This window comes from Coturnix japonica, chromosome 17 (assembly GCF_054131305.1).
Source record: "Coturnix japonica strain WE chromosome 17, WE-NBRP24, whole genome shotgun sequence".
Taxonomy (NCBI): domain Eukaryota; kingdom Metazoa; phylum Chordata; class Aves; order Galliformes; family Phasianidae; genus Coturnix; species Coturnix japonica.
In genome coordinates, this window is record NC_140679.1 from 1,246,519 (window position 1) to 1,307,832 (window position 61,314).

Here is a 61,314-nt window from a genome sequence, read left to right on the forward strand (position 1 = left end):
GGGATGAGCCAATAGGGTTTGAGGGGGCGGGGTTTAAAGGGGGCTGTGACCAATGGGGTTTGAGGGGGCGGGGTTTGATGGGGGATGTGACCAATGGGGTTTGAGGGGGCGGGGCTTAAAGGGGGGCTGTGACCAATGGGGTTTGAGGGGGCGGGGTTTAAAGGGGGGATGTGGCCAATGGGGGTTGAGGGGGCGGGGTTTGATGGGGGAATGAGCCAATGGGGTTTGAGGGGGCGGGGTTAAAGGGGGCTGTGACCAATGGGGTTTGAGGGGGCAGGGTTAAAGGGGGGATGTGACCAATGGGGTTTGAGGGGGCGGAGTTAAAGGGGGCTGTGACCAATGGGGGTGGAGCGGGCGAGGTTTAAAGGGGGCTGTGACCAATGGGGTTTGAGGGGGCGGGGTTAAAGGGGGTTGTGACCAATGGGGGTTGAGGGGGCGGGGCTTAAATGGGGGCTGTGACCAATGGGGTTTGAGGGGGCGGGGTTTGATGGGGGAATGAGCCAATGGGGTTTGAGGGGGCGGGGTTAAAGGGGGCTGTAACCAATGGGGTTTGAGGGGGCGGGGTTTAATGGGGGCTGTGACCAATGGGGTTGGAGGGGGCGGGGTTAAAGGGGTGAATGAGCCAATGGGATTTGAGGGGGTGGAGTTAAAGGGGGCTGTGACCAATGGGGTTTGAGGGGGCGGGGTTAAAAGGGGCTGTGACCAATGGGAATTGAGGGGGCGGGGTTTAAAGGGGGATGTGACCAATGGGGGTTGAGGGGGCGGGGTTTAAAGGGGAGAGGAGCCAACGGGGGTTGAGGGGGCGGGGCTTAAAGGGGGGATGTGACCAATGGGGTTCGAGGGGGCGGGGTTTAAAGGGGGCTGTGACCAATGGGGTTTGAGGGGGCGGGGTTTAAAGGGGGCTGTGACCAATGGGGGTTGAGGGGGCGGGGTTAAAGGGGTGAATGAGCCAATGGGGTTTGAGGGAGCGGGGTTAAAGGGGGCTGTGACCAATGGGGTTTGAGGGGGCGGGGTTTAATGGGGGGAATGAGCCAATGGGGTTTGAGGGGGCGGGACTTAAATGGGGTTGTGACCAATGGGATTTGAGGGGGCGGGGTTAAAGGGGGCTGTGACCAATGGGGTTTGAGGGGGCGGGGTTAAAAGGGGCTGTGACCAATGGGAATTGAGGGGGCGGGGTTTAAAGGGGGATGTGACCAATGGGGTTTGAGGGGGTGGGGTTTAAAGGGGGCTGTGACCAATGGGGTTTGAGGGGGCGGGGTTAAAGGGGGGCTGTGACCAATGGGGTTTGAGGGGGTGGGGTATAAAAAGGGGCTGTGACCAATGGGGTTTGAGGGGGCGGGGTTTGATGGGGGCTGTGACCAATATGGGTTGAGGGGGCGGGGTTAAAGGTGGAGGAGCCAATGGGGTATGAGGGGGCGGGGTTAAGGGGGGCTGTGACCAATGGGGTTTGAGGGGGCGGGGTTTCATGGGGAATGAGCCAATGGGGTTTGAGGGGGCGGGGCGTAAAGTGGGGCTGAGACCAATGGGGTTTGAGGGGGCGGGGTTTGATGGGGGAATGAGCCAATGGGGTTTGAGGGGGCGGGGTTAAAGGGGGGCTGTGACCAATGGGGTTTGAGGGGGCGGGGTTAAAGGGGGGGAATGAGCCAATGGGGTTTGAGGGGGCGGGGTTTGATGGGGGATGTGACCAATGGGGTTTGAGGGGGCGGGGTTTGATGGGGGATGTGACCAATGGGGTTTGAGGGGGCGGGAATTAAAGGGGGCTGTGACCAATGGGGTTTGAGGGGGCGGGGTTAAAGGGGGCTGTAACCAATGGGGTTTGAGGGGGCGGGGCTTAAAAGGGGGCTGTGACCAATGGGGTTTGAGGGGGCGGGGTTAAAGGTGGAGGAGCCAATGGGGTATGAGGGGGCGGGGTTAAGGGGGGCTGTGACCAATGGGGTTTGAGGGGGCGGGGTTAAAGGGGGGATGTGACCAATGGGGTTCGAGGGGGCGGGGCTAAAGGGGGCTGTGACCAATGGGGTTTGAGGGGGCGGGGTTTGATGGGGGGCTGTGACCAATGGGGTTTGAGGGGGCGGGGTTAAAGGGGGTTGTGACCAATGGGGTTTGAGGGGGCGGGGTTTAATGGGGGCTGTGACCAATGGGGTTTGAGGAGGCGGGGCTTAAAAGGGGGCTGTGACCAATGGGGTTGGAGGGGACGGGGTTAAAGGGGGCTGTGACCAATGGGGGTTGAGGGGGCGGGGTTAAAAGGGGAGAATGAGCCAATGGGGTTTTAGGGGGCGGGACTAAAGGGGGCTGTGACCAATGGGGTTTGAGGGGGCGGGGTTTAAAGGGGGCTGTGACCAATGGGGTTTGAGGGGGCGGGGCTTAAAGGGGGCTGTGACCAATGGGGGTTGAGGGGGCGGGGTTAAAAGGGGGCTGTGACCAATGGGGGTTGAGGGGGCGGGGTTTGAAAGGGGGCTGTGACCAATGGGGTTGGAGGGGGCGGGGTTAAAGGGGGGAATGAGCCAATGGGGTTTGAGGGGGCAGGGTTAAAGGGGGCTGTGACCAATGGGGTTTGAGGGGGCGGGGTTAAATGGGGCTGAGCCAATGGTGTTTGAGGGGGCGGGGTTTAAAGGGGGCTGTGACCAATGGGGTTTGAGGGGGCGGGGTTAAAGGGGTGAATGAGCCAATGGGGTTTGAGGGGGCGGGGTATAAGGGCGGCTGTGACCAATGGGGTTTGAGGGGGCGAGGTTTGATCGGGGATGTGACCAATGGGGTTTGAGGGGGCGGGGTTTAAAGGGGGCTGTGACCAATGAGGTTTGAGGGGGCGGGGTTAAAGGGGGAATGAGCCAATGGGGTTGAGGGGGCGGGGTTAAAGGAGGCTGTGACCAATGGGGTTTGAGGGGGCGGGGTTTGATGGGGGACTGTGACCAATGGGGTTTGAGGGGGGGGGGGGGTTTAAAGGGGGGCTGTGACCAATGGGGTTTGAGGGGGCGGCGTTAAAGGGGGAGGAGCCAATGGGGTTTGAGGGGGCGGGGTTTAATGGGGGAATGAGCCAATGGGGATTGAGGGGGCGGGGTTTAAAGGGGGCTGAGCCAATGGGGTTTGAGGGGGCGGGGTTAAAGGGGGCTGTGACCAATGGGGTTTCAGGGGGAGGGGTTTAAAGGGGGAGGAGCCAATGGGGATTGAGGGGGAGGGGCAAAAGGGGGCTGTGACCAATGGGGATTGAGGGGGCGGGGTTTAAATGGGGATGTGACCAATGGGGTTTGAGGGGGCGGGGTTTAAAGGGGGGAATGAGCCAATGGGGTTTGAGGGGGCGGGGTTAAAGGGGGCTGTGACCAATGGGGTTTGAGGGGGCGGGGTTAAGGGTGAACTGAGCCAATGGGGTTTGAGGGAGCGGGGCTTAAAGGGGGCTGTGACCAATGGGGTTTGAGGGGGCGGGGTTTGATGGGGGAATGAGCCAATGGGGTTTGAGGGGGCGGGGCTTAAAGGGGGGCTGTGACCAATGGGGTTTGAGGGGGCGGGGTTTAAAGGGGGCTGTGACCAATGGGGTTTGAGGGGGCGGGGTTAAAAGGGGGAATGAGCCAATGGGGTTTGAGGGGGCGGGGTTAAAGGCAGGAGGAGCCAATGGGGTTTGAGGGGGCGGGGCTTAAAGGGGGCTGTGACCAATGGGTGTTGAGGGGGCGGGGTTTGATGGGGTATGTGACCAATGGGGTTTGAGGGGGCGGGGTTTGATGGGGGAATGAGCCAATGGGGTTTGAGGGGGCGGGGTTAAAGGGGGCTGTGACCAATGGGGTTTGAGTGGGTGGGGTTAAAACGGGGCTGTGACCAATGCGGTTTGAGGGGGTGGGGTTTAATGTGGGGCTGTGACCAATGGGGTTTGAGGGAGCGGGGATTGATGGGGGAATGAGCCAATGGGGTTTGAGGGGGCGGGGTTAAAGGGGGCTGTGACCAATGGGGTTTGAGGGGGCAGGGTTAAAGGGGGGCTGAGCCAATGGGGGTTGATGGGGCGGAGTTAAAGGGGGATGTGACCAATGGGGATTGAGGGGGCGGGTTTTGATGGTGTGATGAGCCAATGGGGGTTGAGGGGGCGGGGCTAAGGGGTCCGTGCTCTGACCTGATTGGTGTTGAGGATGTCGTGTGCGGCGCTGAGCATCACCACGTAGGGGGCGTTATTGCAAACACCAAACAGCCTCAATGGGGATAAGGAGACAGAGAGATTCTATGGGGCTGACCCATAGATCTATGGGGCACAATAGGATCCTATGGAGCTGACCCACATCTATGGGGCTGAGCCACATCTATGGGGCACAATAGGATCCTATGGGGCTGACCCATAGATCTATGGGGCTGACCCATAAGTGCCCAGCCCATAAGTGCCCACCCCACATCTATGGGGCTGCCCCATAAGTGCCCATCCCATATCTATAGGGCTGCCCCATAAGTGCCCATCCCATATCTATAGGGCTGCCCCATAAGTGACAGACCCATATCTATAGGGCTGCCCCATAAGTGACAGACCCATATCTATAGGGCTGCCCCATAAGTGCCCATCCCATATCTATAGGGCTGCCCCATAAGTGCCCATCCCATATCTATAGGGCTGCCCTATAAGTACCCATCCCATATCTATAGGGCTGCCCCATAAGTGCCCATCCCATATCTATAGGGCTGCCCCATAGATGTGGGTCCCACTCACCAGAAGGCGACCCCATTGCGGCAGGTTTCATAGCGGGATGGAGACGGGGGATCCTCATCTGTGGGGCAGAAAAGGGATCTATGGGGTCGCTATGGTGCTCTATGGGTCTCTATGGGTCTCTATGGGTCTCTATGGGACCCTATGGGTCCCTATGGGTCTCTATGGGTCTCTATGGGGCTCAGTGGGTCTCTATAGGGTCCCTATGTGTCCCTATGGGTCTCTATGGGGAAGTTGGGGGTCTCTATGGGTCTCTATGGGTCCCTATGGGTCCCTATGGGGACTCTATTGGGCACTATGGGTCTCTATGGGTCTCTATGGGGTCACTATGTGTCCCTATGGGTCTCTATGGGTCCTCTATGGGGTCTCTACAGGATCTATGGGTCCCTATGGGTCTCTATGGGTCTCTATGGGGTTGCTATGGGTCTCTATGTCCCCCTATGTCCCCCCGTATCCCCCCATATCACCCCATATCCCCCCATAGAGACCCCATATCACCCCATATCCCCCCTATATCCTCCCCATATCTCATATATCCCCCCATGTCCCCCATATCCCCCCCGTATCCACCTATATCCCCCCATATAACCCCATATCACCCCATAGAGATCCCATATCTCCCCATAGAGACCCCATATCTCCCCACAGATCCCCCATATCCCCCCATATCCACCCTATATCCCCCTATATACCCCCATATCCCTCCATATGACCCCATATATCCCCCTATATCCCTCCCATATCCCCCCATATAACCCCATATATCCCCTATATCCCCCCATATGACCCCATACATCCCCCCATATGACCCCATATAACCCCCTATATCCCCCCATATATCCCCATATATCCCCCATATATCTCCCTATATCCCCCCATAGAGATCCCATATCACCCCATAACCCCCCATATATCCCCCATATCCTCCCATATATCCCCCTATATGACCCCATAGAGACCCATATCCCCCCATATCCCCCTATATCCTCTATATCCCCCTCATATCACCCCATATATCCCCTATAGGACCCCATATCCCCCATATATCCCCCAAATCCCACCTATAACCCCCTATATCCCCCCATATGACCCCATATATCCCCCACATCACCCCATAGAGACCCCATATACCCCCATATATCCCCCCATATCCCCTATATCCCCCCATATAACCTCATAGAGACCCCATATCACCCCATATCCCCCCATAGAGACCCATATCACCCCATAGAGACCCCATATCACCCTATATACCCCCATAGAGATCCCATATCCCCCCATATCCCCCTATATCACCCCATAAAGACCCCATATCACCCCATAGAGATCCCATTTCTTCCCATATCACCCCATATCCCCCCATAGAGACCCATATCTCCCCACAGATCCCCCATATCAACCCATAGAGACCCCATATCCCCCCATACCCCCCCCATATCCCCCTATAACCCCCCATATGACCCCATATATCCCCCATATCCCCCTATATGACCCCATATATCCCCGTATATCCCCCCTATATCCCCCATATCAACCTCATATAACCCCATATATCCCCTATAGGACCCCATATCCCCCCATATAAACCCATATATCCCCAATATGACCCCATATATCCCCCCATATCCCCATATATCCCCATACAACCCCATATATCCCCAAATATCCCCCATATGTCCCATATATCCCCATATGACCCCATATTTCCCCCATATGACCTTATATTTCCCCCATATGACCCCATATAACCCCATATATCACCCATATGACCCCATATATCCCCCCATATGACCCCATATAACCCCATATATCCCCCATATCCCCCCATATGACCCCATATATTCCCTATATATCCCATATATCCCCTATATAACTCCATATGTCCCTATATAACCCCATATATCCCCTATATTCCCAATAACCACCCCATATACCCAATAACCACCCCATATTCCCCATTAACTCCCCATATCCCCCCATATAACCCCATATATCCCCCATATCGCCCCATATCCCCCATATATCCCCATATAACCCCATATATTTCCCATATGACCCCATATATCCCCCATATATCCCCCATATAACCCCATATATCCCCATATATCCCCCATATATCCCCATATATCCCCCATATAACCCCATATATCCCCCATATATCCCCATATGACCCCATATATCCCCATATATCCCCATATGACCCCATATATCCCCCATATAACCCCATATATCCCCCATATCCCCCATATATCCCCATATGACCCCATATATCCCCCATATAACCCCATATATCCCCCATATACCCCCTATTGACCCCATACATCCCCAAATATCCCCCATATAACCCCATATAACCCCATATACCCCCATATATCCCCCTATATCCTCCCTATATCCCCCCATATCCCCCCATATAACCTCATATATCTCCTATATCACCCCATATAACCCATATGACCCTATATATCCCCCATATGGCCCCATATAACCCCATATAACCCCATATATCCCCTATATCCCCCTATATCCCCCCATATAACCCCATATAACCCCATATAACCCCATATATCCCCATATATCCCCCATATAACCCCATATATCCCCCATATGGCCCCATATATCCCCTATATCCCCTATATCTCCCCATATCCCCCCATATAACCCCATATATCCCCCATATAACCCCATATATCCCCCATATCTCCCTATATGACCCCACATATCCCCATATATCCCCTATATCCCCCATATCTCCCTATGGGGTCTCACCTCCTCCTTCGCTGTCCGCCATCTTGGCCGGCTGAGGCCAAAATCACGTGAGCTCCGTCCCACGTGACTCAGCCTTGCTCCATCCCGGAAGTCCCACTCACTTCCGGTTTCTCCCATAGGCCGCACTTCCGCCTCGTTACCCACAACCCCCCGCGCTCATTCAAGACCATTTCCGGCTAAACAACGGACGTCCCGCCTCTCCTCGATTCTGATTGGCTGAGGTGACGGGAAGAAGCCGGAAGTGCCGCCATGTCGGATGTGGAGCTGAGCGCCGAAGCGATTCGGGAGCGGCTGAGGAACGAGCTGGGGGCGGATCACGTGGTCAGCGATCAATGGGGCTCTATGGGGGCTATGGGGGCTATGGGGCTCTATGGGTCCCTATGGGTCCCTATGGGTCTCTATGGGGCTCTATGGGTCTCTATGGGTCCCTATGGGTCTGTATGGGTCCTTATGGGTCTCTATGGGGCTCTATGGGTCCCTATGGGGCTCTATGGGTCTCTATGGGTCTATATAGGGTGTCTATGGGGCTATATGGGTCTCTGTGGGTCTCTGTGGGTCTCTATGGGGCTCTATGGGGCTCTATGGGTCTCTATGGGGTGTCTATGGGGCTCTATGGGGGGCTATGGGGTGTCTATGGGTCCCTATGGGTCCCTATGGGTCTCTATGTGTCTCTATGGGGCTCTATGGGTCTCTATGGGTCCCTATGGGTCTGTATGGGTCCTTATGGGTCTCTATGGGGCTCTATGGGTCCCTATGGGGCTCTATGGGTCTCTATGGGTCTATATAGGGTGTCTATGGGGCTATATGGGTCTCTGTGGGTCTCTGTGGGTCTCTATGGGGCTCTATGGGGCTCTATGGGTCTCTATGGGGTGTCTATGGGGCTCTATGGGGGGCTATGGGGTGTCTATGGGTCCCTATGGGTCCCTATGGGTCTCTATGTGTCTCTATAGGTCCCTATGGGTCCCTATGGGTCTCTATGGGGTGTCTATGGGTCTCTATGGGGTGTCTATGGGTCCCTATGGGGCTCAATGGGTCCCTATGGGTCTCTATGGGGTGTCTATGGGTCCCTATGGGTCTCTATGGGTCCCTATGGGTCTGTGTGGGATTCTATGGGGTTGTTATGGGTCCCTATGTGTTCCTATGGGTTCCTATGGGTCTCTATGGGGTCTGTATGGGTCTCTATGTGTCCGTATGTGTCCCTATGGGGTCCCTATATGTCACTATGTGTCCCTATGGGGTCTCTATGTGTCCCTATGTGTCCCTATGTGTCCCTATGTATCTCTATGGGGTCCCTATGTATCTCTATATGTCCCTATGTATCTCTATGTGTCTCTGTGGGTCTCTATGTGTCCTTATGTGTCCCTAGTGTCCCTATATGTCCCTATGTGTCCCTATATGTCCCTATGGGGTCTCTTTGTGTCCCTAGGGGGTCCCTATGTGTCTCTATGTGTCCCTATATGTCACTATGGGTTCTCTATGGGTGTCTATGTGTCCCTATGGGTCTGTGTGGGGTTCTATGGGGTGGTTATGGGTCTCTATGTGTCCCTATGTGTCCCTATATGTCCCTATGTATCTCTATATGTCCCTATATGTCCCTATGTGTCTCTATGGGGTCTCTATGTGTCCCTATATGTCCCTAATGTCCCTATGTATCTCTATGTGTCCCTATATGTCCCTATATGTCCCTAATGTCCCTATGTATCTCTATGGGGTCCCTATGTATCTCTATGGGGTCCCTATGTATCTCTATGGGGTCTCTATGTATCTCTATGGGGTCCCTATGTATCTCTATGGGGTCTCTATGTATCTCTATGGGGTCCCTATGTATCTCTATGGGGTCTCTATGTATCTCTATGTGTCTCTATGGGGTCCCTATGTGTCTCTATGGGGTCCCTATATGTCCCTATGGGGTCTTTATATGTTCCCATGTGTCCCTATGGGGTCTCTATTTGTCCCTATGGGTCCCTATGTATCTCTATATGTCCCTATATGTCCCTATGGGGTCCCTATATGTCCCTAATGTCCCTATATGTCTCTAATGTCCCTATATGTCCCTAATGTCCCTATATGTCCCTAATGTCCCTATATGTCCCTAATGTCCCTATATGTCCCTATATGTCTGTATGGATCCCTATATGTCCCTATGCGTCCCTATGGGTCTCTATGGGTCTCTATGTGTCCCTATATGTCTCTATATGTCCATATGTGTCCCTATGGGGTCTCTATGTGTCTCTATGTGTCCCTATATGTCCCTATGTATCTCTATGGGGTCCCTATATGTCCCTATGTATCTCTATGGGGTCTCTATGTATCTCTATGGGGTCCCTATGTATCTCTATGGGGTCTCTATGGGGTGCCTATGTGTCCCTGTGTGTCCCTATGTGTCCCTATGTATCCCTATGTGTCCCTATATGTCCCTATGGGGTCCCTATATGTCCCTAATGTCCCTATATGTCCCTATGTGTCCCTATATGTCCCTATATGTCTCTATGGATCCCTGTATGTCCCTATGCGTCCCTATGGGTCTCTATGGGTCTCTATGTGTCCCTATATGTCTCTATATGTCCATATGTGTCCCTATGGGGTCTCTATGTGTCCCTATATGTCCCTATATGTCTCTATGGATCCCTATGTATCTCTATATGTCCCTATATATCCCTATGTATCCCTATATGTCCCTATGTATCTCTATGTGTCCCTATGTATCTCTATGTATCTCTATGTATCTCTATGTGTCTCTATGGTGTCCCTATATGTTCCCTGTGTTTCCCCTATAGGAGGTGGAGGACACAACGTCTTCTCGCTGTTCCAGCAGTTTCCGGGTCCTGGTGGTGGCGGCTGCGTTCAGAGGGATGGGGCTGCTGCAACGGCACCGGTACCGACACATAGGGACCCCATAGATAACACATGGGGCTGCTGCAACGGCACCGGTACCGACACATAGGGACACATAGACACCCCATAGCAACCCCATAGGGACCCCATAGGGACCCCATAGGGACACATTGAGACCCCATAGGGACCCCATAGATAACCCATAGGTAACCCATAGAGACCACATAGATAACACATGGGGCTGCTGCAACGGCACCGGTACCACACATAGACACCCCATAGGGACACATAGACACCCCATAGGGACACATAGACACCCCATAGGGACACATAGACACCCCATAGACACCCCATAGGGACCCCATAGGGACCCCATAGATAACACATGGGGACACATAGAGACCCCATAGAGTTCCATTGAGATCCATTGAGATCCATTGAGACCCATAGGGACCCCTTAGAGACCCCATATGGACCCCATAGCCACCCCATAGAGACCCCATAGATAACACATGGGGCTGCTGCAACGGCACCGGTACGGCCCCATAGACACCCCATAGCCACCCCATAGAGACCCCATAGGGACACATAGGGACACATAGAGATCCCATAGCCACCCCATAGGGACACATAGCCACCCCATAGAGACCCCATAGATAACCCATAGAGACCCCATTGAGTTCCATTGAGATCCATTGAGATCCATAGAGACCCCATAGAGTTCCATTGAGATCCATTGAGACCCATAGGGACCCCTTAGAGACCCCATAGGTAACCCATAGAGACCACATAGAGACCCCATAGGGACCCCATAGGGACACATAGAGACCACATAGAGACCCCATAGGGACCCCATAGGGACCCCATAGGGACACATAGGGACCACATAGAGACCCCATAGGGACCACATAGGGACCCTATAGGGACACATAGCCACCCCATAGCCACCCCATAGGGACCCTATAGAGACCCCATAGGTAACCCATAGGTAACCCATAGGGACCCCATAGATAACACATGGGGCTGCTGCAACGGCACCGGTACCACCCCATAGCCACCCCATAGGGACCCATAGCCACCCCATAGCCACCCCATAGGGACCCCATAGGGACACATAGACACCCCATAGGGACACATGGGGACACATAGAGACCCCATAGCCACCCCATAGCCACCCCATAGGGACACATAGACACCCCATAGGGACACATAGGGACACATAGAGACCCCATAGCCACCCCATGGCCACCCCATAGCCACCCCATATATAGCCCATAGATAACCCATAGAGACCCCATAGCCACCCCATAGCCACCCCATAGAGACCCCATAGATAACACATGGGGCTGCTGCAACGGCACCAGTACCGACACATAGACACCCCATAGACACCCCATAGGGACACATAGCCACCCCATAGGGACCCCATAGGGACACATAGGGACACATAGAGACCCCATAGCCACCCCATAGCCACCCCATAGGGACACATAGACACCCCATAGGGACACATAGGGACACATAGAGACCCCATAGCCACCCCATATATAGCCCATAGATAACCCATAGATAACCCATAGAGACCCCATAGCCACCCCATAGCCACCCCATAGAGACCCCATAGATAACCCATAGATAACCCATAGAGACCCCATAGGGAGCCATTGAGTTCCATTGAGACCCATAGAGACACATAGGGACACATAGAGACCCCATAGAGACCCCATAGGGAGCCATTGATTTCCATTGACTTCCATTGAGATCCATTGAGATCCATTGAGACCCACAGGGACCCCATAGCTGCACCATAGCGACACATAGGGACACATAGATAACCCATAAGGACCCATAGGGACCCCATAGAGACCCCATAGGGACCCCATAGATAGCCCATAGATAGCCCATAGATAACCCATAGAGACCCCATAGAGACCCCATAGAGACCCCATAGATAACACATAGAGACCCCATAGGGACCCCATAGGGAGCCCATAGGGAGCCATTGAGTTCCATTGGGTTCCATTGAGTTCCATTGGGTTCCATTGAGTTCCATTGAGATCCATTGAGACCCATAGGGACCCCATAGAGACCCCATAGGGACCCCATAGGGACCCCATAGGGACCCCATAGATAACACATGGGGCTGCTGCAACGGCACCGTTACCGACACATAGACACCCCATAGCCACCCCATAGAGACCCCATAGGGACACATAGCCACCCCATAGAGACACTTAGCCACCCCATAGACACCCCATAGCCACCCCATAGATAACCCATAGCCACCCTATAGATAACACATGGGGCTGCTGCAACGGCACCGGTACCGACACATAGACACCCCATAGCCACCCCATAGACACCCCATAGATAGCCCATAGGGACCCTATAGGGACACATAGCCACCCCATAGATAACACATGGGGCTGCTGCAACGGCACCGGTACCGACACATAGAGACCCCATAGCCACCCCATAGATAGCCCATAGGGACACATAGGGACCCCATTGAGTTCCATTGGGTTCCATTGGGTTCCATTGAGTTCCATTGGGTTCCATTGGGTTCCATTGGGTTCCATTGAGTTCCATTGGGTTCCATTGAGTTCCATTGAGTTCCATTGAGTTCCATTGGGTTCCATTGAGATCCATTGAGTTCCATTGGGTTCCATTGAGTTCCATTGGGTTCCATTGGGTTCCATTGGGTTCCATTGAGTTCCATTGGGTTCCATTGAGTTCCATTGAGTTCCATTGAGTTCCATTGGGTTCCATTGAGATCCATTGAGTTCCATTGGGTTCCATTGAGATCCATTGAGTTCCATTGGGTTCCATTGAGATCCATTGAGTTCCATTGGGTTCCATTGAGTTCCATTGGGTTCCATTGGGTTCCATTGGGTTCCATTGGGTTCCATAGAGACCCCATAGAGTTCCATTGAGATCCATTGAGACCCATAGGGACCCCTTAGAGACCCCATAGGTAACCCATAGAGACCACATAGAGACCCCATAGGGACCCCATAGGGACACATAGAGACCACATAGAGACCCCATAGGGACCCCATAGAGACCCCATAGGGACACATAGGGACCACATTGAGACCCCATAGGTAACCCATAGATAACCCATAGGGTTCCATTGAGACCCATTGAGTTCCACTGAGATCAATTGAGTTCCATTAAGATCCATTGAGACCCATAGGGACCCCATAGGGACCCCATAGAGACCCCATAGGGACACATAGGGACCCCATAGGGACCCCATAAGGACACATAGAGACCCCATAGAGTTCCATTGAGACCCATTGGGACTCATAGAGACCCCATAGGGACACATAGAGACCCATAGAGACCCATAGGGACCCATAGGGACACATAGGGACACATAGGGACCCCATAGCGACCCCATAGCGACCCCATAGATAGCCCATAGATAACCCATAGATAACCCATAGAGACCCATAGGGACACATAGCCACCCCATAGGGACCCCATAGGGACCACATAGATAACACATTGAAACCCCATAGAGACCCCATAGGGACCACATAGATAACCCATAGGGACCCCCATAGATAGCCCATAGAGACCCATAGGGACCCATAGAGACCCATAGGGACACATAGAGACCCCATAGGGAGCCATTGAGTTCCATTGAGATCCATTGAGTTCCATTGGGTTCCATTGAGATCCATTGACACCCATAGGGACCCCATAGAGACCCCATAGAGACCCCATAGGGACCCCACAGGGACCCCATAGGGACCCCATAGATAACCCATAGGGACCCCATAGAGACCCCATAGGGACCCCATAGATGGCCCATAGAGACCCCATTGGGACACATAGAGACCCCATAGGGAGCCATTGAGTTCCATTGACTTCCATTGAGATCCATTGAGACCCATACGGACCCCATAGCTGCACGATAGGGACACATAGAGACCCATAGGGACCCATAGGGACACATAGAGACCCCATAGGGACCCCATAGATAGCCCATAGATAACACATAAAGACCCCATAGAGACCCCATAGGGACCCCATAGAGACCCATAGGGACACATAGAGACCCCATAGATAGCCCATAGAGACCCCATAGGGACCCCATAGATAACACATAGGGACACATAGAGACCCCATAGAGTTCCATTGAGATCCATTGAGATCCATTGAGATCCATTGAGACCCATAGAGACCCCATAGGACCCCATAGCTGCCCCATAGAGACCCCATAGGGACCCCATAGCCAACCCATAGGGACCCCATAGATAGCCCATAGATAACACATAGGGACACATAGAGACCCCATTGAGTTCCATTGAGATCCATAGGGACCCCATAGCTGCCCCATAGAGACCCCATAGCCACCCCATAGAGACCCCATAGATAACACATGGGGCTGCTGCAACGGCACCGGTACCGACACATAGGGACACATAGACACCCCATAGAGACCCCATAGATAACCCATAGAGACCCCATAGAGACCCATAGGGACACGTAGAGACACATAGGGACACATAGGGAGACATAGGGATCCATAGGGAGCCATTGAGATCCATAGGGTTCCATTGAGTTCAATTGGGTTCCATTGGGTTCCATTGGGTTCCATTGGGTTCCATTGGGTTCCATTGAGTTCCATTGAGTTCCATTGGGTTCCATTGGGTTCCATTGAGTTCCATTGGGTTCCATTGGGTTCCATTGGGTTCCATTGGGTTCCATTGAGTTCCATTGGGTTCCATTGGGTTCCATTGGGTTCCATTGAGTTCCATTAAGTTCCATTGGGTTCCATTGGGTTCCATTGGGTTCCATTGGGTTCCATTGAGTTCCATTGGGTTCCATTGGGTTCCATTGAGTTCCATTGGGTTCCATTGGGTTCCATTGAGTCCCATTGGGTTCCATTGAGATCCATTGGGTTCCATTGAGTTCCATTGGGTTCCATTGAGATCCATTGGGTTCCATTAGGTTCCATTGAGTTCCATTAGGTTCCATTGAGTTCCATTGAGTTCCATTGAGTTCCATTGGGTTCCATTGAGACCCATAGGGACCCATAGGGACCCCATAGATAACACATAGAGACCCCATAGGGACCCCATAGGTAACCCATAGATAACCCATAGAGACCCTATAGATAACACATAGAGACACATAGGGACCCTATAGGGAGACATAGAGACCCATAGGGACACATAGAGACCCCATAGGGTTCCATATATATCTCCCCATATATACCCCATATCCCCCCATATAACTCCATATCCCCCCATATCTCCCCATATCTCCCCATATCTCCCCATAGATCCCCATATCTCCTCATATCTCCCCATATCTCCCCATATCTCCTCATATCACCCCATATCTCCCCATAGATACCCCATATAACCCCATATAACCCCATATAACCCCATATCTCCCCATATAACCCATATAACCCCATATAACCCCATATCTCCCCATATCTCCCCATATCACCCCATATCTCCCCATAGATACCCCATATAACCCCATATAACCCATATAACCCCATACATACCCCATATAACCCCATATCTCCCCATATCTCCCCATATAACCCCATATAACCCCATATCCCCCCATATAACCCCATATAACCCCATATAACCCGATATAATCCCATATCTCCCCATATAACCCCATATCCCCCCATATAACCCCATATAACCCCATATAACCCCATATCCCCCCATATAACCCCATATAACCCCATATAACCCCATATAATCCCATATCTCCCCATATAACCCCATATCCCCCCATATAACTCCATATAACCCCATATAACTCCATATAACCCCATATCCCCCCATATCCCCCCATATAACCCCATATAACCCCATATAACCCCATATAACCCCATATAAGCCCATATAACCCCATATCCCCCCATATCTCCCCATATAACCCCATATAACCCCATATAACCCCATATAACCCCATATAACCCCATATAACCCCATATCCCCCCATATAACCCCATATAACCCCATATAACCCCATATCCCCCCATATAACCCCATATAACCCCATATAACTCCATATAACCCCATATCCCCCCATATCCCCCCATATAACCCCATATCCCCCCATATAACCCCATATCCCCCCATATAGCCCCATATAACCCCATATAACCCCATATCCCCCCATATAACCCATATAACCCATATAACCCCATATATACCCCATATAACCCCATATAACCCCATATAACCCCATATCCCCCCATATAACCCCATATAACCCCATATCACCCCATATAACCCCATATAACCCATATAACCCCATATAACCCCATATCCCCCCATATAACCCCATATAACCCCATATCACCCCATATAACCCCATATCCCCTTGTATAACCCCATATCCCCCCATATAACCCCATATAACCCCATATCCCCCCATATAACCCCATATAACCCCATATAACCCCATATAACCCCATATAACCCCATATAACCCTATATAACCCCATATCCCCCCATATAACCCCATATAACCCCATATAACCCCATATATCTCCCCATAGGTTGGTGAACGCGGCTCTGGGTCCGTCCCTGTCCCGTATCCACGCGTTGGAGCAGCGCACCCTGACCCCGGAGCAATGGGACAAACAGCGAGGGACGGAACCTCCATCAGAAACCCTATAACACCCCATAGGGCCCCATAGAGCCCCATAACACCCCATAGGGCCCCATTGTACCCTATGACACCCCATTGGGCCCCATTGAGCCCCATAACGCCCCATAGAGCCCCATTGTACCCTATAACACCCCATAGAGCTCCATTGAGCCCCATAGAGCTCCACTGAGCCCCATAGAGGCCCATAGAGCCCTATAGAGCCCCATAATGCCCCATAGAACCCAATAGGGCCCCATAGAGACCCATAACACCCCATAGAGCTCCATTGAGCCCCATAGAGACCCCATAGAGCCCCATAACACCCCATAACCCATCCCATAGATGGAGGTGGAGCCTCAATAAGCCCTGGCCCCTATTCCTTAACCATAATAAGCCACGCCCCCTATAAGCCCAACCCCTGCCTTATATGGGATGGGAGAGGGCGGAGCCACAATAAGCCACGCCCCTTTATCATAAGCCACGCCCCCTATTCATAAGTCACGCCCCCTTTATCACAAGCCACGCCCCCTATAAGCCGAACCCCTGCCTTATATGGGATGGGAGGGAGCAGAGCCACAATAAGCCACGCCCCCATTCATAAGCCACGCCCCCCTTTTAGCAAGCCACGCCCACTACCTTATATGGAATGAGATTGAGGCGGAGCCACAATGAAGCCACGCCCCCTATTCACAAGCTACGCCCTCTATGAGCCGAACCATTGCCTTATATGGAATTAGAGGGGGGTGGAGCCTCAATAAGCCACGCCCCCTTAGTCACAAAGCCTGACCAATAGGATTGCAGCTCCGGATGTGGGCGTGGCTAAGCGTAGCCCCACCCCCTCTCTTAGGCCACGCCCCCTCCCATTCATTCTAATGGGGCTGTGGGCGTGGCTTTGGATTTGAGCCTGACCAATAGGAGAGCGACTTTGTAAGTGGGCGTGGCTAAGCGTAGCCCCGCCCCATCCTTTAGGCCACGCCCCCTCCATTCATTCTAATGGGGCTGTGGGCGTGGCTTTGCATTTGAACCTGACCAATAGGAGAGCGACTTTGTAAGTGGGCGTGGCTAAGCATAGCCCCGCCCCCTCTTAGGCCACGCCCCCTCCCTATTAATCTTAATGGGTTGTGGGCGTGGCTTTGCATTCAAACCTGACCAATAGGAGAGCAGCTTTATAAGTGGGCGTGGCTAAGCGTAGCCCCACCCCCTCCCTTAGGCCACGCCCCCTCCATTCATTCTAATGGGGCTGTGGGCGTGGCTTTGTATTTGAGCCTGACCAATAGGAGAGCAGATACATAAGTGGGCGTGGCTAAGCGTAGCCCCACCCCCTCCCTTAGGCCACGTCCCCTCCCCATTGATCCTTATGGTGCTGTGGGCGTGGCTTCGCACATGAGCCCGACCAATAGGAGAGCAGATACGAAAGTGGGCGTGGCTAAGCGCAGCCCCGCCTCTTCTCCTAGGCCACGCCCCCTCCCATTCATTCTAATGGAGCTGTGGGCGTGGCTTCGTATGTGAGACTGACCAATAGGAGAGCGGCTCCGGATGTGGGCGTGACTAAACGTAGCCACCTGATTGGTTGTGATTGTAAAGGGGGCGGGGCTTGTGTCAGGCCACGCCCCCCCTGATTGAGACCATGCTGTTCTTAAAGAGACAGAAGCATTTATTGCTCATTCATTATCAATGTTAATTAATGGGGTGGGGGGGGGTTACATTAATAAGGGGGGGGGGGTCTCGTAGGGGATAGGGTGGGGATGGGAGGGGTTCTATGGGGGGAGGGGGGCTCTATGGGGTTCTATGGGTTGTTGTGGGGTGCTATGGGGCTCTATGGGGTATTATGGGGCTCTATGGGCTGTTATGGGGCTCAATGGGGATCTATGGGGCTCTATGGGGTGTTATGGGGCTCTATGGGGTTCTATGGGGTGTTATGGGGCTCTATGGGGTGGGTTATGGGGTTCTATGGGGTGTTATGGAGCTCTATGGGGTGTCTATGGGGTGTCTCTGGGGCTCTATGGGGTGGGTTATTGGGCTCTATGTTGTGCTGTGGGGCTCTGTGGGGGTGTAATGGGTATCTATGAGGCTCTATGGGGCTCTATGGGGTGGGTTTTGGGGAACTATGAGGTGCTGTGGGGCTCTATGGGGCGCTGTGGGGTGTAATGGGGATCTATGGGGCTCAATGGGGCTCTATGGGGTGGGTTATGGGGTTGTATGGGGCACTATGGGGCTCTAAGGGTGGGTTATGGGGTTGTATTGGGTGCTATGGGGCTCTATGGGGTTCTATGGGCTCTAGGGGGTGTAGTGAGGATCTATGTGGTTCTATGGGGCTCTATGGAGTGGGTTATGGGGACTATGGGGTGTTATGGGGCTCTATGGGGTTGGTTATGGGGTTCTATGGGGCTCTATGGGGCGCTATGGGGCTCTATGGGGTGGGTTATGGGGCGCTATGGGGCTCAATGGGGTTCTATGGGGCTCTATGGGGTGTTATGGGGCTCTATGGGGCTCTGTGGGGTGTAATGGGGATCTATGGGGCTCTATGGGGCTCTATGGGGTCGGTTATGGGGTACTATGGGGTACTATGGGGTACTATGGGGCTCTATGGGGTGTAGTGAGGATCTATGAGGTTCTATGGGGCTCTATGGGGTGGGTTATGGGGTTCTATGGGCTGTTCTGGGGCTCTATGGGGTGTTATGGGGCTCTATGGGGTGTTATGGGGTTCTATGGGGTGGGTTATGTGGTTCTATGAGGTGTTATGGGGCTCTATGGGGTGTTACGGGGCTCTATGGGGTGGGTTATGGGGTTCTATGGGGTGCTATGGGGCTCCATGGGGTGTTATGGGGCTCTATGGGGTGTTATGGGGCTCTATGGGGTGTCTATGGGGCATTATGGGGTGTCTGTGGGGCACTATGAGGTGTCTATGGGGCTCTATGGGGTGTCTATGGAGCTCTATGGGGCTCTATGGGGTGGGTTATGGGGATCTATAGGGTGTAATGGGGATCTATGGGTCCCTATGGGGCTCTATGGGGTGTAATGGGGCTCTATGGGGTGTAATGGGGATCTATGGGGTGGGTTATGGGGCTCTATGGGGCATCCCCCTCCCCCTTTGCCCTCCATTAACATCCGGGTCTTTCCCCTCCTCCCCTCCCCTCCCCTCCATTAACATCCGGGTCTTTCCCGTCCATTAACATCCGGGTCTTTCCCCTCCCCCCCACCCCCTCCCCCCTCCCATCCCCTCCATTAACATCCGGGTCTTTCCCGTCCATTAACATCCGGGTCTTTCCCGGCCATTAACATCCGGGTCTTTCACCTCCTCCCCTCCTCCCTCCCCCCTCCCATCCCTTCCATTAACATCCGGGTCTTCCATCCCCTCCATTAACATCCGGGTCTTTCCCCTCCCCCCCACCCCCTCCCCCCTCCCATCCCCTCCATTAACATCCGGGTCTTTCCCGTCCGCAACATCCGGGTCTTTCCTCTCCTCCTCCCTCCCATCCCCTCCATTAACATCCGGGTCTTTCCCGTCCATTAACATCCTGGTCTTTCCCCTCCATTAACATCCGGGTCTTTCCCCTTTTCCCCCCCTCCCGTCCCCTCCATTAACATCCGGGTCTTTCCCCTCCATTAACATCCTGGTCTTTCACCTCAACACCATCCGGGTCTTTCTCCTCCGCAACATCCGGGTCCTCCCCCTCCCCCTCGTCCCATTCAGCCACATCCGGGTCTTTCCCCTCCCCCCCCTCCATCCGCTTCCGGTATCCTCGCCGGAAGAAGCCGCACTGTGAATATTAATGAGGCGTTAATTAGTCATTAATTAAACAATAATTAATTAATAACCCCCCTTTAATTAATAACCCAACCGTAATTAATAACCCCATCATTAATGACCCCTAATTAGCCTCATTTAATTAATTAACCCCCGTTCGCCCCTAATTAATAATTAATTAGTAATTAATTAGTAATTAATTACTAATTAATTAATCACAACATAATTAAGATCCATAATTAATGACCCCATAATTAATGAGACGTAATTAGCCTCTACTAATTAATTAGCCATCATTAATTAACCCCCGTTAGCCCCTAATTACTAATTAATTACTAATTAATTACTAATTAATTACTAATTGATTACTAATTATTACTAATTAATTAATTAACCCATAATTAATATCCATAATTAATAACCCCATAATTAATGACCCCTAATTAGACTCCTTTAATTAATTAACCCTATTAATTAAGCCCCATTAGCCCCCAATTAACAATTAATAATTAATTAGTAATTAATTATTAATTAATTGGTAATTAATTAATTACACCATAATTAATAATCCCATCATTAATGACCCCTAATTAGCCTCCTTTAATTAATTAACACCCATTAGCTCCTAATTAATATATAATAACTAATTAATTAGTAATTAATTACTAATTAATTACCCCATAATTAATAAAGATCATTAATAACCCGATAATTAATAACCCCTAATTAGCCTCCTTTAATTAATTAGCCCCATTAATTAACCCCCATTATCCCCTAATTAATAATTAATTACTAATTAATTACTAATAATTTCCCCATAATTAATGACCCCTAATTAGTCTCTATTAATTAATTAACCCCCATTAATTAACCCAATTACCCCCAAATTAATAATTAATTAATTGGTAATTTATTTCGAATTAATTACTAATTTATTACTAATTAATTAATTACCCCATTATTAATAACTATAATTAATAATCCCATAATTAATGACCCCTAATTAGCCACTATTAATTAAGTAACCCCCATTAATTAACACACATGGCCCCTAATTAATAATTAATTACTAATTAATTACTAAGTAATTAATTAGCCCATAATTGATAACCATAATTAATAACCCCATCATTAATGACCCCTAATTAGTCTCCTTTAATTAATTAGCCCCCATTAGCCACCAATTAATAAATACTAATTAATCACTAAGTAATTACTAATTAATTACTAATTAATCCCCATTATTACCCCCTTCCTTATCCCCCATTAATTAATTACCCACCTTAATTAATCCCATTAATTAACCCCTCATTAACTCCATTAAATACCCACTATTTGCTCCTAATTAATACTAATTAATCCCTAATTAACCCATTAAATAACCCTTCAATAACCCCCATTAATTAATTAACCCCTCATTAGCCCCATTAATTAATTAACCCATCATTAACTCCATTAATTACCCCCTATTAACTCCTAATTAACCTCTAATTAATCACTAATTAACCCATTAATTAACCCTTCATTAACCCCCATTAATTAATTAACTCCTTAATTAACCCCATTAATTAATTAACCCTCATTAACCCCATTAAATACCCCCTATTTGCTCCTAATTAATCCGTAATTAACCCATTAATTAACCCATTAATCCCGATTAATTACCCCCTAATAATCCCATTAATTAATTAACCCCTCATTAATTAACCCACTATTAGTGACCCCCTCCCCCATCACCTTAACTCATTAATATGCTAATTAATCTAATTAACATGCTAATTAACCCCGCTAATTAATGACCTCCCTTCCCATTCTCCCCTCATTAACTAGCTCCTAATTAACCCCCTTAATTACCCCCCCACTAATTAACCCCCCTATTAATTAACCCCCTCCCCCATCCCCTTAGCTCATTAATATGCAAATTATGCAAATTACCTTGGACAGGAGGACGCCCAATAGGAGCAGCAGCATCACCCCCCCCAATTAACGAGCTCCTAATTAACCCCCTTAATTAATTACACCCCACTAATTAACCCCCCTATTAATTAACCCCCCTATTAATGATCCCCCCATTCCCTTAGCTCATTAGTATGCTAATTAAGCTAATTAACATGCTAATTATCCCCCTAATTAACGACCCCCTACCAGCCCCCATTCTCCATCCTCCCCATTAACGAGCTCCTAATTAACCTCCTTAATTAATTACCCCCCCATTAATTAACCCCCCTATTAGTGGCCCCCCTCCCCCATCCCCTTAGCTCATTAATATGCACATTATGCAAATTACCTTGAACAGGAGGACGCCCAATAGGAGCAACAGCATCACCCCCCCCCCCGGCCCATTAACAAGCTCCTAATTAACCCACTTAATTAATTACCCCCCCACTAATTAACCCCCCTATTAGTGGCCCCCCTCCCCCATCTACATAGCTCATTAACATGCTAATTAAGCTAATTAACATGCTAATTATCCCCCCTAATTAATGACCCCCTATCAGCCCCCCTTCACCATCCTTCCCATTAACGAGCTCCTAATTAACCGCCCTTAATTAATTACCCCCCCATTAATTAACCCCCCTATTAGTGGCCCCCCTCCCCCATCCCCTTAGCTCATTAATATGCAAATTATGCAAATTACCTTGGACAGGAGGACGCCCAATAGGAGCAGCAGCATCACCCCCCCCCGGCCCATTAATGAGCTCCTAATTAACCCCCCTAATTAATTACCCCCCCCACTAATTAACCCCCCTATTAATGGCCCCCCTCCCCCATCTACATAGCTAATTAATATGCTAATTAAGCTAATTAACATGCTAATTAACCCCCCTAATTAATGACCCCCTATCAGCCCCTCTTCACCATCCCCATTAATGAGCTCCTAATTAACCCACCTAATTAATTGCCCCCCCACTAATTAACCCCCCTATTTATTAAACCCCTCTCCCATCTCCTTGGCTTATTAATATGCTAATTAAGCTAATTAACACGCTAATTAATGCCCCCAATTAATGATCCCCTCTCAGACTCCCTTTCCCATTAACGAGCTCCTAATTAACCTCCTTAATTAATTACCCCCCCACTAATTAACCCGCCTATTAGTGGCCCCCCTCCCCCATCCCCTTAGCGCATTAATATGCAAATTATGCAAATTACCTTGGACAGGAGGACGCCCAATAGGAGCAGCAGCATCACCCCCCCCAGCACATTAACAAGCTCCTAATTAACTCCCTTAATTAATTACCCCCCCACTAATTAACCCCCCTATTAGTGGCCCCCCTCCCCCATCTACATATCTCATTAACATGCTAATTAAGCTAATTAACATGCTAATTAACCCCCCTAATTAATGAACCCCTATCAGCCCCCTTCTCCATCCACCCCATTAATGAGCTCCTAATTAACCCCCTTAATTAATTACCCCCCCACTAATTACCCCCCCTATTATTGGCCCCCCTCCCCCATCTACATAGCTCATTAATATTCTAATTAAGCTAATTAACATGCTAATTATCCCTCCTAATTAATGACCCCCTATCAGCCCCCCTTCACCATCCTTCCCATTAACGAGCTCCTAATTAACCGCCCTTAATTAATTACCCCCCCACTAATTAATCCCCCTATTAGTGGCCCCCTCCCCCATCTACATAGCTAATTAATATGCTAATTAAGCTAATTGAAATGCTAATTAACCCCCCTAATTAATGACCCCCTATCAGCCCCTCTTCACCATCCCCATTAATGAGCTCCTAATTAACCCACTTAATTAATTACCCCCCCACTAATTAACTCCACTATTTATTAAACCCCTCTCCCATCTCCTTGGCTTATTAATATGCTAATTAAGCTAATTAACACGCTAATTAACGCCCCCAATTAATGATCCCCTCTCAGACTCCCTTTCCCATTAACGAGCTCCTAATTAACCTCCTTAATTAATTACCCCCCCACTAATTAACCCCCCTATTAGTGGCCCCCCTCCCCCATCTACATAGCTCATTAATATGCAAATTATGCAAATTACCTTGGACAGGAGGACGCCCAATAGGAGCAGCATCACACCCCCATCCCCCCGGCCCATTAACAAGCTCCTAATTAACCCCCTTAATTAATTACCCCCCCATTAATTAACCCCCCTATTATTGGCCCCCCTCCCCTATCTACATAGCTCATTAATATGCAAATTATGCAAATTACCTTGAACAGGAGGACGCCCAATAGGAGCAGCAGCATCACCCCCCCCGCCGCCCCCCCCACGTACATTAAGAGCAATGGGGGGGGGGGGGGCAGCAGCTCCACCTCCGTCGTGCCCTTTAATTAAGGGTTAATTAGTCATTAATTAAGTCATTAATTAAGCCATTAATTAATTAAGTCGTTAATTAAGCCCATAGGTTATCATTGCCCACCAATCCCCATTGACTACAATGGTGGGTTATATAGGGACCCCCCCCATTATTAGGACACCCCCCCCCCATATAAGACCCCATTGGGGTTAATTAGTCATTAATTAAGTCATTAATTAAGCCACTAATTAATTAAGTCGTTAATTAATCCCATAGGTTATCATTGCCCGCCAATCCCCATTGACTACAATGGTGGGTTATATAGGGACCCCCCCCATTATAGGGACCCCCCCCCCATATATAAGACCCCATTGGGGTTAATTAGTCATTAATTAAGTCATTAATTAAGCCATTAATTAATTAAGTCGTTAATTAAGCCCATAGGTTATCATTGCCCGCCAATCCCCATTGACTACAATGGTGGGTTATATAGGGACCCCCCCCAATTATAGGGACCCCCCCCCATATATAAGACCCCATTGGGGTTAATTAGTCATTAATTAAGTCATTAATTAAGCCATTAATTAATTAAGTCGTTAATTAAGCCCATAGGTTATCATTGCCCGCCAATCCCCATTGACTACAATGGTGGGTTATATAGGGACCCCCCCCATTATTAGGACCCCCCCCCCCCATATATAAGACCCCATTGGGGTTAATTAGTCATTAAGTCATTAATTAAGTCATTAATTAAGCCATTAATTAATTAAGTCATTAATTAAGCTTATAGGTTATCATTGCCCGCCAATCCCCATTGACTTTAATGGTGGGTTATATAGGGACCCCCCCCCATTATAGGGACCCCCCTCCATATATAAGACCCCATTGGGGTTAATTAGTCATTAATTAAGTCATTAATTAAGCCATTAATTAATTAAGTCGTTAATTAAGCCCACCATTAATTAAGACCCCCTATAGGGACCCCCCCTCCCATAAAGACCCCATATAGAGACCCCCATTGGGACCCCATATAGAGACCCCCATAAGGACCCCATATAGAGACCCCATAGAGACCCCATAGCCGCCCCATATAAACCCCTATAGGGACCCTACCCCATAGAGACCCCCTATACTGACCCCATAGGGACCCCCCACCCCATATAAACCCCCATCGGGACCCTACCCCTATACTGACCCCATATAAACCCCCATCGGGACCCTACCCCTATACTGACCCCATATAGAGACCCCATAGGGACCCCACCCCTATACTGACCCCATAGGGACCCCATATAAACCCCTATAGGGACCCTACCCCTATACTGACCCCATAGGGACCCCCTATACTGACCCTATATGGATCCCCTATATGGCCGCCCCCATAGGGACTCCCTATAGAGACCCCCATAGGGACCCCCCCCCATAAAGACCCCATATAGAGACCCCATAGGGACCCTACCCCTATACTGACCCTATATGGACCCCCTATACTGACCCCATAGGGATCCCATGCAAAGACCCCATGGTGAACCCCCACCCCATAGACTCCCCATTGGAACCCCATATAGAGACCCCCATAGGGACCCCCCACCCCATATAAACCCCCATAGGGACCCCATATAAAGACCCCATAGGGACCCCGCACCCCATATAAACCCCCATAAGGACCCTACCCCATAGGGACCCCATAGGGACCCCATATAAAGACCCCATAGGGACCCCATAGCCACCCCATATAAACCCCCATAGGGACCCTACCCCATGGGGACCCCATAGGGACCCTCCAGCCCCCATAGAGACCCCATAGGGACTCCCCATAGGGACCCTACCCCATAGGGACCCCATAGAGATCCCATAGGGACCCTACCCCTATACTGACCCCATAGGGACCCCATATAAAGACCCCATATGGACCCCATATAGAGACCCCATAGGGACCCCCCTCCCCATATAAACCCCCATAGGGACCCTACCTCATAGGGACCCCCTATACTGACCCCATAGGGACACCCCACCCTATAGAGACCCCATAGGGACACCCCACCCCATGTATAAAACCCACAGAGACCTTACCCCATATAGAGACCCCATAGGGACCCCCAACCCCATATAAACCTCCATAGGGACCCAACCCTATATGGACCCCCTATATTGACCCCATATAGAGACCCCATAGGGACCCCCTATACTGACCCCATAGGGACCCCATATAGAGACCCCATATAAACCCCCATATGGAGACCCCATAGGGGCCCCATATAAAGACCCCATAGGGACCCCATATAAATACCCCATAGGGACCCATATAAAGACCCCATAGGGACCCCATATAAAGACCCCATAGGGACCCCATATAAATACCCCATAGGGACCCATATAAAGACCCCATAGGGACCCCATATAAAGACCCCATAGGGATCCCCTATACTGACCCCATAGGGACCCCATAGGGACCCCATAGGGACCCCATATAAAGACCCCATAGGTATCCCATATAAACCCCCATAGGGACCACTTATAGAGACCCCATAGGAACCCCATATAGAGACCCCATATGGACCCCATATAGAGACCCCATAGGGACCCCATATAAAGACCCCATAGGGATCCCCTATACTGACCCCATATAGACCCCCTATACTGACCCCATAGGGACCCCATATAAACCCCCATAGGGGACTCTACCCCTATACTGACCCCATAGGGACCCCATATAAAGACCCCATAGGGACCCCCTATACTGGCCCCATAGGGACCCCTATACTGACCCCATAGGGACCCCATAGGGACCCTACCCCTATACTGACCCCATAGGGACCCCATATAAAGACCCCATAGGGACCCCCTATACTGGCCCCATAGGGACCCCTATACTGACCCCATAGGGACCCCATAGGGACCCTACCCCTATACTGACCCCATAGGGACCCCATATAAAGACCCCATAGGGACCCCCTATACTGACCCTATATGGCCCCCTATACTGACCCCATAGGGACCCCATATAAACCCCCATAGGGACCCTACCCCATAGGGACCCCATAGAGATCCCATATAAAGACCCCATATAAACCCCCATATAAAGACCCCATAGGGATCCCCTATACTGACCCTATATGGCCCCCTATATGGCCTATATGGACCCCCTATATGGACCCCCCCCATAGGGACTCCATATAGAGACCCCATAGAGACCCTACCCCATAGCGACCCTATATGGACCCCATATAAACCCCCATAGGGACCCAACCCTATAGAGACCCCCATAGGGGCAGCATATAAAGACCCCATAGGGACCCCCCACCCCATATAAGCCCCCATAGGGACCCTACCCCATAGGGACCCCCTATACTGACCCCATAGGGACCCCACCCCATAAAGACCCCATATAGAGACCCCATAGGGACCCCATAGCCACCCCACATAAACCCCCATAGGGACCCTACCCCATAAGGACGCCCTATACTGACCCCATATAGAGACCCCGTAGGGACCCTATAGCCACCCCATATAAACCCCCATAGGGATCCTACCCCATAGGGACCCCCCACCCTATATAAACCCCCATAGTGATCCAACCCTATAGAGACCCCCATAGGGACCCCATATAGAGACCCCATAGCGACCCTATATGGACCCCATATAAACCCCCATAGGGACCCCATATAAAGACCCTATATGGACCCTATATAAAGCCCCATAGGGACCCTATCCCTATACTGACCCTATATGGACCCCATATAAACCCCATAGCGACCCTATATGGACCCCATATAAACCCCCATAGGGACCCTACCCCATAGCGACCCTATATGGACCCCATATAAACCCCCATAGGGACCCTACCCCATAGCGACCCTATATGGACCCCATATAAACCCCCATAGGGACCCTACCCCATAGCGACCCTATATGGACCCCATATAAACCCCCATAGGGACCCTACCCCATAGCGACCCTATATGGACCCCATATAAACCCCCATAGGGACCCTACCCCATAGCGACCCCATAGGGACCCCATATAAACCCCCATAGGGACCCTACCCCATAGGGACCCCATAGGGACCCCATATAAACCCCCATAGGGACCCCCTATACTGACCCCATAGGATCCCCATAGCCACCCCATATAAAACCCATAGGGACCCCATAGCCACCCCATATAAACCCCCATAGGGACCCCATATAAATACCCCATAGGGACCCCCTATACTGACCCCATATGGACCCCATATAGAGACCCCCATATGGACCCCATATAGAGACCCCATAGGGACCCCCCTCCCCATATAAACCCCCATAGGGACCCTACCTCATAGGGACCCCCATAGGGACCCCCCACCCCATAGACACCCCATAGGGACCCCCCACCCCATATAAACCCCCATAGGGACCCAACCCTATAGAGACCCCATATACTGACCCCATAGGGACCCCCCACCCCATATAAACCCCCATAGGGACCCCATATAAAGACCCCATAGGGATCCCATATAAACCCCCATAGGGACCCCATAGGGACCCCATATAAAGATCCCATAGGGATCCCCTATACTGACCCCATAGGGACCCCATAGGGACCCCATATAAAGACCCCATAGGGATCCCATATAAACCCTCATAGGGACCACTTTTAGAGACCCCATAGGGACCCCCCAACCCCATATAAACCCCCATAGAGACTCTACCCCATAGAGACCCCCTATACTGACCCCATAGGAAACCGTATATGGCCCACCCCATAGGGACCCCATATAAAGACCCCATAGGGACTCCATAGCCACCCCATATAAACCCCCATAGGGACCCTACCCCATAAGGACGCCCTATACTGACCCCACATAAAGACCCCATAGGGACCCCCCACCCCATATAAACCCCCATAGGGACCCTACCCCATAGGGACCCCATAGGGACCCTCCAGCCCCCATAGAGACCACATAGGGACCCCATATAGAGACCCCATAGGGACCCCCCACCCCATATAAACCCCCATAGGGACCCCATATAAAGACCCCATAGGGACCCCCTATACTGACCCCATAGGGACCCCATAGGGACCCCATATAAACCCCCATAGGGACCCTACCCCATAAAGACCCCATATAGAGACCCCATAGGGACCCCATATAAAGACCCCATAGGGACCTAACCCTATAGAGACCCCCATAGGGACCCCATATAAAGACCCCATAGGGACCCTACCCTATAGTGACCCTATATGGACCCCATATACTGACCCCATATGGATCCCCTATACTGACCCCATAGGGACCCCATATAAACCCCCATAGGGACCCTACCCCTATACTGACCCTATATGGACCCCATATAAACCCCCAGAGGGACCCTACCCCATAGCGACCCTATATGGCCCCCTATATGGCCTATATGGATCCCCTATATGGACCCACCCCATAGGGACCCCATATAGAGACCCCATAGGGACCCCCCACCCCATATAAACCCCCATAGGGACCCTACCCCTATAGAGACCCTATATGGACCCCATATAAACCCCCATAGGGACTCCATATAAAGACCCCATAGGGATCCCCCACCCCATATAAACCCCCATAGACCCAACCCTATAGGGACCCCCTATACTGACCCCATAGGGACACCCCACCCCATATAAACCCCCATAGGGACCCAACCCTATAGAGACCCCCATAGGGACCCCATATAGAAACCCCATAGGGACCCCATATAGTGACCCCATAGGATCCCCATAGCCACCCCATATAAACCCCATAGGGACCCCATAGCCACCCCATATAAACCCCATAGGGACCCTACCCCATAGGGACCCCATATAAACTCCCATAGGGAGCCTACCCCATAGGGACCCCCCACCCCATATAAAGCCCCATAGGGACCGTACCCCATAGGGATCCCCTATACTGACCCCATAGGGACCCCATATAAAGACCCCATATAGACCCCATAGCGACCCTATATGGCCCCCTATATGCCCTATATTTACCTGCATCCCGTTGTCGCCCCCTTGTGGGTGATGCTGGAACAGCCCCGAACCGAACCGGAACCACAAACGGGAACATAAATGGGATCGGAACGGGGGCTATGGGGGACATGGGGATATATAGGGACACCATAGCGACCCCATAGTGACCCATAGGGACACATAGGGACCCCATAGAGATCCTCATAGGGACCCCATAGCGACCCCATAGAGACCTCATAGGGACCCCATAGAGACCCCATAGAGATCCTATAGGGACCCCATAGAGACCCCATAGAGATCCTATAGGGACCCCATAGCGACCCCATAGAGATCCTATAGGGACCCCATAGAGACCCCATAGAGATCCTATAGGGACCCCATAGAGACCCCATAGAGATCCTATAGGGACCCCATAGCGACCCCATAGAGATCCTATGGGGACCCCATAGAGACCTCATAGGGACCCCATAGAGACCCCATAGAGACCTCATAGGGACCCCATAGAGACCCCATAGAGATCCTATAGGGACCCCATAGAGACCCCATAGAGATCCTATAGGGACCCCATAGCGACCCCATAGAGATCCTATGGGGACCCCATAGAGACCTCATAGGGACCCCATAGAGACCCCATAGAGACCTCATAGGGACCCCATAGAGACCCCATAGAGATCCTATAGGGACCCCATAGAGACCCCATAGAGATCCTATAGGGACCCCATAGAGACCCCATAGAGATCCTATGGGGACCCCATAGAGACCTCATAGGGACCCCATAGCGACCCCATAGAGATCCTATAGGGACCCCATAGCGACCCCATAGAGATCCTATAGGGACCCCATAGCGACCCCATAGAGATCCTATAGGGACCCCATAGCGACCCCATAGAGATCCTATGGGGACCCCATAGAGACCCCATAGAGACCTCATAGGGACCCCATAGCGACCCCATAGAGACCTCATAGGGATACATAGGGACACATAGGGACACATAGGGACACATAGGGACCCCATAGGGACACATAGGGACCCATAGAGGGACATAGGGACATATAGGGGGACATAGGGACCCCATAGGGACACATAGAGACATATAGGGACATATAGGGAGTCATAGGGACCCCATAGGGACCCTATAGAGATACATAAGGACACATAGAGACACATAGGGACCCCATAGAGATACATAGGGACCCATAGGGACACATAGGGACACATAGAGACCCATAGGGACACATAGGGACATATAGGGGGACATAGGGACCCCATAGAGACCCCATAGGGACACCATAGAGATCCTATAGAGACCCCATAGGGACACATAGGGACACATAGGGACACATAGGGACACATAGGGACACATAGGGACACATAGGGACCCATAGAGACCCCATAGGGACCCCATAGGGACACCATAAGGAGCCTATAGAGGGACATAGGGACCCCATAGGGATACATAGGGACACATAGGGACACCATAGGGACCCATAGAGGGACATAGGGACATACAGGGGGACATAGGGACCCCATAGGGACCCTATAGGGGCACATAGAGACCCCATAGAGTCACATAGGGACACATAGGGATATATAGGGACACATAGGGACCCTATAGAGACCCCATAGGGACCCATAGAGACACACAGAGACCCCATAGGGTCTCATAGGGACACATAGGGGGACATAGGGACCCCATAGAGACCCCATAGGGACCCCATAGGGACCCCATAGGGACACATAGGGGGACATAGGGACCCCATACCCATAGAGACCCCATAGAAACCCCATAGAGACCCATACAGACCCCATAGGGACACATAGGGACACACAGAGACACATAGGGACACATAGGGACATATAGGGACCCCATAGAGGGACATAGGGACACATAGGGACCCATAGGGACACATAGGGATACATAGGGACACATAGGGACCCCATAGAGATACATAGGGACATATAGGGACACATTGGGACCCATAGAGACCCCATAGGGACACATAGAGACACATAGGGACCCCATAGAGGGACATAGGGACACATAGGGACACATAAGGACCCATAGGGACATATAGGGACCCCATAGAGACCCCACAGGGACACATAGAGACCCCATAGGGACCCCATAGAGATCACATAGGGACACATAGAGACACATAGGGACCCCATAGGGACACCATAGGGAGCCTATAGAGATACATAGGGACCCATAGGGACACATAGGGACCACATAGAGACCCTATAGGGGCACATAGAGACCCCATAGAGACCCATAGAGACACATCGGAACCCATAGAGACCCATAGAGACCCATAGAGACCCCATAGCGCCCCACAGCGACCCATAGACACCCCATAGAAACCCATAGAGTCCCATAGGAACCCATAGCTCCCCATAGAGACCTATAGAGACCCATAGAGACCCATAGAGACCGATAGGGACCCATAGAGACCCACAGGGACACATAGGGACACATAGAGACCCATAGAGACCCATAGCACCCCATAGAGCCCCATATCACCCCATAGACACCCCATAGCGCCCCATAGAAACACATAGAGCCCCAAAGAGCCCCATAGCACCTCATAGAGCCCCATAGAAACCCATAGAGCCCCATAGAGCCCCATAGCACCCCATAGAGACCCATAGCACCCCACAGAGACCCATAGCTCCCCATAGAGCCCCATAGGGACCCATAGAGCCCCATAGGGACCCATAGTGCCCCATAGTGCCCCATAGCGCCCCATAGCGCCCCATATCTCCCCACCTGTCCTTGTGTTGGGGGTGTGATGTTGGCGCTCAGTGTCACTCTGCCCCCCAAGTGGGATCCCATGGGGCAGCGGAACAACAGGGGGGGGTTAGGGGGGATGCAGCCCTATAGAGGGGGGGAATGTGGGGCTCAGACCCACAGCCTGCCCCATAACCACCCCATAACTGCCCCATAACCACCCCATAAGCACCCCATAACCACCCCATAACCACCCCACAACTGCCCCATAGCCGACCCATAACAGCCCATGCCCCATAACCACCCCATAACCACCCCATAACTGCCCCATAGCCGACCCATAACAGCCCATGCCCCATAACCACCCCATAACCACCCCATAACCACCCCATAGCCACCCCATAGCCACCCCATAACAGCCTTATAACCCCAGAACCGTCCCATAACCCCATAGACACCCCATAACAGCCCATGCCCCATAACCACCCCATAACTGCCCCATAACTGCCCCATAACCCCATAACTGCCCCATAACCACCCCATAACAGCCCCATAACCCCAGAACCATTCCATAACCCCATAACCAACCCATATCCCCCATATCCACCCCATAACCACCCAATATCATCCCATGAACACCCCATAACTCACCATAACAGCCCCATATCACCCCATATCCACCCATATCCCCCATATCACCCCATAACCGCCCTATATCCACCCCATGACCCCACCTTCTCCAGGCCCCATAGCGGCTCCATATCACCCCACATCCACCCCATATCACCCCATAACCGCCCCATATCTCCCATATCACCCCATAACCACCCCATATCACCCCATAACCACCCCATATCACCCCATAGCTGCCCTATATCCACCCCATAACCACCCCATACCCACCCCATAACCACCCCATATCCACCCCATACCACCCCATATCCCCCCATAACCACCCCATATCCCCCATAACCACCCCATAACACCCCACTGACCCCATAACCACCCCATATCACCCCATAACCACCCCATATCACCCCATAGCTGCCCTATATCACCCCATAACCACCCCATATCACCCCATAACCCCCCATATCCCTCATAACCACCCCATAACCACCCCATAGCCCCCCATAACCGCCCCATAACCACCCCATAACCCCTCTGACCCTATAACCACCCCATATCCCCCCATATGACCCCATAACCACCCCATATCACCCATAACGACCCCATAACTGCCCCATAACCACCCCATATCACCCCATAACCCCCCACCGACCCCATAACCACCCCATAGCCCCCATATCCACCCCATATTCCCCCATATCCACCCCATATCACCCCATACCCACCCCATATCCCCCCATAACCACCCCATAACCCCCATATTACCCCATAACCACACCATATCCCCCATATCCACCCCATATCCACCCCATATCACCCCATAGCCGCCCTATATCCACCCCATAACCACCCCATACCCACCCCATAACCACCCCATATCCACCCCATACCACCCCATATCCCCCTATAACCACCCCATATCCCCCATAACCACCCCTTATCCCCCATAACCACCCCATATCCCCCATAACCACCCCATATCCCCCTATAACCACCCCATATCCCCCATAACCACCCCATATCCCCCATAACCACCCCATATCACCCCATAACCACCACATATCCCCCATATCACCCCATAACCACCCCATATCACCCCATAACCCCCCATATCCCTCATAACCACCCCATAACCACCCCACATCCACCCCATATCCCCCATAGCCACCCCATAACCCCCTCATAACCACCCCATATCCCCTATAACCACCCCATATCACCCCATAGCCGCCCTATATCCACCCCATAACCCCACCTTCTCCAGGCCCCATAGCGGCCCCACATCCTTCTGTCCCCGCAGCTCTTGGCACTCGGCTCCATTGTCCTGTATGGGATGGATGGTGACCCCAAACCCGCCCCCATCACCCCACACTTATGGGGCCGCCGCTCTGAGACCCCCTTCCCTGCCCTATAGATGGGTGGGGGGATATGGGGTGGTTATGGGGTGGTTATGGGGCAGTTATGGGGGGATATAGGGTGGTTATGGGGTGGTTATGGGGTGGTTATTGGGAGATATGGGGTGGTTATAGGGTAGTTATGGGGTGGTTATGGGGCGGTTATGGGGGGATATGGGGTGGCTATGGGGTGGTTATGGGGTGGTTATGGGGGGATATGGGGGGATATGGGGTGGCTATGGGGTCATATGGGGGGATATGGGGTGATAGGAGGTGGCTACGGGGAAATATGGAGTGGTTATGGGGTGGTTATGGGGAGATATGGGGTGGTTATGGGGTGGTTATGGGGTGGTTATGAGGGGATATGGGGCGGTTATGGGGGGATATGGGGTGGCTATGGGGAAATATGGGGTGGATATGGGGGGAATATGGCCTGGTTATGGGGTAGTTATGGGGTGCTTATGGGGAGATACGGGGTGATATGGGGTGGTTATGGGGGGATATGGGGTGATATGGGGTGGATATGGGGTGATATGGGGTGGTTATGGGGAGATATGGGGTGGTTATGGGGAGATATGGGGCAGCTATGGGGTCACTATGGGGTCTCTATGGGGTCTCTATGGGGCAGCTATGGGGTCACTATGGGGTCTCTATGGGGCAGCTATGAGGTGGTTATGGGGTCTCTATGGGGTCTCTATTGGGCAGCTGTGGGGTCTCTATGGGGTTGCTATGTGGTCTCTATGGGGCAGCTATGGGGTAGTTATGGGGTCTCTATGGGGCAGCTATGGGGTCACTATGGGGTCTCTATGGGGCAGCTATGGGGCAGCTATGGGGTCTCTATGGGGTCTCTATGGGGCAGCTATCGGATCTCTATGGGGCAGCTATGGGGTCTCTATGGGGCAGCTATGGGTCCCTATGGGGTCTCTAAGGGGTCCCTATGGGTCTCAATTGATCTCAATGGAACTCAATGGATCTCAATGGAACCCTACGGGGTCTCTATGGGGCAGCTATAGGATATCTATGGGGTCACTATAGGGCAGCTATGGGGTCTCTATGGGGCAAGTATGGGGCAGCTATGGGGTCTCTAAGGGGTCCCCATGGGTCTCAATGGATCTCAATGGAACCCTATGGGGTGTCTATGGGGCAGCTGTGGGTCTCACCATGGTGACACTGGGGCTCCATTCCATGCTGTGGGGCAGCTTATGGGGCAGCTATGGGTTCTCTATGGGGCAGCTATGGGGTCTCTATGGGGCAGCTATGGGATATCTGTGGGGTCACTATAGGGCAGCTAGGGGGCAGCTATGGGGCATCTATGGGGTCTCTATGGGGTCCCTATCGATCTCAATGGAACTCAATGGATCTCAATGGAACCCTATGGGTCTCTATGGGGCAGCTATGGGGTCTCTATGGGGACCCTATGGGTCTCTATGGGTCTCAATGGATCTCAATGGAACCCTATGGGATCTTTATGGGGCAGCTATGGGGTCTCTATGGGGTCTCTATTGGTTCTCTAAGGGGCAGCTATGGGGTCTCTATGGGGCAGCTGTGGGTCTCACCATGGTGACGCTGGGGCTCCATTCCATGCCGTGGGGCAGCTTGTGGGGCAGCAGCAGGAAGGAGCTGAGGTTGAGTTGGGGGGCACCGGGGGGAGGGGGGAGAAGAATCTGAACCTGGACGGGAACATGAATGAATGGGGGGGGGGGGGGGGAAGAATGAATGAATGGGGGTAAGTTATGAATGGGGGGAGGAAATGGGGTATGGGGGGATATGGGGTCATATGGGGTGGTATGGGGGGATATGGGGTGGTTATGGGGGGCTATGGGGTCATATGGGGTGGTTATGGGGGGATATGGGGTGGTTATGGGGTGGTATGGGGGGATATGGGGTAGTTATGGGGTTGCTATGGGGTAGTATGGGGTAGATAAGGGGAGATATGGGGTTATGGGGTGGTTATGGGGGGATATGGGGTAGTTATGGGGTGGCTATGGGGTAGTATGGGATAGATAAGGGGGGATATGGGGTAATGGGGTGGTTATGGGGGGATATGTGGTGGTTATGGGGTAGTATGGGGTAGATAAGGAGAGGATATGGGGTTATGGGGTGGTATGGGGGGATATGGGGTGGATATGGGGTGGCTATGGGGTGGCTATGGGGCAGATATGGGGGGATATGGGGTGGATATGGGGTGGCTATGGGGTAGTATGGGGTAGATAAGGGGAGGATATGGGGTAGTTTTGGGGTCATATGGGGTAGTATGGGGTAGATAAGGGGGGATATGGGGTTATGGGGTGGTTATGGGGGGCTATGGGGTCATATGGGGTGGTATGGGGTAGATAAGGGGGGATATGGGGTTATGGGGTGGTTATGGGGGGATATGGGGCAGTATGGGGTAGATAAGGAGAGGATATGGGGTTATGGGGTGGTATGGGGGGATATGGGGTGGTTATGGGGTGGCTATGGGGTAGTATGGGGTAGATAAGGGGGGGATATGGGGTAGTTATGGGGGGGCTATGGGGTAGTATGGGGTAGATAAGGGGGAGATAAGGGGTTATGGGGTGGTTATGGGGGGATATGGGGTCATATGGGGTGGTATGGGGGGATATGGGGTTATGGGGTGGCTATGGGGTAGTATGGGGTAGATAAGGGGGGGATATGGGGTTATGGGGGGATATGGGGGGATATGGGGTAGTTATGGGGTGGCTATGGGGCAGTATGGGGTAGATAAGGGGGGGATATTGGGTTATGGGGGGATATGGGGGGACATGGGGTAGTTATGGGGTGGCTATGGGGCAGTATGGGGTAGATAAGGGGAGGACATGGGGTTATGGGGTGGTTATGGGGGGATATGGGGTAATATGGGGTGGTTATGGGGGGATATGGGGTAGTTATGGGGTGGCTATGGGGTAGTATGGGGTAGATAAGGGGGGATATGGGGTTATGGGGTGGTTATGGGGGGATATGGGGTCATTATGGGGTGGTATGGGGGGATATGGGGTTATGGGGTGGCTATGGGGTAGTATGGGGTAGATAAGGGGGGGATATGGGGTTATGGGGCGGTATGGGGGGATATGTGGTAGTTATGGGGTGGCTATGGGGTAGTATGGGGTAGATAAGGGGGAGATATGGGGTTTTGGGGTGATTATGGGGGTATATGGGGTCATATGGGGAGATATGGGGTCATATGAGAGGATATGAGGGGGTATGGGGGGGATATGGGGTTGTTATGGGGTCATGGGGGGGATATGGGGTGATATGGGGTAGTTATGGGGTGGCTATGTGGTAGTATGGGGTAGATTAGGGGAGGATATGGGGTTATGGGGCGGTTATGGGGTGATATGGGGTAGATAAGGGGAAAATATGGGGTTATGGGGTGGTTATGGGGGGATATGGGGTCATATGGGGTGGTTATGGGGTGGCTATGGGGTAGTATGGGGTAGATAAGGGGAGGATATGGGGTTATGGGGTGGATATGGGGGGATATGGGGTCATATGGGGTGGTTATGGGGGGATATGGGGTGGTTATGGGGTGGCTATGGGGTAGTATGGGGTAGATAAGGGGGGGATATGGGGTTATGGGGTGGTTATGGGGGGATATGGGGTCATATGGGGAGATATGGGGGGATATGGGGTAGATAAGGGGAGGATATGGGGTTTTGGGGTGGATATGGGGGGATATGGGTAGTTATGGGGGGGCTATGGGGTAGTATGGGGTAGATAAGGGGGAGATAAGGGGTTATGGGGTTGTTATGGGGGGATATGGGGTGGTTATGGGGTGGCTATGGGGCAGATATGGGGGGATATGGGGTGGATATGGGGTGGCTATGGGGCAGTATGGGATAGATAAAAGGGGGATATGGGGTTATGGGGTGATATGGGGGGATATGGGGTCATATAGGGGGGATATGAGGTAGTTATGGGGTGGCTATGGGGTAGTATGGGGTAGATAAGGGGAGGACATGGGGTTATGGGGTGGTTATGGGGGGATATGGGGTAATATGGGGTGGTATGGGGGGATATGGGGTAGTTATGGGGTGGCTATGGGGTAGTATGGGGTAGATAAGGGGGGATATGGGGTTATGGGGTGGTTATGGGGGGATATGGGGCAGATATGGGGTGGTTATGGGGGGATATGGGGTAATATGGGGTGGTATGGGGGGATATGGGGTAGTTATGAGGTGGCTATGGGGTAGTATGGGGTAGATAAGGGGGGATATGGGGTTATGGGGTGGTTATGGGGGGATATGGGGTCATTATGGGGTGGTATGGGAGGATATGGGGTCATATGGGGTGGTTATGGGGAGATATGGGGTAGTTATGGGGTGGTATGGGGGGATATGGGGTCATATGGGGTGGTATGGGGGGACATGGGGTAGTTATGGGGTGGCTATGGGGCAGTATGGGGTAGATAAGGGGAGGACATGGGGTTATGGGGTGGTTATGGGGGGATATGGGGTAGTTATGGGGTCATATGGGGTAGTATGGGGTAGATAAGGGGAGGATATGGGGTTATGGGGTGGTTATGGGGTCATATGGGGTGGTTATGGGGTGGCTATGGGGTAGTATGGGGTAGATAAGGGGAGGATATGGGGTTATGGGGTGGTTATGGGGGGATATGGGGTCATATGGGGTAGTTATGGGGGGATATGGGGTGGCTATGGGGTAGTATGGGGTAGATAAGGGGAGGATATGGGGTTATGGGGTGGTAAGGGGGGATATGGGGTGGTTATGGGGTGGCTATGGGGTAGTATGGGGTAGATAAGGGGGGGATATGGGGTTATGGGGTGGTTATGGGGGGATATGGGGTGATATGGGGTAGTTATGGGGTGGCTATGTGGTAGTATGGGGTAGATTAGGGGAGGATATGGGGTTATGGGGTGGCTATGGCTTAGTATGGAGTAGATAAGGGGGGATATGGGGTTATGGGGTGGTTATGGGGGGATATGGGGTAGTTATGGGGTGGTATGGGGTGATATGGGGTGGTATGGGGCAGTATGGGGTAGATAAGGGGGGATATGGGGTTATGGGGTGGTATGGGGGGATATGGGGTAGTTATGGGGCAGCTATGGGGTGGTTATGGGATGGTTATGGGGTCACTATGGGGCAGTTATGGGGCAGTTATGGGGCGGATATGGGCAGTTATGGGGTTGATCACCTGGTAATGGTGCCTCAGTGTTGAGCTGTGGGTCTGGCCGGGGGTGAAGTTGAGATATGGGGTGGAGTCCTCCAGCCTAGGGGGGGGGAAATGGGGGTCCTTATAGGGACCCCATGGGGGTCCCCTATAGGGTCACTGTGGGTCCCTATGGGGTCGTTATGGGTCTCTATGGGGTCACTATGGGTCTCTATGTGTCCCTATGGGGTCCTTATGGGTCCCTATGTGTCCCTATGGGGTCCCTATGTGTCTCTATGGGGCTCTATGTGTCTCTATGGGGCTCTATGGGGTCTCTATGGGTCCCTATGTGTCTCTATGGGGCTCTATGTGTCTCTATGGGGCTCTATGGGGTCTCTATGGGTCCCTATGTGTCTCTATGGGGCTCTATGTGTCTCTATGGGGCTCTATGGGGTCTCTATGGGTCCCTATGTGTCTCTATGGGGCTCTATGGGTCTCTATGGGTCCCTATGTGTCCCTATGTGTTTCTATGTGTCCCTATGGGTCCTTATGTGTCTCTATAGGTCCCTATATGTCCCCATGGGTCCCTATGTGTCCCTATGGGGTCACTATGTCTCTCTGTGTCTCTCTATGTGTCCCTATGGGTCCCTATGAGTCTCTATGGAGTCTCTATGGGGTCACTATGGGTCTCTATGGGTCCCTATGTGTCCCTATGTGTCCCTATGGGGTCCCTATGTGTCCCTATATGTCCCTATGGGGTCTCTATGTATCTCTATGGGTCCCTATGTGTTCCTATGGGGTCTCTATGTATCCCTATGTATCTGTATATGTCCCTATGTGTCCGTATGTATCTCTATGGGGTCCGTCTATGTGTCCCTATGTCCCCATATGGGGTCTCTATGGGGTCCCTATATTTCCCTATGTCCCCCTATGTCCCCCTATGGGGTCTCGATGGGGTCTCTATGTGTCCCTATGTGTCCCTGTGTGTCCCTATGGGTCTCTATGGGTCCCTATGGGTCCTTATGGGTCCCTATGAGTCCCTATGGGTCTCTATGGGGCTCCTATATGTCCCTATGTGTCCCTATGGGGTCCCCATGTCCCCCTATGTCCCCCTATGGGGTTCCTATGTCCCCCTATGTATCTCTATGTGTCCCCATGTCCCCCTATGGGGTCTCTAAGGGGTCTCTATGGGTCCCTATGTATCTCTATGGGGTTCCTATGTGTCCCTATGTGTCCCTATGGGGTCTCTATGGGGTCTCTATGTATCTCTATGGGTCCCTATGTGTCCCTATATGTCCCTATGTGTCCGTATGTATCTCTATGGGGTCTCTATGGGGTCCCTATAGATCCCTATGTGTCCCTATGACTCTCTATGTCCCCCTATGGGGTCTCTATGCGGTCTCTATGGGGTCTCTATGAGTCCCAATGTCTCTCTATGGGCCCCTATGTATCCCTATATGTCTCTATATGTCCCCATGTCCCTCTGTGTGTCCCTATGGGGTCCCTATGTGTCCCTATATGTCCCTATGTGGTCTCTATGGATCTCTATGGGGTCCCTATGGGGCCTCCTATGTCCCCCTATGTATCCCTATGTGTCCCTATGTGTCTCTATGGGATCTCAATGTGTCCCTATGTGTCCCTATGTATCTCTATGTGTCCCTATGGGGTCTCTATGTGTCCCTATATCTCCCTATGGGGTCCCTATGGGGTCTCTATGTGTCCCTATATCTCCCTATGGGGTCCCTATGGGGTCTCTATGTATCTCTATGTGTCCCTATATGTCCCTATGGGTCTCTATGGATCTCTATATGTCCCTATGGGGTCTCTATGGGTCCCTATGTCTCTCTATGGTCCCTATGTGTCCCTATGTCCCCCTATGGGGTCTCTAAGGGGTCTCTATGGGTCCCTATGTATCTCTATGGGGTTCCTATGTGTCCCTATGTGTCTCTATGGGGTCACTATGTATCTCTATGTGTCCCTATAGATCCCTATATGTCCCTATGTATCTCTTTGTGTCCCTATGTGTCCGTCTGTGTCCCTATATCTCCCAATGGGGTCCCTATGTGTCCCTATGGGGTCCCTATGTCTCTCTATCTGTCCCTATGTGTTCCTATGTCTCCCTCTGTGTCCCTATAGATCCCTATGTGTCCCTATTTATCTCTATGTCCCCCTATGTGTCCCTATGTGTCCGTATGTATCTCTATGTGTCCCTATGTCCCCCTATGGGGTCTATATGGGGTCACTATGACTCTCTATGTCCCCTTATGGGGTCTATATGGGGTCACTATGACTCTCTATGTCCCCCTATGGGGTCTCTATGGATCCCTATATCCCCCTATGGGGTCTCTATGTCCCCCTATGTCCCCCTATGTGTCTCTATGGGGTCCCTATGTGTCTCTATATGTCCCTATGTCTCCCTATGGGTCTCTATGGGTCTCTATATGTCCCTATGTATCTCTATGTATCCCTATGTCCCCCTGTGGGGTCTCTAAGGGGTCTCTATGGGTCCCTATGTATCTCTATGGGGTTCCTATGTGTCCCTATGTGTCCCTATGGGGTCCCTATGTATCTCTATGTGTCCCTGTATGTCCCTATGGGGTCTCTATGGGGTCTCTATGGAACCCTATGGGTCCCTATGTGTCCCTATATGTCCCTATGGGGTCTCTATGGGGTCTCTATGTATCTCTATGGATCCCTATGTGTCCCTATATGTCCCTATGTCTCCCTATGGGGTCCCTATATGTCCCTATGTGTCTGTATGTATCTCTATGGGGTCTCTATGGGGTCCCTATAGATCCCTATGTGTCCCTATGACTCCCTATGTCCCCCTATTTGTCTCTATGTGTCCCTATGGGTCCCTATGAGTCTCTATATCTCTCTATGGGGTCCCTATGTGTCCCTATGGGTCTCTATGGGGTCTCTATGTGTCCCTATAGATCCCTATGTGACTCTATGGGTCTCTATGGGGTCTCCATGGGGTCCCTATGTGTCCCCATGTGTCCCTATATGTCCCTATATCTCCCTATGTGTCCCTATGTGTCCCCATGGATCTCTGTGGGGTCTCTATGTGTCTCTATGAGGTCCCTATAGATCCCTATGTGTCCCTATGTGTCCCTATGTGTCCCTATGTATCTCTATGTGTCCCTATGGGGTCTCTATGGGGTCTCTATATGTCTCTATGTTTCCCTATGTGTCCCTATGGGTCCCTATGGGTCTCTATGTGTCCCTATGTGTCCCTATATGTCCCTATGACTCTCTATGTCCCCCTATGTATCTCTATATATCTCTATGTGTCCCTATGTCCCCCTATGGGGTCTCTATGGGGTCTCTATGGGTCTCTATGGGATCTCTATGTATCTCTATATCCCTCCATGTCCCCTATGTGTCTCCACTCACCACGTGACCGCGGCTCCCACCCGGTACCGCACGGGGGCGCTCCAGAGCAGCGAGTTGTCGGACACCGTGAGACGGGATTCAGTGGGGCTGGAACGGGGAGAAACGGGGTTACGGCCCCATAGGGACCCATAGGGACACATAGGGACACATAGGGACACATAGAGACCCATAGGGACACATAGGGACACATAGGGACACATAGGGACACATAGGGACACATAGGGACACATAGGGACACATAGGGACACATAGGGACCCATAGGGACACATAGGGACACATAGGGACACATAGGGACCCATAGGGACACATAGAGACACATAGGGACACATAGAGACCCCATATAGACCCATAGAGACCCATAGGGACACATAGGGACACATAGGGACACATAGGGACACATAGGGATACATAGGGACACATAGGGACACATAGAGACACATAGGGACACATAGGGACATATAGGGACACATAGGGACACATAGGGACACATAGAGACACATAGGGACACATAGGGACACATAGGGACACATAGGGACCCATAGGGACACATAGGGACACATAGAGACCCATAGAGACCCATAGAGACCCATAAGGACCCATAAGGACCCATAGGGACCCATAAGGACCCATAGAGACCCATAGAGAACCATAGGGACCCATAGGACCCATAGAGACCCATAGAGACCCATAGGGACCCATAGGGACCCATAGGGACCCATAGGGACCCATAGAGACCCATAGAGACCAATAGGGACCCATAGAAACCCATAGAGACACATAGGGACCCATAGAGATCCATAGGGACCTATAGGGACCCCATAGAGACCCATAGAGACCCATAGAGACACATAGGGACCCATAGAGACTCATAGAGACCCATAGGGACACATAGAGACACATAGAGACACATAGGGATACATAGGGACACATAGGGACCCATAGAGACCCATAGGGACCCATAGAGACCCATAGAGACCCATAGGGACCAATAGGGACCTATAGGGACCCCATAGAGACCCATAGAGACCCATAGGGACACATAGAGACCCATAGGGACCCATAGAGACACATAGGGACCCATAGAGACCCCATAACCACCCCATATCCCCCATAACCTCCCATATGACCCCATATCCCCCCATAACCACCCCACAGCCACCCCATATCCCCACTCTATCCACCCCATATGACCCCATATCCCCCATAACCCCCCTATATCCCCCCATAACCCCCATATGACCCCATCTCCCCCCATATCCCCCCATATCCGCCATATCCCCCCATATGACCCCTAAATTCCCATATACCCCCCCATAACCACCCCATATCCTCCCATATCCCCCCATATCCCTCCATATCCCTCCATAACCACCCCATATCTCCCCATAACCACCCCACAGCCACCCCATATCCCCACTCTATCCACCCCATATGACCCCATATCCCCCCATAACCACCCCATATCACCTCATATCCCCCATCACCTCCCATAACCACCCCATAGCCCCCCATAACCACCCCATATCCACCCCATAACTCCCCATATGACCCCATGTCCCCCCACATCTACCCCATATGACCCCCAAATCCCCCATATCCCCCATAACCAACCCATATCGCCCCATATCCCCCATCTCCCCCCATAACCACCCCATATCTCCCCATATCCCCCCCATATCTCCCCATAACCCCCTATATGACCCCATATACCACATAACCACCCCATATCCCCCCATAACCACCCCATATCCCCCCATAACCACCCCATATTCCCCCATATCCCCCATATCTACCCCATATGACCCCATATCCCAACATAACCACCCCATATCCCCCCATAACCACCGCATATGACCCCATATCCCCCCATAACCACCTCATATCCCCCCATATGACCGCATACCCCCCATAACCACCCCATATCTCCCCATAACCACCCCATATTGCCCCATATCCCCATATCGCCCCATAACCCACCTGCTGACATTGACCCACATGCTGATCTCTCCCCCCCACGACTGGTTCTGGTTCAGCTCCAGGCTCAGCTCCAGCAGCACCTGAATGGGGGGCACAGCCCCATAGAGCCCCACATAGTGCCCCATAGAGCCCCATAGATTCCCATACAGCTCCATAGCCCCCCATTGCCCCCCATATGCCCCCCATATCCCCATAGACCCCCATATCCCCCCATACACCCCCATATCCCCCCATAGCCCCATAGACCCCTATATCCCTTCATAGACCCCCTATATCCCCCCATATTCCCCCATAGCCCCATAGACCCCTATATCCCTTCATAGACCCCCTATATCCCCCCATATTCCCCCATAGACCCCTATATCCCCCCATAGACCCCGATATCCCCCCATACCCCCCCATAGACCCCATAGCCACCCCATAGACCCTATATCCCCCCATAGACCCCCATATCTCCCCATATCCCCCCATAGACCGCCATGTCCCCCCATATCCCCCCACAGACCCCTATGTCCCCCCATATTCCCCCATAGACCTCTATATCCCCCCATAGACCCCTATATCCCCCCATAGACCCCCCATATCCCCTCATAGACCCCTATATCCCCCCATAGACACTATATCCCCCCATAGACCCCTATATCCCCCTATATCCCCCCATAGACCCCCATATCCTCCCATATCTCCCCATACCCCCCCATAGAACCCCATATCCCCCCATATCCCCCCCATATCCCCCCATAGACCCCTGTATCCCCCCATAGCCCCCCACAGACCCCATAGCCACCCCATATCCTCCCATAGACCCCCATGTCCCCCCATAGACCCCTAAATCCCCCCTATATCCCCCCATAGACCCACATATCCCCCCATAGACCCCCATATCCTCCCATATCTCCCCATACCCCCCCATAGAACCCCATATCCCACCCATATCCCCCCATAGACCCATATATCCCCCCATACCCCCCCATAGACCCCATAGCCACCCCATATCCCCCCATAGACCCCTATGTCCCCCCATATTCCCCCATAGACCCCCCATATCCCCTCATAGACCCCTATATCCCCCCATATCCCCCCATAGACCCCTATATCCCCCCATATCCCCCCATAGACACTATATCCCCCCATAGACCCCTATATCCCCCCATAGACCCCCATATCCTCCCATATCTCCCCATACCCCCCCATAGACCCCTATATCCCCCCTTATCCCCCTATGTCCCCCCATATCCCCCCATGGATCCCTATATCCCCCCATAGACCCCCATGTCCCACCATAGACCCCTATATCCCCTCATAGACCCCTATGTCCCCCTATATCCCCCATAGACCCCTATATCCCCCCATATCTCTCCATAGACCCCTATATCCCCCCATAGCCCCCCATAGCCCCCCATATCCCCCCTATATCCTCATAGCCCCCCATATCTCCCCATATGCCCCCATAGACCCCCATGTCCCCCCCATAGCCACCCCATATCCCCCCATAGACCCCATAGCCACCCCATATCCCCCCATAGACCCCATAGCCACCCCATATCTCCCCATGTCCCCCCATAGACCCCCATGTCCCCCATTACCGTGCTGTCAGCCCATAGAACTCCATAGACCCCCATAGTCCCCCATAGACCCCATATTCCCCCATAGACCCCCCCATATTCCCCCATAGACCCCTATATCCCCCCATATCTCCCCATATCCCCCCATAGCCCCCCATTACCGTGCTGTCAGCCCTAAATACGGGGTGTCCCACGTGGCACCTCAATGTCCCCCCCTCTGCCCCCTCCCTGCAGTCCACGGGCACCGGGGTTGAGCCCTATACATTAAATATATGGGGCTTTATTAGGGGGGGACATAGGGGTCCCTTATAGGCCCATATAGGGCCATATAAGGGCATAGGAGACCCCTATAGCCCCATATGGGGCCATAGCAGACCCTTATAATCCCATATAGGCCCATATAAGGCCATAGAGGACTCTTATAGCCCCATATGGGGCCATAGGAGACACTTATAGCCCCATATGAGACCATATAGGGCCATAGAAGACCCTTATAGCCCCATATAAGGCCATAGGAGACCCTTATAGCCCCATATAGGGCCATATAAGGCCATAGGAGAACCTTATAGCCCCATATGGGGTCATAGAAGACCCTTATAGCCCCTTATAGGGCCATATAAGGCCATAGAAGACCCTTATAGCCCCATATGGGGCCATAGCAGACCCTTATAACCCCATATAGGGCCATATAAGGCCATAGGAGACCCTTATGGCCCCATATGGGGCCATAGGAGACACTTATAGCCCCATATGAGACCATATAGGGGCATAGAAGACCCTTATAGCCCTTTATAGGGCCATATAAGGGCATAGGAGACCCTTATGGCCCCATATGGGGCCATAGGAGACGCTTATAGCCCCATATGAGACCATATAGGGCCATAGAAGAACCTTATAGCCCCACATGGGGCCATAGGAGATGCTTATAGCCCCATATAAGGCCATAGAAGACCCTTATAGCCCCATATAGGGCCATAGAAGACCCTTATGGCCCCATATAGGGCCATAGAAGACCCTTATGGCCCCATATACGGTCATATAGGACCCCTATTGACCCCCTTCCCCCCTGTATGGGTCTATATGGGATCCTTATAGACCCCCATTCCCCCATATATGGGGCCATATAGAGCCATAGCAGACCCTTATGGCCCCATATAAGGCCATAGGAGACACTTATAGCCCCATATGGGGCCATAGGAGATGCTTATAGCCCCATATTAGGCCATAGAAGACCCTTATGGCCCCATATGAGACCATATAGGGCCATAGAAGAACCTTATAGCCCCACATGGGGCCATAGGAGATGCTTATAGCCCCATATAAGGCCATAGAAGACCCTTATAGCCCCATATAGGGCCATAGAAGACCCTTATGGCCCCATATAGGGCCATAGAAGACCCTTATGGCCCCATATACGGTCATATAGGACCCCTATTGACCCCCTTCCCCCCTGTATGGGTCTATATGGGATCCTTATAGACCCCCATTCCCCTATATATGGGGCCATATAGAGCCATAGCAGACCCTTATGGCCCCATATAAGGCCATAGGAGACCCTTATAGCCCCATATGGGGCCATAGGAGATGCTTATAGCCCCATATTAGGCCATAGAAGACCCTTATGGCCCCATATAGGGCCATATAGGGCCATAGAAGACCCTTATGGCCCCATATGGGGTCATATAGGACCCCTATTGACCCCCTTCCCCCTATATGGGGCCATATGGGATCCTTATTGACCCCCACCCCCCCCCAAATATGGGGTGATCACGTGATCTCCAACATGGCCTGCATTACTTGAGGTCCCGCCCCCCCGATCACGTGACCCGCCCAACATGGCCGCCATTGCTCTGGCCTTCATCCGTGATCACATGATCAGCGCCCCCCCCCCCCACCATCAATCACGTGATCCCCAACATGGCCGCCATTGCTCTTCCCCTCCCCCCACGATCATGTGATCTCCCACAATATGGCGGCCGCCCCCCCCATCTGTCATCACGTGATCTCCCCCAATATGGCGGCCACCCCACCCCCAACCATGATCACGTGATCTCCCCCAATATGGCGGCCGCCCCCCCCACCCCCCAATTCGTGATCACGTGATCTCCTCCAATATGGCGGCTGTACGCCCCATTTACATCCATGATCACGTGATCTCCCCCAAGATGGCGGCTCCCCCCCGTTTACATCCATGATCACGTGATCTCCCCCAATATGGTGGCCCCCACCCCCTTACGTGATCACGTGATCTCCCCCAACATGGCGGCCGCCCCCCCCCGTTTGCATCCATGATCACGTGGTCTCCCCCAATATGGCGTCCGCCCCCCCCCCCCACATCTGTGATCACGTGATCTCCCCCAATATGGCGGCTGCTCCCCGTTTACATCCGTGATCACGTGATCTCCCCCAATATGCTCCCAGCTCCCCCCCCCCCCATGATCACGTGATCTCCCCCAATATGGCGGCCTTCCCCCCCCCGCCCCCCCCGTTATCTCCGTAATCACGTGATCCCCTCACCCACCATGCTGGCCGTAGCCCTCCTGAAAGCACTTCCGGCCGGATTCCGGAAGTTGACGGTGACTCCGGGTCCGTCCCCTCCCCGGTTCTTTAGTTCCAGCGGCACCAAGATGGCGGCCGTCACTTCCGGTCCTCCCAGGAACACAGCTCCGCCAGGGGGCGCTCTAGCCGACAAACTCACATCCGGGTCACACAGCCCGGCCGAGCCGCAGCGCTGCTCGTACGGCACCTAATTAATATGGGGGGGGGGGGGGGGGGGGTTAATTAGGGTTAACTAGGGGTTAATTAGGGGGGTAATTAGTGGCTAATTAAAGGTAATTAGTGGCCAATTAGGGGTAATTAGGGATAATTAGCGGGTAATTAGGGGGTGGGTGGGTTAATAAGGCGATTGAAGGGGGTTAATTGGTAATTAGGGTTAATTAGGGGTAATTAGTAGCTAATTAGGGATAATTAGGGGTAAGTAGTGGCTAATTAAAGGTAATAAGTGGGTAATTAGGGGTCATCAGGGGGTAATTAGTGGCTAATTAGTGGTAATTAGGGGGTAATTGGGCTAATTAGCGGTAATTAGTGGCTAATTAGTGATAATTAGTGGCTAATTAGAGGTAATTAGGGTAATTAGTGGCTAATTAGGGGTAATTAGTGGCTAATTGGTGGTAACTAAATGGTAATTAAATGGTAATTAGTGTCCAATTAGGGGTAATTAGCGACTAATTAGGGGTAGTTAAGGGGTAATTCGGAGTAATTAAGGATAATTAGAGGTAATTAGTGGCTAATTAGGGGGTAATTATGGGGTAATTAGGTATAATTAGTGGTTAATTAGGGATAATTAAGGGGTAATTAGTAGCTAATTAGGGGTAATTAGGGATAATTAGTGGTAATTGGTGGCTAATTAGGGGTAATTATGGGGTAATTAGGGGCAATTAGTGGTTAATTAGGGGTAATTAGTGGCTAATTAGGGGTAATTAAGGGGAAATTAGGGGTAATTAAAGGGGAATTAGGAGTAATTAGGGATACTTAGTGGCAATTAGTAGATAATTAGGGGGCAATTAGAGGGTAATTAGGGATAATTAGTGGCTAATTAGGGGTAATTAGTGGCTAATTACTGGCTAATTAGGGGTAATTAGGGATAATTAGTGGTAAATTAGGGGTAAATAAGGGGTAATTTGTGGCTAATTAGGGGTAATTAGTGGCTAATTAGGGGTAAATAAGGGGTAATTAGTGGCTAATTAGTGGTGATTATGGATAATTAGTGGTAATCAGTGGCTAATTTGGAGAAATTATGTGGTAATTAGGGATAATTAGTGGTAAATTAGGGGTAAACAAGGTGTAATTAGTGGGTAATTAGGGTAATTATGGGTAATTAGTGGCTAATTAGGGGTAATTAGGGGTAATTAAGGGGTAATTAGTAGCTAATTGGGGGTTAATTTGGGTTAATTAGGGGTTAATTAGGGGTAATTGGGCGAGATGGGGGTTAATTAGTGTTAATTAGGGGTTAATTGGGGGTTAATGAGGGGCCACTTGGGGGGGTTAATTGGGGGTTGGTTAATTAGGGCTGTTAATTGGGGCTTAATTGGTTGAATGGGGCCATAACCACCCCATAGCCATCCCACAGCTGCCACATAGCGCCCCATAGCCACCCCATATTGCCCCATATAACCCCATATCCCCCCATAGCCACCCCATAACCACCCCATAGCCCCCATATGACCCCATATACCCCCATATTCCCCCATATCCACCCCGTAACCACCCCATATGAACCCATATAACCCCATAACCACCCCATAACCCCATATCTACCCCATATATCCCCATATATCCCCATATCCCCCATATCCACCCCATATCCACCCCATAACCACCCCATATTGCCCCATATCCCCCATATTCCCCCATATTCCCCCATAGCCACCCCATAACCACCCCATATTGCCCCATATCCCCCCCATATATCCCCATATATCCCCATAACCAGCCCATAACCACACCATATTGCCCCATATCTACCCATAACCACCCCATATGACCCCATATGACCCCATAACCACCCCAAAACCCGATATCTACCCCATATATCCCCATATTCCCCCATAACCACCCCATATTGCCCCATATCTGCCCCATATCCACCCCATATCCCCCCAATATGACTCCATATGACCCCATAACCACCCCATATCCCCCATATGGCCCCATATCCACCCTATATAACCTCATAACCACCCCATAACCAACCCATATCCCCCATATGACCCCATAACCACCCCATATCCACCCCACGTCCCCTATATCCACCCCATATCCCTCAATTTAACCCCATATCCCTTTATATTCACCCCATAACCACCCCCCCATATCCTCCCCCTATGGCCCCATAATCACCCCATAACCACCCCATAACCACCCCATATCCACCCATATATACCCAATAACCTCCCATATCCCCCCTTAACCACCCCATACCCCCCATATATACCCCATATGACCCCATATTCCCCTATATGACCCCATATCCACCCCATATCCCCCCATAACCATCCCATATCCCCCCATATGACCCCATAACTACCCCATATCAACCCCATAGCCCCCCATATCCACCCCATATGACCCTATATCCCCCTATATGACCCCATAACCATCCCATATCCCCCCATATGACCCCATAACTACCCCATAACCACCCCATATCAACCCCATATCCCCCAGTATGACCCCATAGACCCCCATATCCACCCCATAGGATCCCATATTTGTCCCTATGACCCCATGGCCCCCCATAGGCCCCCCATATCCCCCCATAACCACCCCATATCCCCCTATATTCACCCCATATCCCCCTATATTCACCCCATATCCCCCTATAACCACCCCATATCCTCCCATATCCACCCCATATCAACCCCATATCCCCCCATATGACCCCATAACCACCCCATATCAACCCCATATCCCCCCATATGACCCCATAGCCCCCCATATTCACCCCATAGGATCCCATATTTCCCCCTATGACCCCATGCTCCCCCATAGGCCCCCCATATCTCCCTATATTCACCCCATATCCCCCCATAACCACACCATATCCCCCTATATTCACCCCATATCCCCCCATATGACCCCATAACCACCCCATATCAACCCCATATCCCCCCATATGACCCCATAGCCCCCCATATCCACCCCATAGGATACCATATCTACCCCCCATGACCCCATATCCCCCCCATAGGCCCCCCATATCCCCCTATATCCACCCCATATCCCCCTATATTCACCCCATATCCTCCCATATGACCCCATAACTACCCCATATCAACCCCATATCCCCCCACATGACCCCATAGCCCCCCATATCCACCCCACAGGATGCCATATTCCCCCCTATGACCCCATGCCCCCCCATAGGCCCCCCATATCCCCCCATAACCACCCCATATCCCCCCATAACCACCCCATATCCCCCCATAACCACCCCATATCCCCCTATAACCACCCCATATCCCCCATATCCACCCCATATCTCCCCACATCCCCCCACCTCAATCCAGGCCGAGTTGGTTATGGGGTCGATGACGGCAATGGGGTCGTCTGTGGGGTCTGTGGGGTATTCGGGGTCCAGGGAGTAATTGACGGCCAGCCTCATTGGGGTCAGCGAGTCCTCGGGGCACGGCTGTGGGGCGACCCATAAGTGTGGGGCAGGGACCACAAATAGGGCCTGGGCCCCATAAGTGGGGTTTGGGCCTCATAAGTGGGGATCGGAATCCCAAATAAGGCCAGTGCCCCATATGTGTGGGTCAGTGCCCCATATGTGTGGGTCAGCACCCGATAAGGGGGGTTTGTGCCCCATAAGTGGGGGTAATAGCCCCATAAGTGGGGTTTCTGCCCCATAAGTGGGGGTCAGAGACCCATAAGTGGGGTTTGGGCCCCATAAGTGGGGGTCAGAGCCCCATGAGTGGGGTTTGGGCCCCATAAGTGGGGGTCAGAGCCCCATAAGTGGGGTTTGGGCCCCATAAGTGTGGGGCAGAGATCCCAAATAGAGGCTGGGCCCCATAAGTGGGGTTTGTGCCCTATAAGTGGGGATTAGTAATCCCAAATAAGGCCAGTGCCCCATATGTGTGGGTCAGCACCCCATAAGTGTGGGTCAGCACCCCATAAGTGGGGTTTGGGCCCCATAAGTGGGGTGTCTGCCCCATAAGTGGGGGTCAGAGCCCCATAAGTTCCATTATTCCCTATGGGACTCCAGGTTATAGCGCCCCCTACCTGCAGAAGGACTCCATTGCTGGCTCCCATTCATCCCTATGGGCTCCATTATCCCCTATGGGCTCCCATTCATCCCTGTGGGCTCCAATTATTCCCTATGGGCTCCCATTATCCCCTATGGGACTCCATTATTCCCTATGGGACTCGGCGTTACAGCGCCCCCTACCTGCAGGAGGACGCTATTGCAGGCTCCTATTATCCCCTATGGGCTCCATTCATCCCTATGGACTCCATTATTCCCTATGGGCTCCATTATTCCTATGGGACTCGGTGTTACAGCGCCCCCTACCTGCAGGAGGACGCTATTGCTGGTCCCCATTATATCCTATGGGCTCCATTATTCCCTATGGGCTCCCATTCATCCCTATGGGCTCCCATTATCCCCTATGGGCTCCATTATTCCCTATGAGACTAGCCATTACAGCGCCCCCTACCTGCAGGAGGACTCTATTGCAGGATCCCATTATTCCCTATGGAACTCCATTATCCTCAAAGAACTCCATTATTCCCTATGGGACTCGATGTTACAGCGCCCCCTACCTGCAGGAGGTCGCTATTGCAGGATCCCATTATTCCCTATGGAACTCCATTATCCCCAATGGACTCCATTATCCCTTATGGGACTCGATGTTACAGCGCCCCCTACCTGCAGGAGGACGCTATTGCAGGCTCCCATTCATCCCTATGGGCTCCCATTATATCCTACGGGACTCCCATTATTCCCTATGGGACTCGCCGTTAGAGCGCCCCCTACCTGCAGGAGGACGCTATTGCAAGCTCCCATTATATCCTATGGGCTCCTATTCATCCCTATGGGCTCCCATTATTCCCTATGGGCTCCCATTCATCCGTATGGGCTCCCATTCATCCCTATGGGCTCCCATTATCCCCTATGGGCTCCATTATTCCCTATGAGACTAGCCATTACAGCGCCCCATACCTGCAGGAGAACTCTATTGCAGGATCCCATTATTCCCTATGGAACTCCATTATCCCCAAAGAACTCCATTATTCCCTATGGGACTCGATGTTACAGCGCCCGCTACCTGCAGGAGGACGCTATTGCTGGTCCCCATGCATCCCTATGGGCTCCATTATTCCCTATGGGACTCGGCGTTACAGCGCCCCCTACCTGCAGGAGGTCGCTATTGCAGGATCCCATTATTCCCTATGGAACTCCATTATTCCCTATGGACTCCATTATTCCCTATGGGACTCGGTGTTACAGCGCCCCCTACCTGCAGGAGGACTCTATTGCTGGTCCCCATTATTCCCTATGGAACTCCATTATTCCCTATGGACTCCATTATTCCCTATGGGACTCGGCGTCACAGCGCCCCCTACCTGCAGGAGGTCACTATTGCAGGCTCCCATTATCCCCTATGGAACTCCATTATCCCCTATGGGCTCCATTATTCCCTATGGGACTCGCCGTTACAGCGCCCCCTACCTGCAGGAGGACCGTGTTGTTGGACCCCATTCATCCCTATGTGCTCCATTATTCCCTATGGCCTCCCATTATCCCCTATGGAACTCCATTATCCCCAATGGGCTCCATTATTCCCTATGGGACTCGGCGTCACAGCGCCCCCTACCTGCAGGAGGACGCTATTGCAGGCTCCCATTATTCCCTATGGGCTCCATTCATCCCTATTGACTCCCATTATTCCCTATGGGACTCGCCGTTACAGCGCCCCCTACCTTCAGGAGGACTCTATTGCTGGTCCCCATTCATCCCTATGGGCTCCATTATTCCCTATGGGACTCGGCGTCACAGCGCCCCCTACCTGCAGGAGGACGCTATTGCAGGCTCCCATTCATCTCTATGGGCTCCCATTCATCCCTATGGGCTCCATTATTCCCTATGGGACTCGTTGTTAGAGCGCCCCCTACCTGCAGGAGGACACTATTGCAGGCTCCCATTCATCCCTATGGGCTCCATTATTTCCTATGGGCTCCCATTATCCCCTATGGGACTCGTTGTTAGAGCGCCCTCTACCTGCAGGAGGACGCTATTGCAGGCTCCCATTATTCCCTATGGACTCCCATTCATCCCTATGGGCTCCCATTATCCCCTATGGGCTCCATTATTCCCTATGGGCTCCATTATTCCCTATGGGACTCGTGGTTACAGCGCCCCCTACCTGCAGGAGGACCGTGTTATTGAACCCCATTATTCCCTATAGGCTCCCATTCATCCCTATGGGCTCCCATTATATCCAATGGGACTCCCATTATTCCCTATGGGCTCCCATTATATCCTAAGGGCTCCCATTATTCCCTATGGAACTCCATTATTCCCTATGGGCTTCGTTATCCCCTATGGGACTCGGTGTTACAGCGCCCCCTACCTGCAGGAGGACACTATTGCAGGATCCCAGTATTCCCTATGGACTCCATTATTCCCTATGGGACTATGGGCTCCCATTCGTCCCTATGGAACTACATTATTCCCTATGGGCTCCATTATTCCCTATGGGCTCCCATTATCCCCTATGGGTTCCATTATATCCTATGGGCTCCATTATTCCCTATGGGACTCGGCGTCACAGCGCCCCCTACCTGCAGGAGGACCGTATTGTTGGACCCCATTCATCCCTATGGGCTCCCATTCATCCCTACCGAACTCCATTATTCCCTATGGTCTCCATTCATCCCTATGGGTTCCATTATTCCCAATGGGACTCGGTGTTACAGCGCCCCCTACCTGCAGGAGGACGCTATTGCAGGCTCCCATTATATCCTACGGGCTCCCATTATATCCTACGGGACTCCCATTATTCCCTATGGGACTCGATGTTACAGCGCCCCCTACCGGCAGGAGGACTCTATTGCTGGTCCCCATTATTTCCTATGGGCTCCATTATTCCCTATGGGACTCGGTGTTACAGCGCCCCCTACCTGCAGGAGGACGCTATTGCAGGCTCCCATTATCCCCTATGGAACTCCATTATCCCCAATGGGCTCCATTATTGCCTATGGGACTCGGTGTTACAGCGCCCCCTACCTGCAGGAGGACGCTATTGCAGGCTCCCATTCATCTCTATGGGCTCCCATTCATCCCTATGGGCTCCATTATTCCCTATGGGACTCGTTGTTAGAGCGCCCCCTACCTGCAGGAGGACCGTGTTGTTGACGCACCGCTCTCCCCCTTCCAACAACATCCGGTCCTCCCACGTGGTTGACCCGGAAGTGAATTGACCACGTGGCCAACGGCGCTGAGAGTCGACCCGGAAGAGGAAATGGATGGGCACGAGGAGGCGGCCTATGGGATATATGGGATATATGGGATATATGGGGTTATATGGGGTTATATGGGGTTATATGGGGTTATATGGGGAGATATGGGGTTATATGGGGTTATATGGGTTATATGGGGTTATATGGGGTTATATGGGGTTATATGGGGTTATATGAGGTTATATGGGGAGATATGGGGAGATATGGGGTTATATGGGGTTATATGGGGAGATATGGGGTTATATGGGGAGATATGGGGGGATATGGGGTTATATGGGGTTATATGGGGTTATATGGGTTATATGGGGTTATATGGGGTTATATGGGGTTATATGGGGAGATATGGGGTTATATGGGGTTATATGGGTTATATGGGGTTATATGGGGTTATATGGGGTTATATGGGGTTATATGAGGTTATATGGGGAGATATGGGGAGATATGGGGTTATATGGGGTTATATGGGGAGATATGGGGTTATATGGGGAGATATGGGGTGATATGGGGTTATATGGGGTTATATGGGGTTATATGGGGTTATATGGGGTTATATGGGGTTATATGGGGTTGTATGGGCTTTCATGGGGCAGGGTTGTTGGTTATGGGTCAGATCTATGGGGCAGGGTTGGTTTTGAGTCAGATCTATGGGTCAGGTCTATGGTTCAGAGCTATGGGGCAGCTCTATGGGTCAGGTCTATGGGGCAGACCTATGGGGCAGATCTATGGGTCAGATCTATGGGGCAGGTTATGGGTCAGAGCTATAGGATAGATCAATGGGTCAGATCTATGGGTCAGAGCTATGGGTCAGATCTATCGGTCAGATCTATGGGGCAGAGCTATGGGTCAGATCTATGGGTCAGATCTATGGGTCAGAGCTATGGGGCAGATCTATGGGGCAGATCTATGGGTCAGATCTATGGGGCAGAGCTATGGGTCGGATCTATGGGGCAGAGCTATGGGGCAGAGCTATAGAATGGATCTATGGGTCAGGTCTATGGGTCAGATCTATGGGTCAGATCTATAGGGCAGATCTATGGGTCAAATCTATGGGTCAGATCTATGGGTCAGAGCTATGGGTCAGATCTATGGGGCAGAGCTATGGGTCAGGTCTATGGGTCAGGTCTATGGGGCAGATCTATGGGGCAGAGCTATAGGTCAGATCTATGGGGCACAGTTGGTTATGGGTCAGATCTATGGGGCAGGGTTGGATATGGGTCAGATCTATTGGTCAGATCTATGGGGCAGTGTTGGTTATGGGGCACATCTATGGGTCAGAGCTATGGGTCAGATCTATGGGTCAGATCTATGGGGCCTGGTTGGTTATGGGTCAGATCTATGGGGCAGGGTTGGTTATGGGGCAGATCTATTGGGCAGGTTATGGGTCTTAGCTATGGGGTTGCTTATGAGGCAGAGTTGGTTATAGGTCTGGGTTATGGGGCTGGCAATGGGGCAGGTTATGGGGCAGGTTATAGGTCAGATCTATGGGTCAGGGTTGGTTATGGGGCACATCTATGGGGCAGGGTTGGTCTGGGTCAGATCTATGGGTCAGATCTATAGGTCAGATCTATGGGGCAGGGTTGGTCTGGGTCAGATCTATGGGGCAGATCTATGGGGCAGGGTTGGTTCTGGGTCAGATCTATGGGGCAGATCTATGGGGCAGGTTATGGGTCAGATCTATGGGGCAGATCTATGGGGCAGGTTATGGGGCAGATCTATGGGCCAAGTTATGGGTCAGATCTATGGGGCAGGGTTGGTTATGGGTCAGATCTATGGGGCAGAGCTATGGGGCAGCTCTATGGGTCAGATCTATGGGTCAGGTCTATAGGTCAGATCTATGGGTCAAATCTATGGGTCAGATCTATGGGTCAGAGCTATGGGTCAGATCTATGGGGCAGATCTATAGGTCAGCTCTATGGGTCAGCTCTATGGGTCAGCTCTATGGGTCAGATCTATGGGTCAGCTCTATGGGTCAGCTCTATGGGTCAGATCTATGGGTCAGCTCTATGGGTCAGATCTATGGGTCAGCTCTATGGGTCAGCTCTATGGGTCAGATCTATGGGTCAGCTCTATGGGTCAGATCTATGGGTCAGATCTACGGGTCAGATCTATGGGTCAGCTCTATGGGTCAGATCTATGGGTCAGATCTATGGGTCAGCTCTATGGGTCAGATCTATGGGTCAGCTCTATGGGTCAGCTCTATGGGTCAGCTCTATGGGTCAGATCTATGGGTCAGCTCTATGGGTCAGATCTATGGGTCAGCTCTATGGGTCAGCTCTATGGGTCAGATCTATGGGTCAGCTCTATGGGTCAGATCTATGGGTCAGCTCTATGGGTCAGCTCTATGGGTCAGGTCTATGGGTCAGATCTATGGGTCAGAGCTATGTGTCAGAGCTATGGGGCAGCTCTATGGGTCAGATCTATGGGTCAGCTCTATGGGTCAGCTCTATGGGTCAGATCTATGGGTCAGCTCTATGGGTCAGATCTATGGGTCAGATCTATGGGTCAGCTCTATGGGTCAGATCTATGGGTCAGCTCTATGGGTCAGCTCTATGGGTCAGATCTATGTGTCAGATCTATGGGTCAGCTCTATGGGTCAGATCTATGGGTCAGCTCTATGGGTCAGCTCTATGGGTCAGATCTATGTGTCAGATCTATGGGGCAGCTCTATGGGTCAGCTCTATGGGTCAGCTCTATGGGTCCCACCTCGGTACGTGTTGCTGCTGAGCTCGGTTTTGAAGCAGAGCCGCAGCCCCACGGCGGCGCCTCCTGCCCCACATCGACCCCACGAGTGAGGGAGGCGTCGAACGGGAACCGACAAGATGGCCGACACCGACACCACCGGGCGGGAACTGCGGGAACCGAAACAGGAAGTTGGAACGGAAACCCCATAACCAGCCCCATAAGTGACCCATAACTGACCCATAACCAGCCCCATAACTGACCCATAACTGACCCATAACTGACCCATAACCAGCCCCATAACTGACCCATAACTGACCCATAACTGACCCATAACCAGCCCCATAACTGACCCATAAGTGACCCCATAACTGACCCATAACCAGCCCCATAACTGACCCATAACTGACCCATAACTGACCCCATAACTGACCCCATAACCAGCCCCATAACTGACCCCATAACCAGCCCCATATCTGACCCATAACAGACCCATAACTGACCCCATAACCAGCCCCATAACTGACCCCATAACCAGCCCCATAACCAGCCCCATAACCAACCCCATAACCAGCCCCATATCCAGCCCCGTAACTGACCCATAACCAGCCCCATAACCAGCCCCATAACAGACCCCATAACCAGCCCCATAACCGGCCTCATAACCAGCCCCATAACCGACCTCATAACCGGCCCCATATCCAGCCCCATAACCGGCCCCATAACTGACCCCATAACCAGCCCCATAACTGACCCATAACCAGCCCCATAACCAGCCCCATAACTGACTCATAACCAGCCCCATAACTGACCCATAACCAGCCCCATAGCCAGCCCCATAACCAGCCCCATAACTGTCCCATAACCAGCCCCATAGCCAGCCCCATAACCGACCCCATAACCACC

At 51.9% G+C, this 61,314-nt stretch overlaps 3 protein-coding genes across 11 annotated transcripts in view; 1 reads left to right on the plus strand and 2 right to left on the minus strand.

Annotated features, from left to right (window-relative positions):
* CLN3 (CLN3 lysosomal/endosomal transmembrane protein, battenin) overlaps window positions 1–7,486 on the minus strand; it is a 39,953-nt gene extending 32,467 nt beyond the window's left edge. For 3 of the 9 annotated variants that reach the window (XR_014935229.1, XM_085518270.1, XM_085518267.1), the window contains exons 1-3: window positions 7,442–7,486; window positions 4,676–4,733; window positions 4,094–4,169 (exon numbers count right to left, since the gene is read on the minus strand). Coding sequence is in view for 6 of the 9 variants with exons in the window: in XM_085518270.1 (XP_085374396.1) it covers window positions 4,094–4,169; window positions 4,676–4,733; window positions 7,442–7,463 (156 nt within the window). In the remaining 3 variants the exon portion in view is untranslated. Of the gene's footprint in view, window positions 1–4,093; window positions 4,278–4,675; window positions 4,734–7,441 lie in introns of all 9 variants that reach the window. The other 6 variants (XR_014935231.1, XM_085518272.1, XM_085518269.1 and 3 more) reach the window with 2 other exon arrangements.
* Window positions 7,487–7,605: 119 nt separating this feature from the next.
* Window positions 7,606–18,567, plus strand: LOC107307311 (bolA-like protein 2). The gene is made up of 3 exons (XM_085518274.1): window positions 7,606–7,762; window positions 10,219–10,316; window positions 16,824–18,567. The coding sequence occupies exons 1-3, from the start codon at window positions 7,691–7,693 to the stop codon at window positions 16,942–16,944; spliced, it is 291 nt and encodes a 96-aa protein (XP_085374400.1). The 5' UTR covers window positions 7,606–7,690; the 3' UTR covers window positions 16,945–18,567.
* Window positions 18,568–20,496: 1,929 nt separating this feature from the next.
* Window positions 20,497–60,590, minus strand: LOC107307310 (integrin alpha-L-like). Its single transcript, XM_085518626.1, has 14 exons — window positions 60,433–60,590; window positions 57,603–57,754; window positions 53,768–53,899; window positions 50,231–50,455; window positions 47,871–47,966; window positions 46,145–46,224; window positions 44,167–44,253; window positions 40,816–40,891; window positions 37,220–37,333; window positions 35,525–35,593; window positions 33,679–33,786; window positions 30,932–31,027; window positions 24,858–24,971; window positions 20,497–20,676 (listed from the first exon to the last, which is right to left on the minus strand). The coding sequence occupies exons 2-14, from the start codon at window positions 57,651–57,653 to the stop codon at window positions 20,497–20,499; spliced, it is 1,428 nt and encodes a 475-aa protein (XP_085374752.1). The 5' UTR covers window positions 57,654–57,754; window positions 60,433–60,590.
* Between the last annotated feature and the right edge of the window lie 724 nt (window positions 60,591–61,314).

What these genes read in the sequence shown, in the direction of transcription:
- LOC107307311 (XM_085518274.1), top strand. Translation starts at nt 7,691, where the DNA reads ATGTCGGATGTGGAGCTGAGCGCCGAAGCGATTCGGGAGCGGCTGAGG. An exon ending in AGCTGGGGGCGGATCACGTG is followed by an intron (nt 7,763 to 10,218) that starts GTCAGCGATCAA and finishes TTTCCCCTATAG; the next exon opens with GAGGTGGAGGACACAACGTC. An exon ending in GGGCTGCTGCAACGGCACCG is followed by an intron (nt 10,317 to 16,823) that starts GTACCGACACAT and finishes ATCTCCCCATAG; the next exon opens with GTTGGTGAACGCGGCTCTGG.
- LOC107307310 (XM_085518626.1), bottom strand. Translation starts at nt 57,653, where the DNA reads ATGTTGTTGGAAGGGGGAGAGCGGTGCGTCAACAACACGGTCCTCCTG. An exon ending in GTGGGAGCCGCGGTCACGTG is followed by an intron (nt 40,892 to 44,166) that starts GTGAGTGGAGAC and finishes CCCCCCCCCTAG; the next exon opens with GCTGGAGGACTCCACCCCAT. An exon ending in TGGGCGTCCTCCTGTTCAAG is followed by an intron (nt 20,677 to 24,857) that starts GTAATTTGCATA and finishes TAATATTCACAG; the next exon opens with TGCGGCTTCTTCCGGCGAGG.